This window comes from Microtus oregoni, unplaced genomic scaffold, assembly GCF_018167655.1.
Source record: "Microtus oregoni isolate MIOR12 unplaced genomic scaffold, Mior012 000006F_ref0000085, whole genome shotgun sequence".
NCBI lineage: Eukaryota > Metazoa > Chordata > Mammalia > Rodentia > Cricetidae > Microtus > Microtus oregoni.
Window position 1 is genome coordinate 53,392,346 of NW_024543065.1, and position 67,303 is coordinate 53,459,648.

General features: G+C 52.6%; 5 protein-coding genes across 15 annotated transcripts; 4 read left to right on the forward strand and 1 right to left on the reverse strand.

The window, feature by feature from the left end:
* The first annotated feature begins 2,220 nt into the window (after window positions 1–2,220).
* Window positions 2,221–6,364, forward strand: Dmrtc2 (DMRT like family C2). Its single transcript, XM_041654895.1, has 8 exons — window positions 2,221–2,444; window positions 2,513–2,667; window positions 3,576–3,652; window positions 3,894–4,074; window positions 4,220–4,346; window positions 5,153–5,213; window positions 5,352–5,526; window positions 6,252–6,364. The coding sequence occupies exons 1-8, from the start codon at window positions 2,221–2,223 to the stop codon at window positions 6,362–6,364; spliced, it is 1,113 nt and encodes a 370-aa protein (XP_041510829.1).
* Window positions 6,365–15,547: 9,183 nt separating this feature from the next.
* Rps19 (ribosomal protein S19) lies at window positions 15,548–20,951 on the forward strand. 2 transcript variants are annotated; one of them, XM_041654902.1, is made up of 6 exons: window positions 15,548–15,635; window positions 16,107–16,177; window positions 16,416–16,516; window positions 19,611–19,794; window positions 20,220–20,274; window positions 20,886–20,951. In XM_041654902.1, exons 2-6 carry the CDS (start codon window positions 16,107–16,109, stop codon window positions 20,910–20,912), a joined length of 438 nt encoding a protein of 145 aa, XP_041510836.1. In that variant the 5' UTR covers window positions 15,548–15,635; the 3' UTR covers window positions 20,913–20,951. The 2 variants fall into 2 exon arrangements, with proteins under 2 accessions (XP_041510836.1, XP_041510837.1); XM_041654903.1 differs by lacking the exon at window positions 15,548–15,635 and adding an exon at window positions 15,786–15,841.
* A 5,244-nt stretch (window positions 20,952–26,195) lies between these two features.
* On the forward strand, window positions 26,196–30,876 carry Cd79a (CD79a molecule). Of its 2 annotated transcripts, XR_005974548.1 has the most exons (6): window positions 26,196–26,314; window positions 27,782–28,081; window positions 28,291–28,409; window positions 30,037–30,105; window positions 30,240–30,428; window positions 30,646–30,876. XR_005974548.1 is itself a non-coding variant. In XM_041654901.1 (5 exons), the coding sequence occupies exons 1-5, from the start codon at window positions 26,254–26,256 to the stop codon at window positions 30,351–30,353; spliced, it is 663 nt and encodes a 220-aa protein (XP_041510835.1). In that variant the 5' UTR covers window positions 26,196–26,253; the 3' UTR covers window positions 30,354–30,435. The 2 variants fall into 2 exon arrangements, 1 of the variants encoding a protein (XP_041510835.1); XM_041654901.1 differs by lacking the exon at window positions 30,646–30,876 and having other exon boundaries at window positions 30,240–30,435.
* A 1,182-nt stretch (window positions 30,877–32,058) lies between these two features.
* Window positions 32,059–52,942, forward strand: Arhgef1 (Rho guanine nucleotide exchange factor 1). 9 transcript variants are annotated; one of them, XM_041654853.1, is made up of 32 exons: window positions 32,059–32,149; window positions 36,951–37,001; window positions 37,103–37,186; window positions 37,498–37,611; window positions 40,871–40,969; window positions 41,159–41,201; window positions 41,416–41,662; window positions 41,967–41,996; window positions 42,220–42,319; window positions 42,453–42,549; window positions 42,628–42,663; window positions 43,146–43,286; window positions 43,770–43,875; window positions 44,536–44,547; window positions 45,343–45,510; window positions 45,814–45,959; window positions 48,138–48,284; window positions 48,553–48,635; window positions 48,798–48,923; window positions 49,077–49,191; window positions 49,274–49,374; window positions 49,633–49,710; window positions 50,043–50,118; window positions 50,203–50,370; window positions 51,016–51,103; window positions 51,193–51,279; window positions 51,542–51,609; window positions 51,689–51,775; window positions 51,863–51,964; window positions 52,127–52,281; window positions 52,354–52,453; window positions 52,612–52,942. In XM_041654853.1, the coding sequence occupies exons 2-32, from the start codon at window positions 36,972–36,974 to the stop codon at window positions 52,620–52,622; spliced, it is 3,045 nt and encodes a 1,014-aa protein (XP_041510787.1). In that variant the 5' UTR covers window positions 32,059–32,149; window positions 36,951–36,971; the 3' UTR covers window positions 52,623–52,942. The 9 variants fall into 9 exon arrangements, with proteins under 9 accessions (XP_041510787.1, XP_041510793.1, XP_041510789.1 ...); XM_041654854.1 differs by lacking the exon at window positions 32,059–32,149 and adding an exon at window positions 33,210–33,397; XM_041654859.1 differs by lacking the exon at window positions 51,863–51,964.
* A 522-nt stretch (window positions 52,943–53,464) lies between these two features.
* On the reverse strand, window positions 53,465–58,178 carry Erfl (ETS repressor factor like). Its single transcript, XM_041654891.1, has 5 exons — window positions 58,099–58,178; window positions 55,441–55,675; window positions 55,014–55,209; window positions 54,785–54,902; window positions 53,465–54,204 (listed from the first exon to the last, which is right to left on the reverse strand). The coding sequence occupies exons 1-5, from the start codon at window positions 58,163–58,165 to the stop codon at window positions 53,759–53,761; spliced, it is 1,062 nt and encodes a 353-aa protein (XP_041510825.1). The 5' UTR covers window positions 58,166–58,178; the 3' UTR covers window positions 53,465–53,758.
* Between the last annotated feature and the right edge of the window lie 9,125 nt (window positions 58,179–67,303).

Consider the following 67,303-nt stretch of genomic DNA (forward strand, 5'->3'; position numbering starts at 1 on the left):
GCTGCTCAGCACTTCTCCCATCCACCCATCCCACCCCACCTCCCTACCCCCACCCTGGCTTCTGAGCACGGTCCTCGTGCCCAGCCCCCTTCCTGGGACCCTGGAGCGGGAAGGGCGCCACCGGTCCAGCATTTGGGGGTGATGGATGGCCGCCAGAACGGGGACACCCACGGAATGGTTGCCTAGGAAGGGACAGTGCATGCCATTGACTGTTGTTGGGTGGGGTTCAGGGATAAAAGTGCCGCGTGCAGCAGTGGTTATGTGGATTTTCAAGAAACCCATGCAGTTAGGTTCAAGGGAGAAAGTGGTGTCCTGAGGAAAACACCTTTGGCCTACATCAGGTCGTCATCGCAAATGGCAGGGACTCAATAACCATTTTGGAAGAGGTTGATTTTGTTTTGTTTTGTTTTTAAGAAAGCCCAGGGCAGTCTTCAACTCCTAGCAGCGATGGCCTTGAACTCCGACCCTCCTGCCTCTACTCCCCCCACCCAAGACCTGGTATTACAGGCACACGCTACCACACTCAGTCAGTTTTGGGTTTTTTAAGACAGTCACCAGTTGCCCCGACTGGCCTGGAACCCACAGCAATCCTGCTATCTTAGACGCCTAACTGCTTGGATTACAGAAATGAGTCCGCAGGCATGGTTCAGTAAATGTTTATTAAACTAATGGAGTCCAAGAAAAATACCTAATAAGCAGGTGATACAGGCCAGGAAGGATAGCAAATTCAAGGCTAGCCCTTACTATTTATCAAGACCTTGTCTCAAAAAAAGGGGGGTAATGGAGGAGAACATTTGGTTAGCATGTGTTTATAAGGTCCTAGGTTCAATGCCTTTTTGTTTGTTTGTTTGTTTGTGGTTTTGTTTTTCTAGACAGGATTTCTCTGTGTCCCCCTGGCTGTCCTGGAACTCCCTCAATAGACCAGGTTGGCCGCCTCTGCCTCCCAAATGCTGGGACTAAAGGCATGTGCCCCCACCGCCCAACCCAATAACCATTTTGTAAAAGCAGATCCCCTCTAGTGAAAATGGGATAGGAAATCCCTTGAGAATAATATTGTGCCTGAGGAGTACAGAAACAAAGCTGGCCTTGGTGACAGACACCTTTAACCCCTGCACTCTGGAAGCAGGAGCAGATGGGTCTCTATGAGTTTAAGTCCAACCTGGTCTACACCGTGTTCCAGTCCAGCCAGGAATACACACATAGTGAGGGCTTGTCTCAAAAATAATTAATTAACTAATTGATTATTTTTAAAAAATCGGGGCTGAGGAGAAGGCTCAGTCAATAGTGCCTTGGGCACATGCCCGAGTACCTGAGTTCAGGTCCCCCCATTAAAAGCTGGGTGCAGGGGCTGGAGAGATGGCTCAGAGGTTAAGAGCATTGCCTGCTCTTACAAAGGTCCTGAGTTCAATTCCCAGCAACCACATGATGGCTCACAACCATCTGTAATGAGGTCTGGTGCCCTCCTCTGGCCTGCACTACAGACAGAATATTGTATACATAATAAATAAATAAATATTAAAAGCTGGGTGCAATGACCTGCCTGTAACCCTACCACTAGGGATGGGAGCTGCAACAGGTGGATCTCTAAAGCTCATTGGCCAGCCAGTCTAGCTAAAGCTGTGAGCTTCAGATTCAGTAAGATGGCCCTGCCTGGGGGAAAAAAATCAAAGTGGAACACAATGGACAAAAGCTATCTAACAATGTCGACCTCTGGACTCCACACATAGGTGCATGAATCCACGCACACACTCCTAAAACCCACGCCCGATCATAGTGATGGCATACAAAGAGCAGAAGGACATGACTAGCACAGGTGGGGCTGAGGACTGAGTAGCCACGTAAGAATGTTTTTAAGGACCGGATAAATGCAAAGAGGTACGATGGCGGGTGTTGAAGAGGATGCCCGGAAACCTGTTTGGGAGGATAAGCATCCTTGAGAGCTCTGGGAGGGCAAACATATCTATGCCTGAAGCTGGCATTCAGCACGACAAAAGAGGAGGATGTTTGTGTTGAGCAAATACTTGAGAAAGAAGAGAGTAGTTTCTGGGAAAGGAGAGTCTATGAGAAAGGTTATGGGCTGAAGAGAGGCGAAGCAGGGAGAAAGCTGGGTCCTGAGAGGGACAAGATGAATGAGCACAGATGTGGCTTCCCAAAAGCAGAAGGGCTGGTTAGGACAGAGCCTATGTGACTGTCCTGAGCCACCGCTCCTGCTCTAGATCCATGGACCCCAGTGAAGCACCTGCTCTCCAGCACTGCTCTGCTGACTGTTCCCCGGGGAGTGAGGACAGAGTCCCCCAGAGCACAGAGCTCATTCCCAGGAGACCTGTCAGTCGCTCTCCGACCTGTGCCCGCTGTCGGAACCATGGAGTCACAGCTCATCTCAAGGGCCACAAGCGCCTCTGCCTCTTTCAGGCTTGCGAGTGTCACAAATGTGTCCTTATCCTGTGAGTATAAGGTTTGGGCGGGGGAAGGGGAATGGCTCTCCGCCAGAAGGCTGACGTCTGACTCTTAGGGAACGACGGAGAGTCATGGCTGCCCAAGTGGCCTTGCGTAGGCAGCAGGAGGCTCAGCTAAAGAGGCACCTGGCTCAGGGCCTGATGAAAGGGACAACCCCTCTGAAAGCTCCCCTCCGTGTCAAGAAGGGAGCCATTCGACCAGGGGTCCCTTGTGAGTGTCTCTGGCTGGGGATGGGACAGGGATTTGGGTATAGTAAGAGTAAGGACTTGCATCCCTGGCCTTAAACTCAGTCAGCATGTGGCCTTGGGCAAGGTGTTTCCTCTCTCTGGGCCTCATCCTGTCCAACTGTCTGTCAACTGTACTGAAGGGCCTGGGGATGTGAGGGAGCAGTCAAGAGCGCCAGAGCGGGCCGCTGGCTCTCCAGGCAGCTCACCACATCTGTAGAGCGGCTCCAGAACCTATCGCCTTTTGGCTCAGCAGATACCGTGCACAGATGGGGCACAGACATACATGCAGGCAAAACACTCATAAGAATAAATAAAATTTTATTTTAAAATGTGGGCAAGGGTGCAGTGACAACTGAAGATAGAAAATGGGGGATGGGAACAGTGGGGTGGGTCAGTGTAAAGGTACTTGCTAAACAAACCTGGTGACCTGAGCTTGATCCTCAGAGCCTACATAAAGGTCAAAGGAGAGAACTGACTCCCCAGAATTGCCCTGTGGCCTACACACACACACACACACACACACACACACACACACACCATGTCACACAAACAAGAAGTTAAAAAGAGAGCCGAGGAGTGGGGCATGGTGAGCATGTCTGTAACTCCAGCCCTGGAGAAAGAAGAGGAGAGTGAGTTGGAAGCCAACCTGAGCTACCAAACTAGATGCTGTCTTGAGGAGAAGGTGGAAGGGCTGGGAAAGAGAAGCAAAGCCACAGAACAGACCGGGGCATGATAGCATATGGAGGAAGGAGGATCAGGGATTCAAAGTCAGCCTGAGCTACATGGAAAAAAAAAAGAATAAAGAAATCAGAGAGAGAAACGAGAACTTAGCTGAAGTTGGGATAGGATAGGGGTCAGGAAAGGGGTGAATCTCTCCCTGGTTCCTCACAGCTGGAAAGGAGAACATAGCACCCCAGCCTCAGAGTCCCCATGGAGCAGTCCCACTGGTGCTGACACCCCCTGGGAAGGTAAGGAGACGGGGTCCTGAGGGATGGCTCCTCGCCTGCCTCCTGCCTGGACTGTCCCCTCTGTGCTCTCTGCACTGGCTTCCACTGACTTGTCGTTGCTCTTCAGTGACTCACCTGGGACCTATGGGAGAAAAAAGATGGGACTTTAAGAGCTGCCCATAGCTTCGGGTCCTGCCCTCATCCTGGAGCATGCTTGCTTCTGCAGGCTCATGCCCCTGCCCTGGGCCCTCTCCCCTTACAGGAGAACTATGGGCCTCTGCTGCTCAGCCGCCCCCAGGAAGCTTTGCCTTTGCCCTGGACTCCAGTGCCTCCTGGGCCTTGGGGCCCTGGACACTGGCTGCCACCAGGCCTCTCAATGCCACCTCCAGTAGTGTGCCGCCTGCTGTGCCAGGAGCCTGCTGTCCCTCTGCATCCCTTCCCTGGTAAGACATCCTCCTGGTACTCGACAGATATCTGAATGCTAGGTTGCCGCCACAGCAGAAAAGGGAGAGGAAACGGACATGTGGGAAGAGGAAGGACATCCACGGTCTCTGCGCCCATCCTTTCTGCTTCTCTTGCCCTCCGTAGGCTTTGACCCTGGCACGTCTCTCCGGCTGCCCACTCATGGAACCCTCCCAACCTGCCCAGGATCTCGCTCAGTGCTGGCAGCTCCACTTTCTGGAGAGCCCCAAGGACCCCCTAACCTGCCTCACACGTAAGTAGGAACACAACAGAAGAAAATTCCTAGCCAAGTGTGATGGCGCACAGCTGTAATCCCAGCACTGGGAGGTTGAGCCAGAAATGGCAGGGTTCCAGGGTAATTTTCAGCTACACTACACAAAGTCAGCCTGGGCTACATAAAATTCTTAACTTAAAAAAAAGAGGGGGGCTGGAGAGATGGCTCAGTGGTTAAGAGTATTGCCTGCTCTTCCAATGGTCCTGAGTTCAATTCCCAGCAACCACATGGTGGCTCACAACCATCTGTAATGAGGGCTGGTGCCCTCTTTTGGCCTGCAAGCATACACGCAGAAAGAATATTGTATACATAATAAATAAATAAAATATTTAAAAAAAAAAAAAGGAAAAGGGTCTCAGACTAACTCAAGCTAACAGGCAGGCAGATCTCAACTGTTCTACTGTTTCCTGAGAGGCACTGACAATATTCGCACCTCTCAGAGCCTGTTTTAATATCAGTAATTTCTAGTAATCTCTTGTCTGGGGTTGTCATAATAATAACACCTAGTACGTGCCCTGACCTTGAACAATATGGCTAAAAGCTGGACTGGAGAAAGCAGGCTAGTGAAGCAGACAAGAATCCCAGTCCCCCTGGGTGTTTTATCTGCTTTTGGAAACCTGACACCATTGGTTCTCTATGATCTTCACAGTAGTGTGGGAGGAGAAACCTGGGCGAGATTCTCATTTTATAGAAAGCAAAGCCCACGGAGTCCAGTGGCCAGCCTGGAACTTTTTCCCCAGGTCAGAATGCCCCACCCACTTCCCATGTGTCTCTCCTTTTTCCAGATGTTCAACTCTGATACTCCAGTCCTGCGGAGCCCCAGACTCTCTCCTGCTACAGCCACAGGTCTTGGCAAAGAAATGGTCTCCATGGGCCTGGGGGGAGGCTGGACCTGCAGAAGGGGAAAGCAGGTGGCTGAAGGAAGCACTTGCAGGGTGTGTGGATGTGAGGGTTCCCAGTCTGATACTCCCCGCTCCTTCGCAGGCCCCTGGAACCTCTTGCCTGGCCTGGACATCTGGCCCCTCAGAGCGGCAGTTACAGCGAGAGGCAGCTGAGGCCCTTGTAGGTCTGAAAGATTCATCCCAGGCTCCCCGCCTGACCCCATCTGTCCCCCCAAACCCTGCCTGGATCTCTCTGCTCCACCCCTGTGGCCCACCAGGTAACTTCCTGGGAAGAGAGAATGAAATAAGATTGGTTGGTAAATGGAAGCCATTAGAATAAGCAGAGGCTAACCAAGATGGCCCAGACATGAGCTGAATGTCCTCAGGTTCAGGTCCCTAAGTTCTCAGCCTGGCCTCTGAGACTGTGGTTGACGTCACTCTTTACCAGTTTTGTTCTAAATGGCAAATTTCCAGTGTCTTGCTATCAAGGAAAACCAGGCTCTTGGTGTAGACTTTCCAGGCTGGCATTTAGAAAGACACTGCAGAGCCTGGTCTCCAGACCCTAGCTTCCTGCTCAAGCCTGGGAAGGGAGAGCAGTAACCAGGGTCTGGACTAGAAAGGCTGATAAACTGCCTCCCAAGAGCTTCCATTCCGCTGGGGAACCTAGAGACCCTCACAAGCTTCAGTGGCAAGACTAGGAGAAATGTGAAGAAGGAGAAAGTTCCAGGGAACAAGCGGTGAAGGCTGAGAATGCCCCTGTCCAATGCAGTGTTGTCTAGAGGGTCTGCTGGAAATGGGAGGGATGAGGCTGGGGTCTTCTGAGTATAGAGATGTGGCTTTTGAGTCTGGACCAGAGCTGTACAAAGGGGACCAGGGCAATGTTCAGAGCCAGACAAAGCATGATAGCTTTGGTGTGGGCTGGAGAGGCAGGCATAGACCACGGAAGGAGTGAGGGGCAGTGGGTTGGATTTGACCCGAGCCTGCCAGTTCCTGTCTGCCACAGCTCCTCCTGGGGGAAGAGGATTCCAGCCTGTCGGCCCACCTCTCAGGCCCAGTCCAGCTTCCTCTGTCTCTCTGCACATTGGGCGTCTGGGATCCATCTCCCTCCTCAGCTAGAAACCAAGATGGAGGCTGCCTCACTAGGACAAAGAGACGACAAACTGCAGGCACTGCATATTTGGTATTTTATTTATGCATTTTGCATAGGATTTAATGTAATGCAAGCTTCAGCCTTTTTTTAAAGCTTTCCAGTTCCTTTTGTAGTGTGGGTATTTCCTTGCCTGGAGGTGGATGTTCTCATAGCCCTTTTTAAGTCCCTCAATGGAGGCAGCTGGGCAGTTGGAGGACCCATATCTAAATACATTTTTGCATGAGTTTATGTTCTATATATGCCTATATGCTCACGTCTGTCTCTGCATGTAAAAATACAAGAATATGTTCACATTGTATGTAGTTTTCTGTAAGAAATAAACCTTTGCTGTTTAAGCCATCAAGATACAGAGTTTACCCTGATTGACAGGACTATTTGACTCCCATCTCAAAATAGAAGTCATCTACTTAATAACTACCACAGACCTAGGCACTGTAATCCCAGCACTCACTGGCCGAGGTAGGATCGCTTATGACATATCTATAAGCAACAACAAAGTAAAAAAACATAAACTTGGACTTCTAGTTATGCCCTCATAAGAATAACAGAGAGGGGATAGAGAGGTGGCTCAGTGGTTAAGAGCATGGGCTGCTCTTCCAGAGGATCCAGGTTCAATTCCCAGCACCTACATGGCAGCTCACAGCTGTCTGTAACTCCTGTTCCAGAGGATCCCACACCTCACCTAGACATGCATGTGGAAGAGTAGCAGAGGAAGGTGCTGGGGAATCACTAATGCGGTGATTAATCCACTGCTCTGTACCAAGTATACCCTGTTTCCTGCTAGCCAGAGAGCCACAGATTAAGATGACACCTAACTGGGGCAGGGAGACCAAATAAAGGAGTGAAGACAGCCCAGTGGAGACTGGGAAACAGATTGTATGTCTTACCTACAGGCAGTCTTCTCTAGCCTCGTGGATAATTCCCGGCAGAAACCTGGCCTCAGTGTTGCCACATCCTCTGGTTTTTCGAGGGAAATTAGGGAACTGTGTTTCTGTGTCCAACATCTTATAGTAATTCTCAAACATTGGTATAGCCTTCTTTAAATGTTATATTGGCCAGATAACATAGCTTACAGTCAACTTTGGCCAATAGAATACTAATTTGATACTAATCTAACATGACATTTTCCGGATGGGAAAATTGAAGCCAAGCAGGACAGCAAGAACCAAGTTAGTTTTTATCAAGGATCTTCCTAACTAGGAAGATTCACTGTTTTCTTAAAATAATCCATTAGAGGGGCCAGGCCTGTAGTGCAGTGGCACAGTGCTGCCGGAACGATGAGGCCCGGGGTCAGTACCCGGCGTCTCACACAATATATCAACCAGCAAATGCAAGACTTGGTCAAAAACTAGAGAATGCTTTCTAATTGTTGAGTCCCAACAGCAACTCTGTAATCTATACTAAAAAGGGAAAGTATTAGCCCAGCAGGTCAAGGGAATTCTCCAGAAAACAATCTAAATTCCTCCTTGTTGCTAGGCCTTGACATTTTATAAAGCACGGAATGAAGGATTTGAGGCTACAGGGAACACACATCCGGCGGAAGCAGTTCTCACAAGTGTCTCTCCCTTTTTCTACCAAAGTTGTCATTGTATAATGTTTTGGGTTGGTGTCCTCATTTGCCTTCCATTGCTGTGATAAACACCATGACCAAAGTAACTTGAAGAGAGGCTACTTGACTGACATGTCTGAACCTCAGTCAGTCTCTGAAGGAAGTCAGAGCAGGAGCCTGGAGGCAGGTTCTGAAGCAGAGGCTATGGAGGGGCACTGCTCACTGACTTGTTCATCATGATGTGTCCAGTCTACTTTATTTTAAATTGTTTGTTTTTATTTTATGTGCATTGGTGTTTTGCCTGCATGTATGTCTGTGTGAAGGTGTACCGATCTTAGAATTACAAACAGTTGTTAGCTGACGTGTGGGTGCTGGGAATTGAACTCGGGTCCTCTGGAAGAGGAGCCAGTGCTCTTAACTGCTGAGCCATCTCTCCAGTCCCTCAGTCTGCTTTCTTACACACGAGGACCACCTGCCCAGGGTTAGGAACACACACAGTAGGCTGGGCCCTCCCACTTCAATAATTACTTAAGAAGCTGCCCCAAGGACTTGCTGCAGATCAGCCTGATGGGGCCATTTTCTGAACTGAGGGACCTTCTTCCCAGATGACTCCAGCTTGTGTCAAGTTGACAAATAACTGGTACAACTGACCCCTTGTCAACTTGACGCACACACACACGCCACTATTTAACAATTTCCTTTCTTGCTTATCCTCAAGATCTCATGTTAATATTAATATCACAGTGCAAAACACAGTCCAATTTGTTTGTTTGTTTTGCAAAACAGGGTTTTTCTGTGTAGCCCTGACTGCCCTGGGTCTCACTCTGTAGACCAGGCTGGCCTCAAACTCAGAAATCCACCTACCTCTGCCTCCTGAGTGCTGAGTTTAAAGATGTAAGCCACCACACCTGGCATACAGTCTATTTAAAGACTTTTTTTTCTTGTTTATGTGCAATGGTCTTTTGCCTGCCTTTATGTCTGTGCACTGTGTGCATGCAGTACCCAAGGATGCCAGAAGAGGATATCGGTTCCTCTGGACCTGGAATTAGAGTTGGCTGTGAGCTGCTGTGTGGGTGCTAGGAATTGAACTCCGGGATCTTCTGAAACTGCAGCCAATGTGCTTAACTGTACCAGTTCTCCAGGCCCCATTGGTTGGATTTGAGATAGGAGCTAGCTCTAGCCTGGTTGACTTCAAACACATTTTGTGAGCCAGGCTAGCTTCAAATTCGTGGCACTCTTCCTACCCCAGCTTACTGAGTACTGGAATTACAAGGTCCCTATAAGCCACCAGACCCAGCTAATAACAGAGCATCTGTTTGCTAGTCCTTGGCTGTGGAGCCCTCTTGGAGTCCTTGCAAACAGGACCCCTGGTGAGCTATTGCAGCACTAGGAAGACGTGGGGTGCCTGTCCTTCCTCCTGTGGGTGGGGAGCTCAGAGCTCAGCAACATACCTGATAACTGACTGTTCTTCTGGCATTACCTGCATCACTCTTTTTACTCAAGATGATGAATGATGGTGGGACCCAACAACACCCTGTTCTCTTAATTCGAGGCCTTGAGAAGATGGGCTATTCCTTCTCCACAGCAGACTGCAGAATAAAGAACTGCAGCACTAATCGGGGACACTGTAAGAGAACAAAAGACTACAGCCAGCCTCACACCTTTTGTCCCTCCCTAGTTATAACTTAGATATACGATTGCCCTTTAATAGACCTGCCTAAGCCTGGCTAGCAGTGCCTAGTTCTTCCAGTGACAGATGACTGAGCCCAAGAGTCACAGAGCAACGGGGAAGCGCTGAAAACGCACCTCTCTAAGACGGTGCTGCTAGGGCTGACCAAGGTCACACAGCCAAAAAAGATAAAAGAAAAGGGTGGTGTAAAAAAGGAACAGGACACAGGGTAGTGACAGGAGAGCCACAGTGGGAAGGCTCAGGGGGAAAGTGCTGGCTACTGTGACCAAGGAAGCTGGAAGGTGAGAACAGCTCCAGGACGTTTGTTATCCTCTGACCTCCACACTGCTGCACGGACCTGACACACACACACACACACACACACACACACACACACACACATCCGCTAGCTAATTAAAAGAAAAAGAAGCTGATTATACTAGTGTAACTCAGCAGTTAGCTGGGGCATACATCTTTTAAATAAATTAATGAATGGCAGGGAAGGGAGCAGAGAGGAGGCCAACCAATCATTCAAGTCATGTGAACCCCCAAACGCTCCCTAAGGAAGTGCTGCAAATCTGCAGAGGTCAGCCTTGAGAACAGGGAAGACTTAAGAATTTAGCTTTGTGTGGTGACCCATGCTTTTCATCCTCACACTCCCTCCTTCCGGGAGGAAGAAGCAGGTGGACCTCTATGAGTTCGCAGCCAGCCTGGTCTATACAGTCCCGGGCTAGCCAGGGTTACATACTGAGACTGTGCTGAAAGCTGGGCATGGTCTCGTGTGCGCACACGCGTGCATGTGCACACACACACACACACACACACACACACACTCACACACACGAACTGCTCTCGTTTTCATTTTCCAACTCCCTTCACCTGCTGCTGAGGAGGCACCAGGGTCCTGGCCCTAAGCATCCCTGAAGTTTCGGCCAGTGGACTGTGAACACCGGTTTCCTGTCCTGCTCCCTAAGGTTGCCTGATCTGAGCTTTTGTCTCAACCTCTCTTAATACTCTACAGAAATGACAATAAGTTTCCAACCAGGAAGTGCCCTCCTCGCTCTTCTCCACACAAGACTCCTCCCCACAACAGCCCTGGTTTTGTTTCAAGGGCACATTTCACATTCTGTCCTTTGACTATCCATATTCTGGTCACTCTAGCCCTACAGGAACCTGACCTGCTTCTGACCACACTTATAGTCCAGGCAGGAAAATGACCTCATGACACCTACTCCATCCTCATTCCTGGTTCGCGTAGACTCATCTCTTAACCCGTCTGCTTGCGTAGCTAGCTTTGCAACCCTATGCTCAAGCTCCATAGCAGGCAACCATGCCTGTGTAGACTCTCATGGGATCCGGAGCTCAAGCTCCATAGCAGGCAACCATGCCTGTGTAGACCCTCATGGGATCCGGAGCTCAAGCTCCATAGCAGGCAACCATGCCTGTGTAGACCCTCATGGGATCCGGAGCTCAAGCTCCATAGCAGGCAACCATGCCTGTGTAGACCCTCATGGGATCCGGAGCTTTTCCCAAAAGCACGATCTATCTTTTATCCCACCAATACCTGTGTTAAGCTTTTCAGACCTTTATGTTCCCTGGAGGTACAGACTTGATCATGCTAAGCTGTGCTAGTATCACTGTATTAGTGTCCATCTATGTCCCCAACCCCCAGAATAGTTATCCAAAGAGGACAGGCCTATTGTGGACTTCCTCTCTGGGGCACTCAAAATGAATGGCCGACTAAACAGGTTCTGTCCAGTCCCTTAGGAATGGTGCTCCTGCCCTCGGGCCATTCTTTTCCATTTTGCTTACTCTTAGTTTTACAGAAAGCAGTGTTTCCAATCACTACGGAGTAGGGGCTGAGGAACAGCCTACAGAATGTGAAAAAATATGTTTGCCAAGTACACATTAGACAGAGAATGCAAGGAGAGACAGGCCAGTGGTTGAGAACACTGGCAGCTCTTCCAGAGGACTGTATTTGAGTTCCAGCAGCCACATGGCCACTTACAACTGTCACATAACTCCAAGTCCAGGAGGTCTAACACCTGTTTCTGGCCTTTATAGATACCAGGCACACGTCATACACAGATGTACTTGCAGGCAAACTCCCATACACACAAATAATTAAATAAAACAGAGAAAACTGCATTGAGTGGCTGAAAAGATGTCCAAGTGGTTGCCATACAAGCATGAGGATCTGAGTTTGAATCCCCACAACCCAGGTGAATCCAGGTGTTGTAGTGCACATCTGTAACCCCAGAGATCACACTGCAAGATGGAAAGCAGAGGGTCTCCAGAAGCTCGTGAGTTAGCTAACCTGGTGTATGCAGCAAACGGTGAACGATACCGCCTCTAACGAGGTGCAAGGTGAGGACCGATACTGGAGATTGTCTTCTGATTGACACACCACTTGCACATACACACACAGACACATATATGTACACACATGCGGCACACACACCACACAAAACCACACTGAGATTCTATTTCACCCCAGTCAAGACAGTTATTGTGGTAGTTTGAGTGACAAAGTTCCCCTATAGTCTTGGACATTAGAACACTTGGTCCCCAGTTGATGGCACTGTTTGGGGAGGTTTAAGTGGTGCAGACCTTTCTGGAGGAAGTATGCGACTAGGGGTAGACTTTGAAGGTAAAAGTCTCCCGCCACATCCAGTTAGCACTCTGTTTTGTGCTTATTTTGAAAATGTAGCTCTTAGCTTTCTGTTCCTGCCACCATACCTGCCTGATGTCATGATGGACTTTTAACCCTCTGGAACCGTAACCCAAATAAACTCTTTCTTCTATAGGGTACCTTGACCATGGTGTTTTATCACAGCACCAAAATCATAGTTAATTACTGCTATAACCAAGAAAATTAATAATAATACATGCTGATGAAGATGTGGAGAAAGAACACCCCACTCGCAGTTGGAAGAAATAAGCTTGTCCAGCTGCAGAAGGCTCTGGTGGTAAAAAGCACTTGTTGATTTTGCAGAGGACCTAGGTTCAGTCCAGAGCCCACCTGGTGACTCACAACCGTCACAGCTCCAGCTCCAGAGAATCAGGTGTCCTCTTCTGACATCCACCAAGCATGCCTGTGGTGTACACAGACACATGCAGCAAAACACGTATACATACATGAAATAATAAATCTAAAACAAGTTTAAAAATGAAAACTAAAACTACTATATGGACCTGCTATGTGTTGGGTATTTAAGTCAACAGACCACAGAGATACTTGCATATGTATATGTATAGCTGCACTGTAGATTTCCAACTCAGAGGAACAGATGAAGTGTGGCATGTATAAGCAGTGAAAAATCTTGAAGCCGTAAGGAAGTAATGAAGCAGGGCGGTGGTGGCACATGCCTTTAATCCCAGCACTCAGGAGGCAGAGGCAGGCGGATCTCTGTGAGTTTGAGGCCAGCCTGGTCTATAGAGTGAGTTCCAGGCCAGTCAGAAAACCTGTCTTTTTTTTTTTTAATTTTCGAGACAGGGTTTCTCCGTAGCTTTTTGGTTCCTGTCCTAGAACTAGCTCTTGTAGACCAGGCTGGCCTTGAACTCACAGAGATCCACCTGCCTCTGCCTCCCAAGTGCTGGGATTAAAGGCAGGCGCCACCACCGCCCGGACCCAGAAAACCTGTCTTAAAAACAAAAACAAACAAACACAAAGTAATGAAGTCCTAATGATTCCAGGGAAATGAAACGAACTGGAAGCCAGCCAGACTGAGAAAGACAAAAACTGCATATGTACAGAACTTAGATTTAAAATTATGTTTTTGTACTTGTATGTGGGAGAGGAGTCATGAAGTTAGAAGGCAGGTCCCAAGGGGGAGGAAGAAATCTGAAGGAGGTGGAAAGTATGCCAATGGATTCCATGTAACAGGAGCACAGAATGGGTACTCTCTAGCTGGAGAAAGGGAGCCAGCAGGAGTGGTTAGGAGCAAGGAGAATGAAGGAGACAGTAAAATAACACATGCGCATGAAAATGCCATGATGGAGGCCTGGAAAATTAATGAAAAAGCAAGTTTCCATATATCAGCCCTCCCTCCTATAGCCTCTCCCTCTACCAACCCAACAGCAAAGCATGCATCTACGACAACTGCAGAATCCACACGGATTCATTGTGACCAGACACCAGACAGAAACAACTTGAAAGTTTATTTTTGCCTCAGTTTGGGGGGGGGGGTAGTTTATTGTCACATGCCCTAGGGCAAGTCACTGTTGTGCTGGGTGTGTTCTGCTGAGAGAGGACCCAGGCAAGATTCAGTCCCCAGCTGCTCACCTCTCCCACCTCTCACCAGTGACCTCCTGTAATGAATCCATCAAGGCATTAATTCATTGAGTAGGTCAGAGTCCTCACAGACATCTCAGAAGTGCACATGACTAATCTTGTAAGTGGATTTTGTATTGATGTTGTTTTGGTTTGGGGATTTTGATACAAAGTCTCCTTACATTTGGCTGGCCAATCTGCCCTCAAATTTGCAGTAATCATCCTGCCTCTGCCTCCTGAGTGTTAGGATTATAGGTGTACATCACTATGCCCACCGATTTCAGTGTTTAAGTTTTTTTAATTTTACATATGTGTATGTGTGTGCACATGCACATACATGCATGTAGATGCCTGAGGAAGCCAGAGGAAAACATCTTATCCCCTGCAGAGGGAATTACAGACGACTATCAGCCACTTCAGTGTGGGTGCTGGGAACTGAACTCAGGTCCTCTGGAAGAGTTGAACCATCTCTCTCCAGCCTGACGGGCTGGAGAGAAAAGGCTTGACGTTTCTCCTGTCTGAAGTATTAATAACTCATTTCTTTTCAGTATCTTTTCTAAATTTTATATAAGTGTGTGTAGAGGGAGGGGGTGTGCGTGAGCACGCGCGATATGTGAACATCTATGTGTCAATGGATGAGTTTATGCAAGTCAGAAGACAAATATCTGTAGCTGGTTCTCTCTCTTTTTTTCCCCACGGTGGGTTACAAGAACCAAACTCAGGTCATCAGGTTTGTATGGCAAGCACTTGGACCTTCTTAAGACACCTCATTGGCCCCCATTCCTTCTTTTATCTTGAATAACATTTAATCGTCTGGATGTACCATAGCTTCAAACATTCAAACATTTTATGCGCGCGCAGGGCCGGTGGGGCAGATGACTAAACTCCGAGCCTGGCATGCAACATTCTTGTAGCGTGAAGCAGGAGGATCGTGAGTTCAGAGACAACCTTGGATAAATACAAAGTTCCAGACTTGGCTAAATGAAGTCCTGTCTCAAAAAACAACAACAAAAATAATAACGTTACACAGATAAACCTGAATGATGACTCTAAAGGGGCAAATGAGGCGAGACTAACGGGTTGAGCAATCGGATTCCAGCGCTAGAAGGCAGAGCGGAACCTCCATCAAGGTCCCGCCCCTGCCTCGTTGTCCCTGCCCTAATCTCCTCCCCCGCTTCCAACGCCTTAGTTTCACTCCGCTAGCGGCAAGCAAGCTGAAGCAATTTCCGCCCAAAGAAGGGTGGGGCTTCCGTGTAGTCCCGGTCTCGCGAATACTAGTGCTAGGACAAAAGGTGGTGATCGCCACATGTCATCCTTGCCTCTTCACTACACTTCCAGTCTCGGTTCCGCCCTTACTACTCCCACTTCCGGCCAAGGAAAACGCCCTTCACGCAGAACCCCGCTTTCCTTCCGCCCTCAGTAGTTTTCGCCACTTCTGTTCCCACCAGACACACGAGGCTCAAACGAAGCCACGTTCTCCTCTCCGGTTTCGCAACACGCACGAAAAAACGGAAAGAGAAAACAGCCCCCCTCCTCTCGTCCCCTGTCCCTTCTCCACCCCTTCCTCTTACAGGACCTCCCATTTTAGGTGGAGACGAAGCCATATTCGCCCTCAGAGAGGCGGAGACGCTGGTCTAGCCGCTCTCGCGAGCACTCCGAACTCTCGCGAGACTCGACGCCCGACTTGTGCGCCCGGGAAACCCCGTCGTTCCCTTTTCCCCTGGCTAGCAGCGCGGAGGCCGCACGGTAAGCGAGAGCTCTGGGTCCTGCTGTGCGCGGGGCCATGGGGCCGGGCTGTCTGGCCCCCAAGAGCTCGTGCCGGGACCGCAGGAAGCCCGGCGCGGGGTCGCTCCGCCCCTTGGAGCCGCGGCCACGTGCGAGCGGCAGGCCCGGACATGCCTGTGGCCACAAATTCGGGAGTCCAAAAGGGGTTATAGGTGGGCAGCGGAGGGGTGAGTGGAATGCCCGGGAACGTGGGCTGAGGGAGAGGGGTATGGAGGAGTCAACCACGCGGTCACCACGCCGGCTTGTGATCCGCATGCTGTGGGCACCCGGGAGCTCTGTTGAACCTGGAAGAGCCGGGCTGCACTTGGCGAAAGGCGGGGAGGATGTTGGGGCTTCGGTCTGGATGGGGGAGTAGCGGGGTTGCTGTTGACCTGGAACCGCGTCAGTGTTTCGAACCAAGCCTCCTATTGACATACTTGCCTTTCCTCCCAGATGCCTGGAGTTACTGTAAAAGACGTTAACCAGCAGGAGTTTGTCAGAGCTCTGGCAGCCTTCCTTAAAAAGTAAGTGTCGGGCCGGAGCTGTGACCCCAAAGTGTGGCTAATCTGAATGGCCTCTTGTTGGGGCCTTTCCTAAATTAGGCCTAGGATGGCCATGTTTCCGTGTTATCCTGTTAGTTCGTATGCTAGCGCCCATCCTGCTTTTTCCGAGCTGGTTCTGTTGACGGGGTATGGTTTCTGGGATAGGAAGAGTTTTATGGAAATTTGTGAAATGTCCTTTTCTCGATTCTTTTGGTCCCAGGTCCGGGAAGCTGAAAGTCCCCGAATGGGTGGACACAGTCAAGCTGGCCAAACATAAAGAGCTTGCCCCCTATGATGAGAACTGGTTCTACACGCGAGCTGGTGAGGACTGGGGACTTTGGCTGGGAATGGGGAGCTGGGTGACCCCAGGCAGGAACCCCTTCCCCTCTCAACTGTGCTGAGACAGACCTCATGCTCTAATAACTATCTCTGAATGTGAAAGGAAACCTGGGAACAAGAAAACTTTATTTTACTTACAGGCGCTCACTTGAGAGTCTGACAGTGTCCATTGTGTAACATTCTAATTCAGATCCATCTCTATCAGATGATTCTCTACTGAAAGATTGGCAAGTTGGGGTGCTGCTCCTTGTTCTCAGAGGGAACTTACGGCTCTGAGCGCCCCAAGAGAAAACTTTTTTCTCTCTGGAGCTATGGGTCCTATTCGGATGTTTTGGTGTTCTGTAAGCTATAGTCTGTGGTTAGCTCTGCAGGGTGGGATCAGTGCTGGGTTGTGCCAAGGTCACAGCATCTATATTGGTCTCTGCTAAGGGACCCCCTACCTGAGAACTCACCGGGTCATAGGAAACACATTGCTCATCACTTCAAAATGTGAAACAGTCTATAAATTTATATTAGCGTTTATTAAGTCAAATGTCCATGGGATCCACTTTGTTTCAGGCTTTGGCATGGGCACAGGGACCATCATGACTCAACACAGCCTCTGAAAACCAAAAGGTCAATTCCACAGTGTGGGAAAAGGTTGGTGCATCCACCTGCCAACGCAATTTTTCTATTTTTTTAAAGGATGAGGGTGATGGAGGGAAGGTGGCTTCCCCGCCTGCAGCAGTGGTGAGGCCTAGCTAAAACAGGCCCTTCTTCCCATCTCAGACATTGGCGGTGCTCCACTTGGTGCAACTCGGATTTGGCATTGCAAGAGGAAGGATAGTGGTTTTCTCTGGGTAGAGTGGTTAGTACACATGTGTTGTGTACCTCCCAGGCAGAATTGGTTGTCTTTTTCAGGGTTGATGGGGGGGGGGGTCATGCATGTCCACCAGTTGATCATGTGACCCTACCACCTTTGTCACTGCTGGCTTGTGTTTGGAGATGGGGTCTTACCGTGTACACCCTGTTTGGCCAGGAATTCGCCAAGAGACCAGGCTGCCCTCTGCCTCCCAGGTGCTGAGGGTTGGGTTTTGGCTCTGTATATGCTAGACGAGCACTCTGGGCTGCATCCCAAGCCTAAAAGTGGGAAGGTATTGGCAATGAATGGAATCTTGCCAGGTGGTGCTTGAGTTTGGGACCAGGTGTGCAGTGGGGTAGCAGGCTCGTGTTTGTTTGGAGGTGAGGAAAGGCTGTGGGTGTGGGGTTCGGAGGTGTGATGGGTTAGGACCAGAAGTTCAGTGACTGAGGAGCCAGTAGGAGGGTGAATTGGGGCTAGGAAAGCAGTTTTTCCTTAGTTTGGCTGAGAAAGGGTCAGGATGAAAGATTACAAGGTTCCTCATCCGACACTTTGACACTGCTGGTGAAGATGGGGCCACCACTCGCACTGCTAAGCTGCGTGCCTCCTGAACTGAGGCCTGCAAATAAGTTCAGATGAAGGACACCAGCCCTTCTGGGGCACAGGTCCCCAGGGCAGTGGGAAGACATTGAGGGCCAACGTCCTGTCTCATTAATCCTCTAAAATTCAGCAACAATTCTGTGGGTTTGCCTAAAGTTGTGTTTTTTTTTTCTTGGCTTTTCGAGACAGGGTTTCTCTGTAGCTTTGGTGCCTGTCCTGGAACTAGCTCTTTTAGACCAGGCTGGCCTCGAACTCACAGAGATCCACCCGCCTCTGCCTCCCGAGTGCTGGGATTAAAAGCTTGCGCCACCACCGCCCGGCTTGCCTAAAGTTTTGCCTTAAAAATGTGCTAGAGCCCAGGGTCTTGTTGAGGAAGAGAGTGAGAAGAAATGAGCTTCATCTTGCTGTTTACAGCCTCTAAATAAGTCCTTTCAAAAATCAGAAGGAAATGCATGCAGATTTGGGGTGGCAGTGAGTGCCTTATAAGTAGCTGATGCTTCTGTGGTACTGAAAAGGACTGTAAATCCCCATTAGAGACGCTGGTGATCTTTGCTGCAGTTTCCTCCCTGCCTGGCCACTGTACCTGTTGGGACAGTTGCTTTCCTTTGGTACTGTTGTGCAGACGCGGGGGTGGGGGGGGGATAGCAGTGCAGGAGATTCAGGCACCTGCTGTGCCCAGGCTAATCTAATCCCTGGTCCGGTGCCCTGAGGAAGAGAGCAGATGGGTGATGATCGGTTCTGGCGTTGGGTAGGGTAGTGGCTGTGGAGCATTTGAGTTGGTCTTAAAGGTGGAGTTGTCTGGTGTCACCTTGCAAGAAGATGGGAAGTGACACCACGTGAGTCTGTCAATCTTGGCAGGTATATGGTTTAAAAAAATATCAGGCTAGCGGCCTTGCTGTGGGAGCAAGGAGAATGAGTACATCAGGGGAGCCCACACAACCTGGCTGGAGTCACTAAAGTAAATTTCTACTTAACCTGGTTGCTCCTGGGTGCCAGAAAAGAGAGGTGGCAGTGGGGCCAGATTTAAAATGACTGCCTGCTTTTGTTTAAGGGGATGAAGATATCCCTGTATTTCCTAGCCAGGTGGCCCAAGTCCCTTGTTTCCTAAATGGTTTTATAAGTGCTCTGCAGGACTATTGAATCTCCTGGGCCCCAGGATCCCCAGGGTCATGTCGCTCCTGAGACTTTTAATTTTCTGCTTGAGAATGAAGGAGAATGCATGATGCAGAGAATGGCAGGCAGCACCAGTCAGCACCTTGGGGCATGGCCTTCAAGGTTTTGCCAAAGCTTGTTTGACAGGCCAGGAGGCTGCCTGCAGGAACAGTCCTGTATCCATGGCTGAGATTTCAAGTTTATGGTACCCACAACAGAACATGACTGCCCTGCCATATCTTGGCCTCGTTCTCTAGGGCTAAGCTATACTGTAAAACAGTCAGTTCCTTCTTCACTGTCCTGCCGCAGGCATGTGGAGATGGTCAGTCACCCTTGGGAAAGTTACAGGGGAGGGAGAACCAGGGATGTCAAGCCCCAGTTCTGGTGCGTGTTCAGTTTGCTCTGTAAAGCCTTGAGACATTGCCTCACTCCCCACGGTGAATGTAGAAAGAATGAGCCTCAGACTCCCTCTTGCCCCACCTCCAGCCTCTACAGCACGGCACCTGTACCTGCGTGGTGGTGCCGGGGTTGGCTCCATGACCAAGATCTATGGAGGACGGCAGAGAAACGGTGTCAGGCCCAGCCACTTCAGCAGAGGCTCCAAGAGTGTGGCCCGCCGCGTTCTCCAAGCCCTGGAGGGACTGAAAATGGTGGAAAAGGACCAGGACGGGTATGCAGGGTTGTGCTGGAATTAGGGTGGTCATTGCCCATTGGTGACTTGTGGTGAAGCTGTTGGGCCTCCCTACAAATGGAAGTACCAGGGCCTTCAGAAAGCAAACCGTGAGGCCCTCACCCAGACCTCTCTGGCTCTGAGAAGGTAATTTAGCGACTGTCCGCTTTCATTAGCCTGCTCGTTAACTTTTCCCAATTGATTTTTCGGGGCTTTTGATCTAATGCTTGCACAAACGACACTCGTCAGCTCCCAGGGGTCTCCCACTCCTGCCTTCCAGCTCCTTAGGATGCAGCTGGCTTGGGCACGAGTGGGGCTTGGCAAGAAGAATGTGGCTTCCTTGCTCGGTGCTTTCTTCTGTCCTCCCCCAAGAGGCGGGGTTGGGCGCTCAGCCAAGAATTAATTTTTCTTTCTCTTTTGCACAGGGGCCGCAAGCTAACACCTCAGGGACAGAGAGATCTGGACAGGATTGCCGGACAGGTGAGGGGTGCACCAGCTCCTTTTTTCCATTGGGACACAGCCAGAGAAGGTCATACTGGGACAGGGAAAAAAAACACTTAAGGTCTAAGGTCTGCTGCATAACCCAGGCTGCCTTGGGTAAACTATACCTGTCTGCACTGTCCCTCCCCTCCATACAGATCACCTTGGTAAAGGATTCTGCCCTAACTTGGTCCTCATACTTACTAGGCACCAGATGCAAGCAGTTTAGGGGAGGTGGAGATTGGGGTGGTAGACTGGTTCAGGCACAGAACGAGTTACTGTAGGGTGACTTCATTCCCACTACCTTTTGGGTTGGGTGATCTCACCCCAAAAAAGCAGAGCCCATGGGGTCTGATAAGGTACCCCCTGCCTGATTTTCTCTGCTACAGACCACCTCTACTGAGGTTCTTGGAAGACTTTAGCTTTGAGCTTGGGATCTCAGTAAAGGGCCGTCTAGACACAAATGTTGGCACAGTGACCTTACCCTTGGGACAGTGACTGTGATCCACAAAGCTGGAGGTGTCTGCAGTAGTGGGGCAGAGGGCGTGACTCTGGGTAGTGAGCCATGACAACGCCTTTAGACCACTCACTGATCCTCTGTCTTCTCACAGGTGGCAGCTGCCAACAAGAAGCATTAGGACAAAGGATGCTGGGTTAATAAATTGCCTCATTCATAATCCTGGTCTGGGTCTGCTTTTGATTTCTTGGTTTTGTTTTTTAATACAGGGCTTCCCTGGGAATCCCAAGACACCAGTAGAGCTGTGGTGTCAGGGCTGGGCTACAGGTGTGTTCCCAAGAAGAGAAAGTTTTGGATTGTGAGAAGGCAGCATAGTGACCTTCCCATCCCCTAGCTGTCCTGCCATCCTCCACTAAGGATGAAAGGTGGATGCTGCAATCCCTGCCTGATGTCATGGTGCCTGTAAGGAGTGTACAGTTGAATATGCTGGGCCTGAGCTCTCCAGAAGGCCAGCCTAGCCCGAGTCATCCTGGCAGCTTCCCGGGTCAATCAGCCCTATCTTAAGGGAGGCTCTGGATTTTGAAATTACATGTCTATGGCTCACCTTCCTCCTCCCCAGTCTGTAACAATCCGCAACATGCCAGGTGAAACTGGCTCCCTGCAGAGGGGACTCTTGAGTTTTCAAGCCACATGAGAACCACCCCTCCCAGGTTGAAACATAGGGACAGGCAGTTTTCTGTGTCCAGCAAGCTTCTTGGGATGGATATCCTACAGCATTTGAAGGGACAAACCCTGGGTAACTGGATGCTTCGAGGCTGTGAGGATGTGGCCTGTGTCAGCCCATGCAGTCCACCTTAAGCCTGAGCTCAGGCAAGACCCTTTCTGTGGTCAAGAGGGAATGTTTTGGCCCCGCTGATTACATGTGTCGGGAAGTTGCTTCGCGGCAGCCACTAGGGGGCAGCCACTACCGAGAAAGTTCTGGCTCGTCTGAGGTTCCCCTAGTAGCAGCTTGGAACTGGAGACCAGCTGTCCTGCCCTCCAAAGGCTGGCACCTCGCAATGTGGGCGGGAGGGGGCAGGTTGTGAAGAGAAGGGGAAGTAAGCTTCTTCAGGGACTACTAAGTGCTCTCTTGGTGATATCACCAAGTTCATAAAAGGGGGTCATTACTACCAAACAGGAGACATGGACTCTTGCTATGTATCAGCTGACCTTGGTCTTGAAGCCCAAGTAATAGTTTTTTAGCGCAATGACCTGGAGCTCCTGGCCCCCTGCTGTGTCCACCTTCAGAGTGCTGGGATTACCATCCTGCACCACTCCTTTGAGCCACTTGGCCTATTTTTAAGTTATGAAATATTTCAGGCATGTAAAGCAGTATTCAAAGCAGCCTTGCAAAGCTCCCCACCCATGGCTTTGAGGACACTTGCTACTCTGCAGAGACCTCAGTTCAGTTCCTAGCATCCATATCAGAAGGCTCACTATAGCTTCAGCTCTAGGGGATCCAATACCTGTGGCTTCAGGGACACCTACACTGTGCATACCCAAGAGCAAGACACACCTGCACAGAATGCCAGCTGGGCAGTGGTGGCAAGTGGGTCTAAGGAGTTCAAAGCCAGACTGGTCTGCAAACCAAAGTTCCAGGGCTACACAGAGAAAGGCCATCTTTGTCTCTACCCCCCCAAGTGGGGCTGGAGAGAACTCAGCAGTTAAGAGCAAGAGCATTGGCTGCTCTTAGAGGCGTATGGCAACTCACAGTTGTCTGGGATCTGGCTCTCTGACAGATAAATATACAAGCAAAGCATCTTTTTTTTTTTTTTGGTTTTTTGAAACAAGGTTTCTCTGTAGTTTTGGAGCCAGTCCTGGAACTAGCTCTGCCTCCTGAGTGCTGGGATTAAAGGCGTGAGGCAAACAAAGCATCTTAAATAGCTTTTAAAAAAATAGGAAAAAATATTATGCAATTGTAACTCAGTAGCAAAAACTTTGCCTGGCGCAAGAGAGGCCCAGAGTTCCATCCTAAACAGAACCAAACGTTGTAGGGAATAAAGACACTAAATACTACAGGGCTAGGCGTGGTGTCGCACACCTTTAACCCCAGCTCTCGGGAGGCAGAGGCAGGTGGATCTCTGTGTGAGGCCAGCCTGGTCTACAGAGTTAGTGCCAGGACAGACTCCAAGGCAACATAATGGGGGGGGGGGGGACTACAAAGTCAAAACCAGGTAATGGTGGCACATACTTTTAATCCCAGCACTCGGGAGGCAGAGACAGGTTGATCTCTGTAAATTCAAGACCAGCTTGATCTACAAAGTGAGTTTCAGGATGGGGAACTCCAAAGCTACAAAGAAAAACCCATTGGGGGGGGGGGAGTAAGAAAAAATAAGTTGTGTAAAACTATTTGAGTCCTTCCCCAACCCCAGTCCTCCTTTTCCCCCCAGAGGTGAAAGTCAAGGGTGTACGCGGCTGTCTTTATCACAGACCATTGTCCCCAAACAGCAGGCAGTGTCAACCCCAGTACCTACACTCGGGTTTTTCTCCCCATTTCTGACACTGACTTGACCGCTGCTCTGCGGCTTTCAGCTGCCCTATTGACCGTGCTACAGCATGTCCTTTCTCCTGCAAATGTACCTTGGAATTGTTTCACGATTGTTCAAGAAAAAAAAAACATCCTGCGATAAATGTGGTTTTTGTTTTGTTGATGTTCTAAGAATTGAACCTGGGACCTGACCAAAGCTACTAAGTGTTATTCTGGCCGGGCGATGGTGGCGCACGCCTTTAATCCCAGCACTCGGTTATTCTGCTCAGCTACCCCCAGTCGATTTCAAATTAGTTTCTCTCTCTCTCTCTCTCTCTCTCTCTTCTTTTTCTCTTTTTGTTTGGTTCTTTGGTTTTGCAAGACAGGGTTTCTTTTCTCTGTAGACAAAGCTGATCTCAAACTCAGAGATTCACCTGCCTCTGCCTCCCGAGAGCTGGGGTTAAAGGTGTAGGACCCAACCACGACAAGCTCACTAGAGGCCTGAGTCTCAGTAGTTTGTTTACCCTGAGGGCAATACTTGGTTCTGATAAAGACCACAAACTGAGACTACCCAGACACCACCCAGGAACAGACCATCCAAAAGAAATTCCTAACGTTCCAACCATTGTAGACAGGATCATACCTGCCTGCACACACCCATTGTTTTCACCAGGACACCCTAGACAAATGTCAGCCAATCAGGGATCCTAAACCTTAGAAATCCCTCAACCACCCCCACCTTTGTAGTGATTGGAGAGCTCGGGGCTCTCCAATCACTACAATACACTGGGCATATGGAGATACAAGCTTTATTCTTACTTGTGTAAGAATAAAGGTTCCTTGCCTTTACATACAGGACTTGGTCTCCTGGTTGGTTTTGTGGGGACTCCTGATCTGGGCATAACAAAAGGCATGTGCCACCACCACCCAGATCAAATTATTTTTCATTTTTTTTCTACTTGGGGAGGTATTTGTGTGTGTGTGTGTATGTGTGTGTGTGTGCGCGTGTGCGTGTGTGTACTACATGTGTGCATGAGCCCACATATTCTTCAGAAGAGGCTGGACCCTCTGAAACTGGATTTAACAATCGTAATCCACCACGTGAGTGTGGGGCGTGGAACTCAGGTTCTCAGCAGGAACTCTTTGTGCTCTTACACAGCTGAGCCAACTTGTCTCTCCAGCCTGGTTTGGGGTGTGTTTGTTTGTTGAGACAGGGTCTTGTGTAGCTCAGCTGGCCTGGCAATCTTAACGAACCTCACACCTCTGACCCCTTTTGTTATTTTAATTTGTTTTGTCTGAAGAGAGTCTGCAAGTCAGCAGCTTCGGTTGACCTGAAATTCACTCTGTAGACCAGGCTAGCCTAGAACTCACAGAGACCTGCCTGCCTCTGCCTCCCAAGTATTGGGATTAAAGGTGTGGGCTACGACTGCCTAGCTTGTTTTGATTTGGTTTGGTTTGTCTGAGATAGAGTCTGAGTCACTGGGTTACCTGGAACTTGCCTTTATCTGTCTCAGTCTCCCAAATTCTGGGATTATAGGCATATGCCAATACAGCTATTTTAATGATTTCTCTTGCCATGTCTTCACATAAGTGAAAACTGCCTAACTACTTAATTAGTATCTCAATCGCTCCATTTCCCTGGGTATAAACAGATTTTTTTTTTGTGGGCCATGACTGCCTAGCTTTAAAAAAATTTTAAAAGGATCTCCGAGTTTATGGCCAGCCTTGTCTACATAGTTCCAGAACAGCCAGGGATACAGAAAAAAACAAGTCTCAAAACAAGAAAGAAAGAAAGATTTTTAGTTTTTTTTATTTACTTAGTATTTATATGTATGATTACGAACCACCATGTGAATGCTAGGAATTGAACCTAGTTCATCAACAAGAGAAATGAGTACCCTTAATCACTGAGCTAACCAGTCCCTCACCTTTAAAACAAAACGAAAATAGGCTCACCTTGAGCTCAATATACTGGCTAACCTGGCTGACCAGTGAACTCTGTCACCCGCCCCCCCCCCCGCCCCCATCTGCCTGTTTCTTATGTAGCCCAGGCAAGCCTCTGAGTTACACATACCACAGCCTCCCAAAGGCTGGGATTGCGGGCGTGAACCAGCACGCCCTCAGCGGGTCCATTCCACCACAGACTGGACAGCACCGGGCAAGTGGTTGCTTCCCCTCACTGAGCCTCGGTTTCCTCCTCTGTAAAGTGGAGGATGATAGTCCACTTTGCCCTCCATGGCTGGGGTGTAGTTCAGTGGCGGAGCAGTCACCTGGCAGGCACGAGATCCCAGTTTTATCCCCAACGTCATGAAAGGAAAACCTGGCGTGGTGGATCACATCTGTAATAGCAATAGTGAGGAAAAGGCAGAGGATCGCGATCTCAGGGGTATCTTCAGTAGCTGGCTCAATTTCCAGCACCCAGACAGCGGCGGCAGTTCCATCTCCAAGGGATCTGCAGCCCTCTTCTGGTCTCCACAGGCACCAGGCACACACATGGCACGCATGCATACATACATAAAAGCAAACACATACATTAAATAAATAAAGCTTCGCTGATTAAAAAAATAAAAGGTGACTAAATAAACAACGACAAAAAGATTTTCACCGGCTTAGTGAATCCAAGGCCAGCCTCTCTTGAAAAAGAGAAAAGGTAGGTTTGGAAAGAAAAGGGTGGGGGGAGCAGACAGGTTTGCCCCAGTGTTAATGAGATCGGAAGCCAAAGCTGAGAATAGTAGCATGTGGACCTGCCTGCCTCCCCCAAGCTCCCAGGATCCTTCTGCAGGTTCAGCGGCCTGAACCAGCCTCTGCCCCACCCCAGCACTAGAGACTCAAGGGAATTGTGGCCGGCCCAGGTGCAGCACTGTTCCTCAGCACTCAGGGCCTGAAACACATGGCAAATAAGGGCCACTGGAGCCCATCTCCGTCCGGGGCCAAACAGGAAGTGAGGCGGAGTTTGGGGTGGAATCTGGTACCCGAGGGCTACTGCAACCCAGACTAATCAACCCACTGGTAGAAAATGTCAGAGGGTCTCGGAGTCCTGCCTCTTCTCCTTCTCTTCCTGGCGGAAGCCTGCCTAGGTAATGTGGCCAAAGGGAAGGTACTGACGTTGGGGGGCAGGGGTTTGAGGGGAGGAGTGGATAGTGAAGCCAGAAGCTGAGGGAAGCCAGACAGGTTGATGCATAGCGCACACCCTTTAAAGTAATACCAGAACTCAGGAGATTGAAGCAGGAGAGAAGAATTTGAGGCCAGCCTGGGCTACATAATGAATTCTATCCTATCATGGCTAGCCTGGGCAACTTACTGAGACCTATTCCGAAATAAAAGGAGCAACAACAGGGAACCGGCGGGGGGGGGGGGGGCTTTCTGTCTCAGATGGTTTGGAGGAGGCTCAGGAAAGTCCACTGTTAGGCCCAAGCCCACCATGCCCCACAACACAAAATCACATCTCCATAAGTCAGAATGAGGAACTGAAGTAAGTGTGGACTGAGGGAGGTGTCCCCGAGGGAAAGGGAGGGTGTGCCTCATCAGACTCCATTCCCCTCCCTCACCAAGTGTGACCACACTGACCAGGCTTTAAGAGGGGAAGGTCGGGCTGGAGAGATGGCTCAGAGGTTGAGACCACTGACTGTTCTTCCAGAGGTCCTGAGTTCAATTCCCAGCAACCATATGGTGGCTCACAACCATCTGTAATAAGATCTGGTGCCCTCTTCTGGTATGTGTATACATAATTAATAAAGAAATCTTTAAAAAAAAAAAAAAAAAAAAAAAAAAAAAAAAAAAAAAAAAAAAAAAAAAAAAAAAGAGGGGAAGGTCATCCACTCAAGTGACTGATGCTGGGAACCAGCCGAGAGTGGAGCGCTGCTGTCTGAGCCCATTACCATGAAGTTGCCCAGCTTCTTCTTCCTCCAGCTTTTCTTCTTCACTTCTGGCCTTCCTCTTTCCTGCTATGTTCAGGAAGGTGGCCACAAGCCAATGTGGTCCTGGGGAGGCTGATAACGGGGCTTTCAAGATAAACACAGAGTGGACACCCTGGCCACCAGTCCACCCTTGTCTCTCTGAGCTCCCTCCCCCCCCAGACAGAGTTCAGTCCCTGATCCCTAAGTTGACATTTAAATTGAGGAGGCAGAAACAGCCTAGGCACAAAAGGACAGATTCAGGGTGGCTGCAGGAGGGGAGTACCACCTCTTCCAATAGAGGGAGTGATGCTGGGCCCTGCTCACCCTGGGTCTACACTGGGCCCTCACCCCAGGGCTGGTGGAGGTTCCTAAGGGCTGGGAATAATGGCTCCCATTCCTTCCCATGAAGGGGAAGTCTCTGAGAGGGTTCAGGGAGTTCTCTGCAGCAGGACCCTGCTGGTGTTAGGAAAGTAAAATGCAATGGAGCAATGGTGGCAAGAAGCCACAAGGCAGCTCTCCCAGCATCTACTCTCTCTCTAGAGGTGTCATCACCATCAGGACCACTCCACTCCCAAGAGCACTGGTGTGAAGGGCTCTGGATCGGGGCAATCAGGGTCACCTCCAGTCTCTGTTCTCATCTCTCCACAGGCCCTGGATGCCAGGCCCTGAAGATAGACATTCCACCATCAGTGACAGTGAACGTGGGGGATGAGGCCCGCCTCGTCTGCAAGCACGATGGCAACAAACCTAATATCACATGGTGGTACGGTTTTGTGTACAACTCCAACATCTCCGTCTCCTCAGTGTTTATGGGTTCTGGTCAGGGGCTCAGAGGTGATGAGCTGGTCATCCCCAATGTAAACAAGAGCCACGGGGGCCTCTACAGATGCCACGCAGAAGAAAACGGCAAGAGAAAATTCTCCTGCGGCACCTACCTCCGAGTGCGTAGTGAGTAACAAGGGACACTGCCCCTCGGGTTCCCTGCTCCATCCAGAACACTGCTTGCATGCGTGCGAGCAGAACCAGTTCCCTCCTCCTGGACCTGAACTAGCAGCACACAGGTTCTCACCGGGCAGGATGGTGGCTTCAGGGCTCCCTGACCTCACAAGGGGCAGGGCTGGAAGAGGAGGGGACACTGAGACTCCCTGTCTTCACAGAGCCAGTCCCTAGACCCTTCCTGGACATGGGAGAAGGCACCAAGAACCGTATCATCACAGCCGAGGGCATTATCCTGCTGTTCTGTGCAGTAGTGCCAGGGACATTGCTACTATTCAGGGTGAGTCCTCCAAGTAACACCCCACAAGTCATCTGGGCTTGCCAGGCCTGGACTATGACTCCTAGTGTTTAGATCCTGAGGTTCCTACTCCAAAGTTTGGAAGACTGAGAGTACCAAGAAAATTGTGAGTGGTCCTGAGCTCCAGGGGTGTCACTGTGTCCCCACTGGCCCTCTCTAGATACCTTCTGCCTCTCCTCCTGCCCCACCTGAAGAGCAATCTCCTGCAAATGCAGCCAAGACCAGGGACAAAGGGGATCAGTGTCCCTCCAGAGCCTCTACTTCTCTCTAGGCCACAAGGCAACTTTTTTTTTAATGTTTTTAGATGAGGTTTCCCTGTGTAGCCCTGGCTGGCCTTGAGCTCACAGAAATCTGTCTAGGCCTCTCAATTTCTGCTGCTGGCATTAAAGGTGTGGGCCACCATGCCTGCCCTTCTTTATTTCTCATCTGTTTGTGTACATGGATAGTGGGTAGGAAAGTCTGGGCATGTGAGTGTGGGGGCACAAAGCAACTTTCTGGAGTCCCTTTATTCCTTCCACTTAGGATGCCCAGACCAAATTCATGTCCCTGGGTTTGCATGGCAACAGATTTACCAGCTGTGCATCTCCCAGACTTGTTTTTGCTTTCCTTTCCTTTCCTTTGTTTTGTTTTCAAGGAAGGGTTTTTCTGTGTAACAGCTCTGGCTGTCCTGGAACTCACAAAGATCCACCTGCCTCTGCCTCCCAAATGCTGTTTCTCTCTGTCTCTCTGTCTCTGTCTCTCTTTCTCGACAGATCTTGGTCCAGGCTAGCCTCAGACTTGTTCTCTCCATGGCTGGCCTGATTCTTCTCTCCACCTTCCAAGTACTGCCATTACAGGCATATGCTGCCACCACCAGTTTTCTTTCCTTTTTAGTGGGGAGGTAAAGAAGATGGGATCTTGCTAAGTAGTTCAGGCTGGGTCCGAACTCATTCTATAAATCATATTGGTCTGGAATTCATAATCCTCCTGCCTCAGCTTGCCAAGGACTGGGATTACAGATATTCACTGCCAGTTGCTGTTATACTGTCTTACTATTATACTCCTCAGCACTGGAGAACAGTAGCGGGCCAGCATGGTGGCATTAGACCTTTGATCCCAGCAGCACTCAGAAGGTAGAGGCAGGCAGATCTCTGGGAGTTCAAGGCCAGCCTGGTCCACCTAGTGAGTTCCCAGCAGCTAGTGCTAGATAGAAAGCCTGAGGAAGTTAGTGGAATGTAGTGGCAAACACATCCAGCACTCCTTGGAAGGTGATGCAGAGAACCCCTAAGGAGAAAGAGAGGAGAGGATCAGAGAACAGTATCTGCCAAGATCCCAATATGTGGGCTTGGGCATGATTTATTTATTTATTATGTATACAGTATTCTGTCTGCATGTATGCCTGCAGGCCAGAAGAGGGCGCCAGACCTCATTACAGATGGTTGTGAGCCACCATGTGGTTGCTGGGAGTTGAACTGAGGACCTCTGGAAGAGCAGCCAGTGCTCTTAACCTCTGAGCCATCTCGCCATCCCCCTGTCCATTCATCTTTCTGATAAAGCACTTGCTTGTATGTGAGGGTCTGAAAAACCCTTCACCTCCCCCTTCCTCACTGAGGCTAATCCTCACCTACAGAAACGGTGGCAGAACGAGAAGTTTGGTGTGGACATGCCAGATGACTATGAAGATGAAAATCTTTATGAGGTGGGCACTGGATGGGGTGGTGCTGAAGAGGGGGCCGGTGTACAGGGAGGGGGGTCTGCAGTGGGAACTCTGGGGTTGACTGGGAACAGGGACTGCAGCTGCCAGGGTACTGATATCTACCCTATACTTTGCAGGGCCTGAATCTTGATGACTGCTCTATGTATGAGGACATCTCCAGGGGACTCCAGGGCACCTACCAGGATGTGGGCAGTCTCCACATTGGAGATGTCCAGCTAGAAAAGCCGTGACTGACATCCCCCATCCTGCTGTGCTGTCTGTCCCCACCTGCCATATCCCTGCCTCACCTCTCTTGCCCTGCAGTCTCCCCTTCCCAGTCTTTTTTTTTTTTTTTTTTTTTTTTTTTTTTTTGGTTTTTCGAGACAGGGTTTCTCTGTGGCTTTGGAGCCTGTCCTGGAATTAGCTCTGTAGACCAGGCTGGCCTCGAACTCACAGAGATCCGCCTACCTCTGCCTCCCGAGTGCTGGGATTAAAGGCGTGCGCCACCACCGCCCGGCATTTTTTTTTTTTTTTTTTTTTTTGTCCCCTTCCCAGTCTTTGTCCCTCCAGAGTGTCCCACCCTTGCCTCCAGACTACCCCACCCTACTCTCCCACCTGATCTTGTCCTTCCCCAAGTCTGTCCCGGGTTCCCTCTCCAGTGGGTAATGAGCCCTTAATCGCCGCCTCTAGGGGAGCTGATTACAGCAGCCTCGTTAGTGTCACCCCCTCCTCCCAGATCTGTCATGGCCACTTAAGTGCTAATAAATCCTTCCTAAAGCAGCCCTTGGCAGGAGTCGTGGATCTCATGAGGACTGTTCCTCCACAGTGCCAGGCGACCAGAAGCCAGAAGCCCAAGTTCCCTTCCTCCCTCAGACCTAAGTTCTCACCTGCCCACTTCTGACATCTAGGACTAGACAGTCAGTCTTGCCCCCCAACCCCCATCCCTCCAAGAAACAGGAAGTCTCTTGGGGAAGTCCCCACCCCAAATGAAGGGCTGGTTTAGCTTTTTTTATAGGGCCTCACCCTCCCCTATGTCCCTAAGAAAGGGGGAGCCAGGGGGGATGTTACCAAATTATTATGCATATTTAAGCTCTGAAAACACGAGGTATTATTTCCTGGGGGTCGGACCTAATTCCCTCGTGGGTGCATTTGTCTAGGCAGATCTGTGTTTCTGTCAAGATCCTGGAGATGGTGGAGAGATGCACACTGGTGTGACCCAGTAGCACTAACATGGGAAGAGCAGATGCAGAAAGGCAGTGAAGGGCAGAAGTGAAGCAAACAGGAAACACGGGAAACCCCAGAGACAGGGACACAAAGTTAGAAGGCGAGGCGAGAAGCAGACTCGAGCTGGCTGTCCAGTGAGCACAGCCTAAGGCATAACAACAGTTGGGGAAAGGACAAAGCCTATGGTCTGGGAGGATGAAAGAGACCCAGCGGCAAGAAAAGGACGCACAGTGATAAAAAGGAGCAGAAAGGCTGTAGTGGGGTGAAGAAGCAGAGGCCGGGGAGGAAGATAGCTTCCGGGGAAAGTGCTGGGTCGAGAGTGTGGGGCTCAAAGAGAGTGGAGCTTTGACGTGGTGGCGCACGCCTTTAACTTTAACCTCTACGATCCGGAGGCAGAGACAGGAGGAACTCTGTGGTTTACGGAACGAGTTCAAGGCCAGCCAGGGCTACCCAGTAAGTTCTTGTCACAAACTAAGATGAGAATGAGAAGAGGAAGGGCCAGAGCAGGAGCTGGGCAGCAGCAGGGCAGAAGATAGCAGAGGAGGACAAAGGCGAAGAAGGGGAGCCGGGCGGGGCCGGGTGGGGCCGCACCCGCGGGGAAAGGAGGAGCTGGGCGAGCGAGTGAGAAGGGGAAGGAAGCCGAGGTGCCGGGCGGGCACGGGGCGCCGGCAGGAAGCGGGGAGGGGCGGCGGGCGGGGGCTCCGGAAAAACGCCCCGACTTCCTGCCCGCAGGAGCCAGGAAGCCGGAGCCGGGACGCCGGGCCCGGGATCGCCGAGCCCGACCTCGGGCGCCCCGCTGGTCACCTCCCCGCGCGGACACCAGGTACATCATCCCTGGCCCCGCCCGGCCTCCTCCCCCTCGGCAGCCGGGGGAGAAATAGGGAGGAGCAGGGAGGGGACCCGGCGCCAAGGGCCTCGAAGGTGGGGGGCAGTGAGCCTGCAAGCCTCCCTTCCTCGGGCCTATTTTCTCATCTGTCAAAGAGAGCAAAGAGAAAACCCGGCGTGGTGGCGCTCGCCTGTCATCCCAGAACTTGGGAAACAGAGGCAGGAAGATTGCCCTGAGTTCGAGGCCAGCCTGGGCAACCTAACGTGACCCTGCCTCAGAAAGAAAAACAATACCAAAAAGAGAGAGAAGGGGTGGGGGGCATTTGCCGAGTGCACAGCAGAGAGAGAGATGAAATAGTTTGGGACCCAGATTACCCACTGTTAGCGCAGCTCAGAATGATAACACCCATTTACCAGTTGAGAATCTGAGGTTCGAGGAGTCGGACCTCCTCGTCGTAGAGATCATGGATGCTTAATTAGAGGTACCTAAAATAAACAGTGTCTCTGCGGGCCATTATGAAGCTGAGAGTTACGGATCGTTGAAAACGTCTCAGAAAGCTTTTTTTTTTTCTGGGTTATTAATTATATACTCTGGGAGATGGTTGTAGAGGAGAGAGCCGGAAACATCCGCACTGAACAGATGGGAAGACTGGGTCCTAAAGGGAAGCCATTGCTTTTTGCAGGTTAATCTGTCGGGAGGGAGGAAAGATATACTCAAGCTCATGGGTGTTTTTGTTTTGTTTTGCTTTGCTTCCCAAGTACAGCGGGAGGATTTGACAGGGGTGACAGAGGGAGCGGGTATACAGAGTTGGGAAATTAGCAGGTCCGAAATGGGGAGGTAGACAAGGTGGGAAGACCTCACACCTGAGCAACTTGGAGATCCGAGATTGAGCGTTAACCAGGCGCTGGAACCATCCACCACTCCCGCAAAGGGGGTGGGGCCCGGGAGAGTGACAGGGGCAGTCGAGATACGGAAACGCGGGCCCTCCAAGACGGGCCAGAGTGGCTCTATCGGGCCAGCGTGGCGCCGTGGAGAGATAGAGCGGCCGGCAGGAGGAGTAGAGTTGCAGAGGCCGGAGAGTGGCAGGAGGCGGGCTAGAGCGGCCAGAGGGAGGAGTGGAGCTGGACTCAAAGGTGGCCTCTGGCTCGGCTAGAGCGACTCTGTGGCGCGGGTGGGGGAACCTTGAGCTCAGGCGCGGAGGCTTCGGTTCCGGAGGCTGCAGTCGCTTCTCATCCCATCCGACAGGTGAGATCCGCAGCCTTGGCTGCTATCAAACCTGACCCTGCACGTCTTCCCTGCCGTCCATACTGTCACAATCGCTGTAGTACTGAGCGCCCGTGTAAATTAGCCACGTCCGGTGTAAGATTTAGGGCTCGTGAAGACCGCCACGTTACATAGGTTATAAGATCTTACATACCTTCCAGGTTTCAGGAAGCCTTTCACGGAAACCCGACTTTTAATAAACACGGGCTTCTCCTAGATCAAATCAGGGCCCTACAAAACTCAGCACACACCCCTATCGAGGTCCCATAAACCTTTAAAATCATGTATCTGGTTTCCTGAGGCCCACTCTATCAAATAGATTCTTGGGTCTTATACATTCCAGAGGCCTCGTTTAGGTTTTTCCTAGAGGTTCTTGGAGACCTGAACAATCCAATCGAAAGACTTGGGGACCCTGAGCTCTTAAAACCCAGGCGCCCTTATGTTCTTACTTCTCCAGACCCCCACTGCATAAACCTAAACCTGCCCTTGCCCCCCCCCTCCCAGCCCTAAGTGCAAAGTGCTCCATCTGCCGGACAAAGGAGACTTTGTCAGTTGTCTCATTTTTTCCGGCTTTACCTGTCTCCTAAATTTCAAACCCACCCTCTCCAAGCCCAGGCTTCTGGAGCTGCTGGGTCCATCCCGGGTGACTGCTGAGACCACAGCAGCCCCGTGACTTCCCCAGGCACCATTAGACCTGCTGTGTCTCAGAGCATTGATGCAGATTTTAGCGTCCTAAGGTTGATGTGTTTGTGTTTGGGGGGGGGGGGTGCCTCGAAGCAGTACAGTGTAGCCAGGAGATGGTGGCACACACCTTTAATCCCAGCACTGGGGAGGCGGAGGCAGGTGGATCTCTGTGCATTCGAGACCAGCCTGGTCTACAGAGTGAGTTCCAGGATAGGCTCCAAAGCTACACAGAGAAACCCTGTCTCAGAAAAACAAAACAAAACAAGTTGTATAGTGTGCTAAATGTTTAAAATGTGAAGCCAGACCGCCTGAATCTAAATGCTGACTCTTCCGCTTATAAGAATGCCATGCTTCAATTTCCACCTCTGTAAAATGGCAATAAGAAGAATAGTGAGCCAGATAAATAAAAATAATGCTGGCCTCATTGGGTCAGTGAGATTAAACGCATGAGCACCTGTCGACAGAGCCTGAGCCCTGCGTGGAACCGAGGTGTGTGTGTGTGCCAGCACTGCTGTGTCTGTAACCCACTGAGAAACCTCGGAAGTCAGCTAGTCCATGCTATTGTGATGAGGAACACGGAGATAGCACGTGGTAGCTGTGTGGGAATCAGGTCTAGCAGTGGACGTTTGTTCAAACTGTGTGCCTTCCTTGGCCTCTTTTTTGGGGGAGATGAGTTAATAAAGACTTAAGCATGAGATGGTAAGGGGTCATTTGAAAGACACATGGTGGCACACATCTTTGATCCCAGCACTGGGGAGGCAGAGACAGGCGGGTCTCTGAGTTTAAGGCTTGTTACACAGAGAAACTCTTGTCTCAGAAAAGAAAGGAAGGAAGGGAAAAAGAAAAGAAAAGGAAGGAAGAAAGAGAGAAGATGAGTATAGGTCTAAGAGAAATGGGTTTGGTTGATTTGGTTACTCTGTTTGGTGCTTCTGGAGGTAGAACTAAAGGCTTCTTAGATGCCAAACAAGCATTGTCATTGAGCTGTACACTAAAACCCTCCTTGGCCCTTTGGGATCTCTCAGTTGAAGATATTTACTGCTAAGTGTGGGAGTTCCAGGTCTGTGCTCATTGCTTCTGGCCTAGAAGGTCTGGCTGACGTGGATGGTCTTTGAAGCCATCACAGTTTCTCAGAGGGGTGAGCATAGCATGGGACGCTTGTAGTTGGGGAGGTAATGGAACTGATAGAGCTGGACATGGTGCTTCGTACCTATAATACCAGAAACTGAGAGACCAAGACAGGAGGATGGCCTCAAGTCTGACCAGTCTTCAGAGTGAGATCCCCCGTCTTGAAGGAAAGAAAACAAAACTGAGTTAATACATGCCTGGAATGCCAGGCAGTGGTGGTGCACACTTTTAATCTCAGCACTCTGGAGACAGGCAGGTGGAGCTCTGTGAGTTCAAGGCCAGCCTGGTCTACAGAGCGAGTTCCAGGACAGGCTCCAAAGCTACAGGGGAACCCTGTCTCAGAAATAAATAAATAAATAACCAGTATATGCCTGAACAACTTAAATGCCTGGTGAGTTTAGCTCTCATAATAATTACTAATACTTTGCTATCTTGGTTTGCAAGTTTATTTATTAAACACTCAACAATGTTCAAATCTTGAAATTAGCCAAGCTTTTAACGTGGGCAGATACAGTTTCTGAGAACGGATACAAATGATGCCTGCTTGGGCGAACCCCCAAGGATTACTCCTGGGCGCTCCAGGAAGCATCACTGTTCAGAAACCAGAATCACAGCTATGGCTTATTGAGTGCTAGGGAGGAGGCTCCTGGAAGAGGGAGAAGGGCGGGTCTCAGGCAGCCAGAGTTATAAATAGCTTGGGGTGTGGGGACCCACCCCCCACTCGTCCACCCCACCCCTCTTTCCACAGTTCCTTCCCTGACACCGATCCACACAGCACTAGTCAGACCAGTTAGGGCCTAGAAGATCCTGCTGGAAGGACCCAGGGAGAAGATGGGAAAGACAAACCGAGATGGGGCAGACAAGGGATGGAGAAAGATGAGACACCACAGTGTGGGGCTGGAGCTGGACCGACACCAGCCATGGAAGAACAGCTGTACTGGGATGAGGGAGGAGACATAGGGAGCCAGAGGAGGGGCAGGCAGAAATGGGAAGGAGGGGACAGGTCCGGGAGGAGAGGTGGAGACAGGGACTCCAGGGAGCCACTACCACATTGGATTGAAGGGGAAGGCACCCACCTCCCATCTTTTCTCGGGGACAATAGCTGTGAAAGCTGGGAACCGCTGTGCTCAAAGAGCTCAAGGGCCTTACAGAAAAGGGCTCAGTTTTGTTTTCTTGCGTAGAGGGTGTTGGAGGTTGGGGGTTCACCGTTGTCACTTCCTGTCACAGGAAATGGGGCTGGTGGGTTCAGAGGCAATATCCTGGCTCAGGCCTGCCACAGATCAGAGGATAGCCTCCCCCCCCCCGCCCCGCCCCGCCTTACTTTTCCTACACTCTCCTTAAGGACCTTTACATTAATTTTGCTTGTTTCAAAGTCCTGCCCCTTTAGGGACTAGCCAGCCCCCTTGGTCGCTGGTTCTTCCTTCTTTCGTGACCCAAATTGGTGGCTTTTACCCACAGCCGCCCCGCCCACCCATGGACCCATGGTCTGGGCTCTAGCACCCGCCCCCCCCCCCCAGCTCTCTGCCCTCGGTTTCCCCGCCTCAACTGGCCTGTGAAGGGCTCTTTGTGGCCACACAGAGGCTCCATTGAGCTGAGGCGGCTGGGGGGGGGGGGGGGGGCTGTTTACTCACCTTCCGCACCTGGGCCAGGAATCAGTGAGTAACTGCCCAGCCTCAGGCACTTCCTCCCGCCAGCCCCCTAACCGCTGCTCCTCCTCCTCTCACAGCCCTGTGGAGGAGTCCGGGAGATGGGAGAAGTCGCTGCTGCCGGAGGGGCGGTGAGTGCAGTGCCAGGAGGAGAGCTGATCTAAGGTGAGGGGACTCTGGTGCTCTGTGAGGTGGGGAGCCCTGGGGATTGAAGTCCTGTCTCTCCTTGCAGGCCCCAGGGCCTCCCCGGCCTGGCGTGATGCCCGTCAGTATCATCGGAGCTGAGGATGAAGACTTTGAGAATGAGCTGGAGGCGGTGAGCAGGATAGGGTGGGAAAGTCCTCCATCCTTTGAGGTGTTCACTCTCGCCTGTCATTCTGTCATCTCCCAACTCCTACCCTTACTCCTTTAGCCCCAACTTATCACTAACCCCCCAGTATGACTCCCATCTCTTCTTCCCAGCTACCTGCCCTTACTGTCAGGGTTGTAGCGTAGACATATCCACCCACGCTTCCCAAGATCTTCCCTGTCTTGGAGCCATTGAGAAGTGCCAGGGACTGGGTAGGGCAAGCCAGAGAGGCCTCTTCTTTCCCTGTGGCACTCAGCTCCCTTGTCTCCACCCTCCAGAACTCAGAAGATCAAAACAGCCAGTTCCAGAGCCTGGAGCAGGTAAAGCGACGCCCGGCCCATCTCATGGCCCTCCTGCAGCATGTGGCCCTGCAGTTTGAGCCAGGACCCCTGGTAAGGATGCAGGAAGGAGTATGGGGGACAGAGGAGGAATGAGGTTGAGCAGATTAGACTTTCAGAGAGCTGACTAGACCAGTGAGGATCAGCCAAGAGACTCCGGAAAATCCAGAACACAGCACGAGTTTGAGAAATAGGACCGCAGACAAGATGGAGAAAGTCGGCATGTGATCTGTACCAGGCTTGCAGATGCCCCTGTGAGCCTCAGAAAGCAGTGAACCAAGGCCTAAGTACATACACTAGGAGTCATTGGAACCCAACATCCTGGCAGAAACCATGTTCAGTCCTCTTCCAGGCCTGTAACAGCATCTGCGATTGGTAACCCTGCCGCTTACCCAGGGGGACTCGGAGGGGCACCCAACAAGGCTTTCTCAGCTAGTGTCACTAGTCAGGCATTCAGGATTTGGTGCCATTAGCCAATTCAGACCTGGAGGGCACCACAGACGTTGTTCAGATACCTAGGCAAACCCCATGTGGTTGCTAACCTAGAAACTTCCTGAGCTTAGCCTGACACCTGTGATCCTAGCATGTGGAAAACTGAGGCAGGAGGACTGCCATACGTTCATGATCAACTGAGGCAAGACCTGGCTTCAAATAGAAGAAACTCTCAGGGCTAGGCAGAAGATACTGGGAGATGCAGATATAGAGCCATGTGGTCCAGAAACACCTATAGAGTAGAAAACTTCAGCCCCCTGATTTAGCAAGAAGCTACAGCACTGGTGGGAGTGGGTGGGAGAGGTTAGATCCTTTCCTAAGAAGACTCAGTAGCACCCAGCACAAGCCACTTGCCAGGAGGTGACCCAGGACACTGCACTACATGAAGATATACCTTGACTCCCCCAGAAAACTAAGAGACTAAAAGAAATGAAGGGCTGGGACACCCACAGGTGAAGAGAGAAGGGCGTGCTGGATGTAGCTCAGTTGGTAGAATACATGGCTAGGAGGCACAAAGCCCTGGGTTTGAGCCTCAGCATCACATAACAAACATAGTGACCTGGGCCTGTAACCCCAGCTCTCAACAAGAGAAGGGAGAAGGATCAAGAGTTTAAGGTTGGTCTGGAGAGACAGCACAGGCTGCTCTTCCAGAGGACCTGGGTTCAATTCCCAGCAGTCATGTGGTGGCTCACAACTGTCTACAACTCCAGTTCCAGGGGCTCTGACACCCTCACCCCAATGTACATGAAATAAAATAAATTATTAAAAAAAAAAAAAGTTCAAGGTCATCCTTAGCTACATAGCAAGTCTACTAGGCTACATGAGACCTTGACTCAAGAAAAAAGACATGAACTGCAAGGCTGGGCTAGTTGTCCTGATGCCACGCTTTAGAAAATTGAGAAACTGATGCAATCTTCCCACCTACATCCTTCAGAAAAGCATGCTAACTGCTCTGTTCTACTGATGTGGAAACCGAGGTGACCCAGATGGCTTCTGGCTTTGTGAGCGTTGTCTTTATGCAGCTTCTGCACCCCACCATATTTTGGGGATGGGGATGAGAATAGACATTGATCTGTTGAAACCAATAAATATAAAAAGTTCTGCCTGCACTGGAGTGAGTCCTCAAGCACACGTCACCTGCCAGGCAGCAGCTATGGGAGCCAGGACCGGCAGAGTCCTGCATTTCCAGGGTCGCCCTCCAAGGCTGGCACACAGGCAACCTCACTGCACCTGGTCTGAGCACACAGGAATCGGAACCCACTCTGCACCCAACCAGACTTGCTCACAGTATTTCTAGACAGAGACAAGCTGCCTGCCTTTGAATCCAACTTTGCCATGGGACATTGAGCAGGCCTATATCTTTATTGTTATTAAGTACTTAACCCAGGCCTTAGCCATGCTAGGCAAGTACTCTGCCACTGAGCTATATCCCAACCCTCATTATTTTTGTTTTAACATTTTAATGTATTATGTGATATATGTATATGCTCATGTGGTACATGTATGTGTCATGTGTGGAGGCCAGTGGTCAATGCTGGGTGTCTTTCCTTTCTCTACTTTGTATTCTTTCCGTTTTTTAAATTGTATACTTAATTTTTATTTATTTGTTTGTTTTGCGTTTTGTTGTTATTTTGTTTTTCCAAGACAGGGTTTCTCTGTCCTGGAACTTGGTCAGGCTGACCTCAAACTCACAGAGATCCTCCTGCCTCTACCTTCCAAGGGCTGGGATTAAAGGCATGCGCCACCACCGCCTGGCTTGCTACATTATTGTTTTTTTTAAAAAAAGATTTATTTATTATATATACAACATTCTGCCTCCATGCATGCCCGCATGCCAGAGGAGGGCACCAGATCTCAGATGGTTGTGAGCCACCATGTGGTTGCTGGGAATTGAACTCAGGACCTCTGGAAGAGCAGCCAGTGCTCTTAACCACTGAGCCATCTCTCCAGCCCTTGCTACATTATTTTTAAGACAAGGGTCTCATGATCAGGGAGCTCATCTGACCGAGCCGTGAGCTCCAGGCACAGGCTGCCAGGCTTAGTTTTAATGGGAGCTGGAGCTGCAGACTTGGGTGCTCATGATGCCCATGGTGCCTGTGCTTTCCCTTCCGAACCCTCTTGTAGTCCCTCCTTTGGTTTGCTCAAGCCCAGGCTGGCTTTGAACCCACAGTGGTCCTCCTGCTTCTGTTTCCAGAACATTGGGGTGTGCCGGTGATGCTGGCTTTACCTTGTAGTTTGAGGTGGTTTTCTCTCCTTGTGGTGGTTTATTTTTTGAGACAGAGACCTTGAACTCCTGGTCTTCCTTCCTGAACTCTCCAGGCTGGGATTGCAGGCCTGTGCCAAGACTCTCAGCTTGAACTCCCATTTTCCCACAGCTTTTTAGAGGCAGCAGAGTCTGTAGCCTAGCCTGGCCTCACACTCACTGTGTGCTCAAGGATGACCTTACACTCCCGATCCTCCTGCTTCTACCTGGAAAGTGATAGGATTATAGTCGTGCACCACTGTCCCTGGTTCAGTGTTCCCTGCAAAGTGTGATAGTGATAGTCTCTGATGGGGTAGGTTCTTGAATGTGTATGAAGGGCTCAGAATGGCCTCTGGGTACACCAGATTCTCAGACTAGCTGGCTAGTAAGAATTGCAAAGGAAAAGCGACGCTGTGGAGTTGGCGTTTGGGGTAGAGAAGTTAGGGTGTACTTCACGGGGGGGGGGGGGGTCATGTTTAGACCCCACAGACATCCAGTGGTCAGAAAACCACTTAGGCTCTCCAAAGGGGGCATGTGATTAGTGGGGCCAGGAAAGAGTCACACTCCGTCTGTCCCCAGCTCTGCTGCCTGCATGCGGACATGCTGAGCTCACTGGGCCCCAAAGAAGCCAAGAAGGCCTTCCTCGACTTCTATCACAGCTTCCTGGAGAAGACTGCGGTAAGAGGCACCTTCTGCCACCCATCCCTTACTCCTTTTTAGCTCTGGGGAGTTACAGTGCACCTCCCAGTGTCCACCTGTGGAGGTGACTGCCAACCCTGGCCCTCCCCAGTGTCATCCCTCAGACCCTTCCCACCAAGGCCTCCTGAGGTGTATCTCCTGCCACTCACTCCTGTCTCCTCTGAGCAGGTTCTGCGGGTGCCAGTTCCTCCCAACGTCGCTTTTGAACTTGGTAAGGAGAGGAGGGGTCTGGGGCTAAGGAGGATCTCTGGTAGAGATTTGCCTCCCAGGAGAGTCTTGGGTTGGAAGCCATGATTCCTGCATTTGTTCTTGGTGGTGGCAGCCCAGGGAAACATTGGAATCCGTGGGCGGGTGGGAACACTGATCCAAGGTGGGAGCCAGGCCCCCTTGAACATGAACACCAGCCCTTGCATACATATCTGTAGACCGCACGCGGCCTGACCTCATCTCTGAGGATGTCCAGAGGCGGTTCATGCAAGAAGTGGTGCAGAGCCAGCAGGCAGCCGTGAGCCGCCAGCTGGAGGACTTCCGCTCCAAGCGTCTCATGGGCATGACGCCCTGGGAACAGGAGCTGAGCCTGCTGGAACCATGGATCGGGAAAGACCGCAGCAACTACGAGGCCCGGGAGCGGCACGTCGCAGAGCGGCTACTCTCCCACCTGGAAGAGATGCAGTGAGTGGCCGTGGAGTCCCGCCCCGCCTGCGTCTCCCTCGCTGTCAGCCTTAGTGTTTCTATTCTCGTACCACAAGAATAGCCTAACTCATAGAACTTTGGGGTTCTATTGAACTGGGTCTTGTCCATGGTCACATGTTCCGACCTAGCACTTGTCCTCTGGACTGGACCTTCCAAGCCCTCCTAATCCACTTCCCTTCTTCTCCTCACCCTGTTTATTAAAGAGATAGCAGCCTGGAAGTGTGCCCTGGTGCACAAGGAAGCCAGGCTTCATGGTTTTATTGTAAGTTTCTTCTCTTTGCAGACATACCATCTCTACAGATGAAGAAAAGAGGTGATGGCCCTGGAGAGTGTTGGAAGAGAATGGTGGATGGTCTGGGCTGTGGGGAGCTGTGCTCCCTGGAGCACCACCCTTGCTCCTGGCTTTGGGAGCCACCCCTTTCCTCTAACCACAGGAAGTGGCTAAGGGGTTGTGGGGGACTGTGTCTTTGTCTCTGAGGACTAGTGTGCTCCTGTCTGTCTGTAACTGGGGCCTCACCTCACTGTCTCGCCCTCAGTGCCGCTGTGGTCACTGCCATCAGCCTGTACATGCGCCACCTTGGAGTTCGGACCAAGAGTGGGGACAAGAAGTCAGGGAGGAACTTCTTCCGGAAAAAGGTGCTGAGGTCAAGTCTGGCCCTCTCCTCTTTGAGTTGCCCCTGGGGAAGCCTAGAGACTGAACACCTGGAGTCCTTTTCTGCTTTGTATCATTTTGGAAATGTTAGCCTTCCCTTTCCTTCTCTTCCCACAGGTGATGGGTAATCGGCGGTCAGATGAACCCCCCAAGTCAAAGAAAGGGCTGAGCAGTATCCTAGACCCTGCTCGTTGGAACCGGGGAGAACCACCTGGTAAGAGGGCTAGCCTAAGCCTTGCATGTTCTGTTTGTCCAAGCCATTCCAGCTCACTGTCCCATTCTTTTGTTTCAGCTCCAGATTTTCGACATCTAAAGGTCGAGGTTGATGGTAATGGACTCGTAGCTAGGGTATCCATCGTAGATCTGAGGGAGGAGGTTTGGGCCTGTACCCCTGGGTCTGAGGGAGGAGGGCTGGGTCTGGAACCCTGGGTCTGAGGGAGGAGGGCTGGGGCTGGATCGGTAGGTCTGAGGGAGGAGGTCTGAGGCTGGATCCCTGGGTCTGTGGGAGGAGGGCTGGTGCTGGACCCCTGTGTCTGAGGGAGGAGGGCTGGGGCTGGATCCCTGGGTCTGTAGGAGGAGGGCTGGTGCTGGAACCCTGTGTCTGAGGGAGGAGGCTGGGGCTGGACCTCTGTGTCTGAGGGAGAAGATTGTTTGTAGGGAGTCCCTGAACCTTGAGCAGGAAAGGAGGATCTCCTGTTACTAAGAAGGCTAAGAACACAGTGTCTTGGTTCCCCTGGGGTATGGTAGCAGAAGGAACTTGAAGCCTCTATTTTTTTTTTAATTTCCCCTTCTTCCTTGCTGTCTCCCCAGGTGAGAAGCCAGGCCCTACAGACCGGAAGGGAGGCCTGGGTATGCCTTCCCGGGACAGGACTGTTGGGACTCCTGGGCAGGACAACCCAGGAGTCTCTCTGCACCCTCTGTCTGTGGACAGCTCCGACCACCGGGAACCTGGTGAGCATTTCAGAGTCGGGACAGGAATGGCACCAGCCCCTCAGCCCTCACTCAGATGGAAGCCACTGTCTCCATTAGGAATCTCTCCTTTGTTTGTAGCATCTTTTTCCAGTTCCTGGTCAGGAGTAGTGATTTCCCCCTACCTCAGTTTACCCTTTCCACAGCTTTCTTCTTGGGTTCTGACTTCTGTCCCAGCATGTGTCTCCTCACCCCGAACTAGGTTTCTTGTTTTGTTGTTTTGGGGGTTTTCAGCACTGGGGATTGAAACTTTTCCCTTACTCCTGCTAGGCAAGCCTTCTGCCCCTGAGCCGCAGCCCTAACCCTCACTGGTGGGTCCTAGCCAAGTGCTGTGCCATTGAACCTTATCCCTCCAGGCCCTGCAATCAGACTGTCTCCTGGGAAGGGCTGTCCCAGTGCACAGTCAGGGTAGACCTCGCCACGCATCAGAGGCCTTCCAGCCAGCTGTTTCTCCTCTACCCATAGGTGGGGATACCCCCCAGGAACTGGGGGACATACTCCCACAAGGCCCTACAAGCCTGGAACCCCTGGCAGCCCCAGAGAGCACCGAAGAGAATGCAGAGACAGAGAGGTATCCACCTGTGGTGCTGGGAGGGCCTGGGCAGAGAAGGGGCAGCATAGTGGGACCAGGGCGTGTGCCTGAGATTGCTGCTGCAGTTTGCGCCTGCTGGCCCCTCATCTGCCTATCTCTGGGCCTTCCTTCCATCTTTGCTTTCTCCTCCCTTCTTTTCCCCTTCTCCTTCTCCCTTGTTCTATGTTGCTCTCCCCTTTCTCTTTTTCTTTATTTTCTTTCTCTTTTTCTTTATTTTCTCTTTCTCTTTTTATTTTCTCTTTCTTTTTCTTTATTTTCTCTTTCTCTTTAGCTTCTCTCTCTCTCCCTCTCTCTCATTCTTTCTCTCCTCTTTCTCTTCTCCTTCCCCTTCTCTTGTGGCCTTCCCTCTGGCCAGGTTTTCTTCCCCTCCTCTCCCCCTCCATCTTCTCTCACCTGTTCATTCTCCATCCTCCCCGTCTTCTCAATAAGCTCTGCCTCCCTCATGGCCCTGCTCCTGGTGTCCCTTGCCCCTTTGTGCTCCATGCTGTGTTCTGGGGGCCTTGTCCCCCTCACAGTTGGGGGGCAGGCTCTGCCCCCTGCCCGTCCTTGTGCTGCTGCTTTGGGGACCCCTTGGTGGGGCTAGGGAGTTGGGTTGGGGCACACCTGGTCCACCTCTGACCTTGTGCCCTCTCTCCCCAGAAGGTGGAAGAGGTGGGTGCCTGGGCCCTGGGTGGGGGGAGGACCAGCCCTCCCCCATCTCTCCCAGCCCCTCCCCCTACCCATGGCCACCTCCTCCCCTTCACCCCCTGTGAGGGGAGAGGTGGGTAGGTACGTCACCTTCCCGATTGAGCTAAGTATGGAACTCCTTTCTCCTTGTCCCTCTTCCCCACCTCCACCTTAGGGAAGGGAGGGGGTCAGTCCTGTGGGCCACAGTTGGTTTCCATCCCCTGCCCCATCAAGTTTTATTACCCTTCCTGGCCACTCCCACTCCTGGATACTTCCCCAAGTCCCACGACTTCTGACTCTCTTCTCTCTTCTGTTGCTTGTTTCATCCCTGTCCTGGTCTCCCCTGTCCCTGTCTGTCCTGGTCTCCCCTGCCCCCTGTCTCTGTCCTGGTCTCCCCTGTCCCTGTCTGTCCTGGTCTCCCCTGTCCCTGTCTGTGTCCTGGTCTCCCCTGTCCCTGTCTGTCCTGGTCTCCCCTCTCTGTGTCCTGGTCTGTCCTGTCCCTGTCTGTGTCCTGGTCTCCCCTGTCCCTGTCTGTGTCCTGGTCTCCCCTGTCCATGTCTGTGTCCTGGTCTGTCCTGTCCCTGTCCTGGTCTCCCCTGTCCCTGTCCTGGTCTCCCCTGTCTCTGTCCTGGTCTCCCCTGTCCCTGTCCTGGTCTTACCTGTCCCTGTCTGTGTCCTGGTCTGTCCTGTCCCTGTCCTGGTCTGTCCTGTCCCTGTCCTGGTCTCTTCTTGTTTCTGCCCTGGCCTCTGCCTGACTCTGTCCTTGGCCTCGGGGTCCAGGCTATCAGGGCGTCTGGGGCGCTCAGAGAGCCTGCGGGTGAGTGACCGCCGCCGGCCTTCCCGGGGCAGCCTCGGGGCTAAGGGCCGGGGTGGGGGCCGCTCCCGGAGCGACGTGGACATGGACCCCGGCTCCGCCACGGCCGTGCTTGGCCCTACCCGACGAGCCACGTACGTCACTTCCCCCTCATTAACTGAGGAAGCCTAGGTAGTTGGGAGGCGGTGGGTTGATGGTAGACTCTCAAGGAAGTAGCTAGCCATTGACTTGGGTTGCTGAGGGCCAGTTATGGACAGTACAGGCCACTGAAGGGTTGGGAGGTGGGACACTGCTGTCTAGAGATCTGGGGATTGATTGGTTTGTGTCATGAGTCACCTAGGGGCATCAAATGTCGAGGACACTGAGGGGTTGTAACTAAGGAGCAAGAGCTCCCTGGGGTGCTTAAGGCTGGGGCCTAACAAGGCTTCTGTCCACAGCCCTGAGCCTGGAGATGATGGGGAGCCAGGACGGTCAGGCCTGGAACTGGAACCAGAGGAACCTCCCGGCTGGAGGGAACTTGTGCCCCCAGACACCCTGCTCAGCCTGCCCAAAAGCCAAGTGAAGCGGCAAGAGGTCATCAGCGGTGAGTTCCACCCTGAGTCCTGCAGCAGCAGGGATGCCATGCTGGCTGAGGCAGAGGACAGCTGGATGCACAGCTGCAGAAGAGACGCAGAAAAGCCAGGGCCACTGGCAGAGCCATGCTTCCAAAGACGGTGCAGCAGTGCTGATGTCAGGAGCCAGGCACAACCACTGTCATCCCTGGGGATGGCCTGGGGAGGGTCAGGAGGCCAGCGAGAAAGACAGTCAGAGGTTCAAGGCCAGGGTCCACGAGGTGGCTTAGTGGGTAAAAGGAGCCAGGTCCCATCCACATGATGGGAGAGAGCCATCTCCACAGGTTGTCCTCTGACCTCTACATGGGTGCCATGGTATGTACATGAATATGCATGCGTTTGCACACACATACTGTGTATGTATGTGTAAATGTAATTTTTTTAAATAAGGATATTCACTTCAATCTTAGCCCTTGGGAGGCAGTACCAGGCAGATCTCTGTAAGCTCCAGACTAGATGAGACTACATAGCAAGTTCCAGGACTACATCAAGAGATTCTGTCTCTTAAAACAAAAAAACAAAAAAAAAAAAAAAAAAAAAAGAAAGAAAGAAAGAAAGAAAAAAGGAAAAAGGAGCCAGAAAACAATATGAAGCTATTCCCCCTCTGCTCCTCTTAGGCATTTCGGTTTCAGTTTATTTGTTTCTGGTTTTGTTTCTTTGAGATAGGGATTCTCTGTGTAGCTCTGGCTGTCCTGGAGTTAGCTCTGTAGAGCCTTGAACTCAGAGATCCAGCTGCTTCCTGAATGCTGGATTAAAGGGGTGTGCCACCATGCCCAACCCTTTTCAACTTTTTCATTTGTATTTGACTTAATTTGCTTATTTTTATCTGTATGGGTATTTTGTCTACCTGTGGGTGCCTGGTGTCCCTGGGTCCCCTGGGGCTTTAGTTACAGATGATTGTGAGCAGCCCAGCCGTGTGAGGGCTAGAAGTCTGCAAGAGGAGCCAGTATGCTCAGCTTTTGAGCCATCACTCCAGCCTCTCAGCTAGAGTCTCATATAAACCAGGCTGATTTCCAACTTCCTGTGTAGCAGCTCAGGGTGTCCTTGAACTCCTAATTCTCCTGTCTCAGCCTCCTAAGTGCTGGGATTACAGTTGGGTGCCATCGGGCCTGGCTCTGGCTTTTGTTTTATGAAACAGGGTCTCACCCTGTAGCCCAGGTTGGCTGGCCTGGAACTCAAGATGCTTTTCTCCCAGCCTCCTGAGTAGCTGGGCCTACAGGACTGCACCATTAGGCCTGGCTGTGAGCTCTCAAAGTGTGGTGGCCACAGCCGAGGACTGTGCTGTGTTTCATTTACATTTTGTAGCCACAGTGGAAATAGCAGCATGTGGCTAGTGACACCCCCCCCCCCCATTAGCTTACACAGCTGCCCTTTACCAGGAATAGTGTTCAGGGCAGTGAGATGGGGACGCACGCTGCACTTGGAGCACTTGAGAGCTGGAGGTAGTAGGGCCAGGGTTTCTGGGTAACCCTCAGCTGCAAAGCCAGTGCAAGACCAGACCAGACCTCAGGAAACACACACACACACATACCTTCTGTCTGTCTGTCTCTCACACATATATACACACCACATACACACACTCTCTCTCACACACACTCTCGCTTCTCTTGCACACACTGTCTCTTACACACTTTCTTCTCTTACACTCATACACATACACACTCTGTCTCTCCCAACACACTTCTCTTGCACACACTGTCACACACACACACACACACACACAATCATCATCATCACAGTGCATTTAGTCTTAGCAGACTTGTGTGCCCCTGAAACTCACCCAGTGACTGGTTGGTTGTGGAGGAGTGGGGTTGCCCCTGGACCTGAAGCTACCAACCTGTATTAGAGGAATCACTGTGTGATGCTGTATTCCCAACACCTGGGAGGCTGACGTAGACGGTACTTGAGTTCCAGGCCAGCCGTACCACATGAGAGTCCCTGTCAATAGGTAGATAGCTGTGTGTCTGTATGTGTGTGTAGTCTGTCCTCAGTGGCTACATGAGGCAGTAGTGACTCTATCCAGAGTATTTTCTTACCTCAGCAACTTCTCAGGATCCTTCCGCAACCTCCCCATTCTCCCAGCCTGCCTTCGAACCTTCCCCTACAGTCTGTGTCCTCCCTAGTAATACTTGCTGGTTTTGGGCCCACAGAGCTGCTGGTGACCGAGGCAGCTCATGTGCGCATGCTGCGGGTGCTCCATGACCTCTTCTACCAGCCCATGGCAGACGGGGGCTTCTTCCCTCTGGAGGAACTGCAGAACATCTTCCCCAGCTTGGATGAACTCATTGAGGTGCACTGTGAGTGCCGGCCACAATCCCTCCTGATCCACACCCTCCATCGGCTCCCTCTCCTGGGCCTCCTCCATTGAGTACCTGCCAGACTACTCCTAGGGATCATACACTTCTGACCCCTACAGCACACACCCCAGAGGTGCACACACGCATGTGTCTGCCAGCTCACCAGCCCCAAGAATCAGACACAGACTGCAGCCTGAGCCAGCAGCAGCTCCAGGCAGGTATTTCGGTCTCCTAAGCGTCAACCAAGCACGTCCTGTGTCCCCCACAGCCCTGTTCCTCGATCGCTTGATGAAGCGGAGACAAGAGAGCGGCTACCTCATCGAGGAGATTGGCGATGTGCTGCTGGCCCGGGTGAGGGTGCCCCTGCATGGCCCCAGACACTGCCTCTTAGTGTCCTCCCCACAGCCCCCAGCCATCTGGGCCCCCGGCCTGTCCCACTTTAGCTTCCATGACTATAGAAGACTGTTTTGACAGCCCCCTCTGAGACCTTCCCTTGCCTGAATCTCCCTGCAGTTCGATGGTGCTGAGGGCTCGTGGTTCCAGAAGATCTCCTCCCGCTTCTGCAGTCGCCAGTCATTCGCCTTAGAGCAGCTCAAAGTCAAGCAGCGCAAGGAGCCTCGGTTCTGTGCCTTTGTGCAGGTGAGGTGGGACATGGGCCCCGGGTTTGATCAAGATGCATTGCACAAACATCATGGTATTCTGCATGTGAGGGAGGAGGGCTAGAGCTGAACTCTGGGGTCTCAGGAGAGAAAGGCATGGCCCTGGGCCACCTCAGTGCTGTTCGCTCCCCAGGAAGCTGAGAGCCGCCCTCGGTGCAGACGGCTGCAGTTAAAGGACATGATCCCCACTGAGATGCAGCGGCTGACCAAGTACCCACTGCTGCTGCAGAGCATCGGGCAGAACACAGGTACCCCAGGCCTTCCTCTGACTGTGAACACTGAGCCAGGACATGACACAGTGGGGGTTTACACCTCTGGCCTTGCCTGCAGAAGAGCCTGCGGAACGGGAGAAAGTGGAGCGTGCAGCGGATTGCTGCCGGGAGATTCTGCACCATGTCAACCAAGCCGTTCGTGACATGGAGGATCTGCTGGTGAGCCTGGGCATGGCGAGGGACATGCTTTCAGCTTGTTCAGAGATCAGACATAGCTTTTGCTCCCTTGGCGTCAGTGTCCAAGGGTCATTTATCCCTTAGTCTCTTCCTCTTGGGATTGCTGGGAGACTCATCTGGACCTCAGCTTGTCCCTCGGACGTTGGCCTTGCTTCGTTGCTTACTCACCCACCTTGGATCACTGAGGGCAGTGCCTGTGCCTGGTTTAGCCCCCTGGAACCCTTCCTTTCTCTAATCTAGAGACTCAAGGATTACCAGCGGCGCCTGGACTTGACTCACCTGCGGCAGAGCAGTGACCCCATGCTGAGCGAGTTCAAGGTGAACCCAGTGGCCTTTGCCTCTCCTCAGTTCACCTTGGCCCTGCTGCCCACAGGTTCCTGCATATAGTGCAGCTGAGAATGCACCCAGGGAACCTCTGTCCCCACCTCCTTCCCAGATGTGTGTCCACGGTGACCCGGACTTCACCCCCTGGTCTTTCGCTGTTCTGCCTTCTACCTTGCCCTCCCTTTTCCTGTCTCCTCCTGCCACTTAGCTGACTGTGGTGACCCCTGACATCACTCCCTGGTCTTTGGCTGTTCTGTTTGCTGCCTTCCTCTCCCTTCTGTATCCCCTCCTGCCACTTAACTGACCATGGCTCCTTCCTGCCTTAGAACCTGGACATCACTAAGAAGAAGTTGGTCCATGAAGGTCCACTGACATGGCGGGTAACCAGAGACAAGGCTATAGGTGAGTGCTCCCTCCAGCCAGGAGAAGGAGGGGTGGGGTTGGTGGTCATAGAGGTGAGGTGTGATCCTGGTGCCTCACCCAAAGAGGTCCACGTGCTATTGCTGGACGACCTGCTCCTGCTGCTTCAGCGCCAGGATGAGAAGCTGCTGCTCAAATCACACAGCCGGACGCTCACACCCACGCCTGATGGCAAGACCATGCTGCGGCCTGTGCTCCGGCTCACCTCTGCCATGACCCGAGAGGTGGCCACTGGTAAGCTGGGGCAGGTTGTCTGAGTGGAACGGGCCAGAGACTGAGAAAGGACCACGTGAGGCAGAAATGGGCGGGACTAAGTAAGAGTGGCAAACGTGGTGGCTTGAGTTTGAAATCAACCTACTAAAAATAGAGCTGGGCTTGGTGGTGCCGGCTTTAATCTCAGCATTCAGGAGGCAGAAGAAGGCAGATTTCTGAGTTCAAGGCCAGCCTGGTCTATAGAGTGAGTTCCAGGACAGCCAGGAATACACGGAGAAACCTTGTGTCGGAAAAGGAAGAAAGAAACTAAAAAATAAAAATAGAGGGAACTGCCTACATTTACAGAGAAGCATGGTCTGCCTCATGGAGATTTTTCACAACATTGTCATGTACTTGGGACATAAGGTGGAACCCCGGGCAGAGAGTTTAGCAAGCATTGCTGGTTGTGCTGGTGCCACTGATGGTGGGTGGAGCTGGGGGAGGGGTCTCTGCAGGTCAAGGCTGCCTAAGCACTCCAGCCTGGTGTGATGGGCCATGGAAGACCTCGGTATTAGCAGGACAGTGACTGGGAACTGTATTGCATAAGGAAAAAGTAGTAGACAGTACCCCAAGAGAGGTCCATATGGGACCTCAGCACCAGGCCCTGTCTCTCCCCTCCCTATGCAGATCACAAAGCTTTCTACGTCATTTTTACCTGGGACCAGGAGGCCCAAATATATGAGCTGGTGGCACAGACATCATCAGAGCGCAAGAAGTGAGAGTCCTCAGGGATGGTGTGAAGGTGTATGTCCTGCATGGGGTTCAGGTGTGCTGAATGCCTCTGGTCTTGGCCTGTCTCCCCAGCTGGTGTACTCTTATCACTGAGACTGCCGGATCCCTAAAGGTCCCTGCCCCTGCCTCCCGCCCCAAGCCCCGGCCCAGCCCTAGCAGGTAAGGAGAGCTAGAAAACCAGGGAATGGGAGACCATGTCCCTGTGCATCTACAGAACTTGTGCCCCAGCCTGTCTCTGTGCACGCACATGCATAAGCATGTATACATGTACGTGTGTGCTGACTCCATCATGGCCTCCTCCTGTCTCTAGGCCTCTGTCTCCTATTATTCAGGCCTCCTCCTCCAGCTATTTGTCCCCCGACCCCTGCCACTCCCTGGGGACCGGGATGTAAGGTTGGTCATCTGTCACTTCCCTCCCTAGCACCCGAGAACCTCTGCTCAGCAGCTCGGAGAATGGCATTGGAGGCCGAGAGATGCCTCCAGCTGATGGTAAGTCCAAAGGTCTGGCGGGGGGAGGTCACTGGAAACCAGGCAGAATCTGAGCCTCCCTCTTTGTCTGCCTCCCCAGCCCGGACAGAGCGCATTCTCAGCGATCTCCTGCCCTTCTGCAGACCAGGCCCAGAGGGCCAGCTTGCTGCCACAGCCCTGCAGAAAGGTAGGTAGGCCAGCTCTGCACCCTCCAGGTCCAGGACCTAGCCGAACGGTGCCTCAGTTTGAACTAGAGAAAGGCTCTGTCTTTCAGATTTCTTTGTCCACGAATCAAGAAACTCTGCCCTGCCCACAGCATCCTGGGTGGCCCACATTGATTTTTCTTCTTCAGCTACTCTCCCACCCTGGATGCTGAGTTCAGTTTCTCCAACCTCAGGTCCCCTGCCCCATCCTAACCCTTTTGAATATCTACCTCCATCCCTCAGTTCCCAGCTGACCCTTATCTCCAGTTCTCTGCACACAGCCAGAATCCCAAGCCCTCTGCCTTCATGACCCTGTCCCCCTTTGCCTTGGCCAGTGCTGTCCCTGAAACAGCTCCTGTTGCCTGCCAAGGAAGATGGTGGACTGGGGCCTCCCCAGGATGGGGATGGAGTGCCTGGTGGTGGTCCCCCAGGTCTAGCACAGATTCAGGAGAACTTGCTCAGCCTAGAGGAGATTGTCAAGCAGCTGGAGGTATGCTTGGAACCAGGGGACTTGGGGCAGGCCGCGGAAGGAAAGGCATTCCTCATCTGTGGTCCTCTCCAGGAGTTAGAGGAAGAATTTTGTCGCCTGAGACCCCTCCTGTCTCAGCTTAGCGGAACTTTGTCACCTAGCCTGGCTGTACCTGAGCGCTCTGTTCAGACAAGTGAGTCGGGAACTGGGGCCAGGGCGCTGTTCTGAGGGGCTGGAGGGAGGCAGGATACCCTGTCCTGCTGTCCCATCTGCCTCAGTCCATCCCTCCCTACCACTACTTTCTCAACCCCTTTCCTCCATCTCTCCTTGTCTGCTTCTTGTACCCCTCAGGCCTTTCATGAAGAGAGGATGTGAGGGTCTCCCACCCCCCTCGGCTGCCACAGCGTCTCACACCCCAGAGGCCTTGAGGAGAGGGAGACTGGCCACACTTGATAGGGGACCTGCTGGAGTCCCTGCCTCCCACACTGGCCTCTGCCTTTCTCCCTCCTGCCTTCGCTTCAGGGGCTCAGGGCTTTACCCCCAGAGTACCACCATAATCCCCATTTTCCAGGCCATCTCAGTATTGCCTATGGGGGGGTTACCCCTCCATCCCCCACCCCAAGTGCCTTTGCTCTGTTTTTATACCCTGAATGGAGGTTTATTTTTAATATATATTATCTAAGGAGATGTCTGTGTGTGTGAGAGCGATGGGGCCCCATGTCTGGGTCTGACCCACATCACCTCCGTGACTCTTGGCTCCTTTCCAGCTGCCCATTTATTTATTCACTTGTCTTACATTTTTAATTAGTATATTGTGGGTGGGGCGCACATGGGTGCCAAGTCAGGACAACCTGTTGGTTCTCCGTCCTCCATCTGGTCTCAGGCTTGACAACAAGCACCTGTACCTTAACCATCTTGTCCCCATTCACTTGTAACAGTGACTCCACACATACAATGGATATGAGGTGTGCACCCCCCCTTCCCAGTTTGGAGCCCCATGATCATCCAAAATGCCAGCCAGGTAGCCCACAGCTCACACTCTTGTTCTTTTATTGTTGTAGTAAACTCTGGAAGTGGCTGTGGGGTTTCAAGGGGAGCCACTGGGGAGGGGGCCCCTCCTGGGCGGGGGTTGGAGGCGGGGTTATTGCTCTGAGCTCCCTGTCCCCAGGGGGACCTGTATGGGAGAATTTCAAGAGGGGGCCGGCACTGGATTGGGGACACTGCCACACAAACACGCAGGTCACAGCACATAGGAGGTCGGGGAGGCTGGGCGCCATATTGCACTTTGAGAGTGGGGCCAGTTGGTTTTCCCCCTCAAATTGGAACCTGGGGGAGACTGGAGGCCATCATGTCCCTTTCCACTCTGTGGAGAAGGTGTGACCTCCACTCAGGTTTTGGAGATGGCCAGGAGGTGCCAAGGGCTGGTCCTGGGTCTTGGGCTGGTGTTAAGGGCAGAGCAGACTGCCCTGGTCACCAGCGGAATCCACCCTGCACCCACTCAGCTGCCGCTCCCCCCTTTGCCTGTCTTGGTCTTGGGGGACGCGGGTAGACCCTCATCGCCTTCACTGTCAGAGCTGCAGCCGCTGACGTCGGTGATCTCCAGCTCAGAGTCGCTGTCCTCCTTCCCACCTTGTGTGGCCTCTGGACCTCCTGCCCCCGGCAGTGCCAGACGAGGGGCCACTGCCAGCCCCGAGGGGCGCTCAGGGCCCAGGCCCTCCCCTGTTGCAGCAAGCAGGGGTGCAGCCATGGGACCTCCCCCTGCTCCTGCAGAGGGCAAATGGCCCAGGGAACCCAAAGGGTTAGGGTAGAAGTGAGGTGGGTAGAGAGAGGTGGGCAACTTGGGGAAGGGGCCTGTGAGGTATGGGTTAAAGTTCCAGGGGTACTCAGGGAAGGTGCGGCCGTAAGGACCCAACAGGCCGGGGGGCTTGGAGTAGCCGGTGGCACCTGGGGGGATGACATAGGGAACAAGTCAGGCTGGCCCACTGGGGACCAGCTTGCACCGGGGTGGACCTCCCCAGTGTACTTCCACTCAGGCTCTCCCCCCTCCTCCATTTCATCTCTCCATTCTTCTGCCTATTCCTTTAACTTGCCTCCCCCCAAAACCCTGCCAAGTAGCCAGCTTCCTCGCAAGCTGCTCAGCAGCAGCGTCTCTGCCTTGATGGGTGTTGTGAGATGTTCCAATTATGTAAGCCAAGTTGGCTTCCAGCTTGTGATCTGCCTGCCTCAGCCTCCTGAATGCTGGGTTCTGTGTAGTCCAGCTTGACACTGACCTTGACCTTCCAGTTCTGGTGCCCCTAGCCTCTGGGTTGCTGGTGTGTGCGCCACACCCAGCTGCTTTAGCAGTGGTAACCTGAGGCTTTGTATAAGCTCTGAGCTACATTGTCACCCCCTGCCCTGGCCTTTAAACACATGCAACCACACAGAAACTCCATAGACACCCCAGCCTGAGCATCCCTCTGTCTTGTCCCCTGCAGTCCTCTCTTTCCATGTGAGCAGATTCCCACCCCTAACCCCAGGCCCTTACCAGAACCCAGGAATGGGAAGGGACCATCCAAACGTAGTTTATCAGTCTCTGGGGCAAATAGGGGTGTCCGGCCCCCTGGCTCTCCTAGGCGTGGGGTAGAGAACAGGTTCTGCAGGGTCTAGAGAGGAAAGTAGGGAAGGCGGTACTGCTTAGCCCTCTGTGGGGAGAGTCATGTTGTAGGGGACACCCCACTAAGATCCAACCCTAGGATGCCAGTATCCAAACTCACCTCAGGGGTCAGGGGTGGAGCATCTGGCCCAGGTGCCCCCCCAAAGGGTCCAGGCGTCAACAAGAGTGGGGAGCCAGTAGCAGCAGCAGCCATGTCCAGCAGCGGATAATTGACAAGCACAACTTTGCTGAAGTTGAATTTGTACGTGAACCTCTTCCCTTTGGTCTTGTGGAGAATGCGCTTGTTGTAGTAGTAACTGTGGGAGAGAGGATGGGGTTCTGGGGAGGGGCAAGGGAGGGTGAGCCAGTAGCTGGGCTCAAGTTCTTCTTGTTGCCACCCCCACCCAACCTCCAGTCACAAGTACTGGGATCCAATGAAATTCAGTCCTAGGATACAGAGAGAGCACCCCCACCTTTTAGGGGGACCAGAAGGGACAGTGAAGGAAGAAGAGAGCATGATGGGAGCCTGGCCCACAGCCCCTCCTCACCGCAGGGCCCGGCTCAGCTTGTCATAATTCATGTGGGGCTTGCATTTGCGAATGCCCCATAGGCGGGCCACCTCATCAGGGTCCTTGATGACAAATTCCCCGTAGTCCCCCTGCCAGGCTATGACACCCTGGTACTCCTCCTTCTGCAGCAGCTCCAGGATGAAGTGCCACAGCTGGATCTGCCTCGAGCCAGGGGATGACTCCGGCTTGTAGGCCCAGTCTGGGAAGGCAAACCCTAGAGACACAAGACAGGGAAGCCTTAGGGCCAGAAAGCTGAGATAGGGTGCGCAGTTGAGATGTTCAGTCTCTGAGGAGCATCTCCAGGGGCCTGTGAGTCACTCTTCAGACCTCCCCTGCTTGAGTCTGCTCCCTAAGTTACCTAAACAGCTGGAAGGAGCCCCTAGGCTTGTGCTCCTAACACGCCTTGTGCAATTGCCCCAGGTTCAGCCAAGGAAAGGGAGAATGGAATTGAGGGGGGACATATTTCCTGCATCCATGGCTGTCTTGTGGGGGTGCCAAGAGGGCACACCCTCACAGTGATCACCCTTAACGCTGCTACACTGTTAGGAAACCTTTGGTATTTCCTGCGTCCTGATAGCTCTCACAACTGGGCCATTCCTTGAGGCCCCATTGGAGCACACATCCAGCCTGTATTCATGTATGTATCTATATCCCTTTAATGTGTCCCCTCCTACATCCATGCGCCCATCTTCAAGCTTTCCAATGTGAGGTTGTGTGAGCAGGCAGGCACAGACCTATAGGTTCCCATGGTGACAGCAGATCACACAGCCACTTGCGATGTTATCCCATAGGACACAGTCTCACCCATGTGCCACAGGCCTGCCTGGGGCCACTAAGGCCAACACCAGATAGATACAGGCTGCCTAAGATATAAGGACCCCAAACCCAGCATTGCGCACCCATTGCAACAATCACCATTATTCACTAAAGGCCTCTGTTGGGACCCCCTGACAAGTGTATGACAAAGAGAGACACATGAGCCCAACAGCCCAGCTAACACCTGGTATGATAGACAATGAAGCAATGACACCAAAGCCCCCAGATAGACAGCTGGACACATGCAGGGTAACAATAATAACTGAACAACTTCCCTTCCCATGACCACATCCAGGCATGTGTATGTCAGCACTCCCATGGCCCACTTGGCATTACTTCACCCTGGAAGGAGCATCTACTATCCATATGCCCCTAGAAGCCAGGAGCAAGCAGAGATCTTGCCCACCCCTGGTCATCCCAATCTAGAAGGCTTTGGGTCCCAGTGTCCACAGCAACTCCTATGTCATCCTCCATCTCCTACCTGGCGAGAGTTGGCATGACCCAGGTGTGAACACATGGTTAAATCTGATCTCTAGCAAGCTGAGAGCAGTGCAAGAGAAATGGGAGTGGGCTTGGGGAAGCCACTGCAGAGCAGAGCGGGGTATGAGAGGGACTGTGTTGAGCTGGGAGACCTGTGTCCTTGGATCTAGTGCTGTGCAGCCAGGGGGACGTTCCTTGCCCTCTCTGGATTGAGGTCCCAGAGGCAGGCAAGGTGCAGCAGAGTCCCACCCAGGCTGCCGAAGGACAGGTAGTTCTTGGCCACTCCCTATGGGAGAGGGATTTTAAGCAGGGTCAGTCTCACCTCAGATGCCATGATCTAGATGGACACTGGCCTAGCCTTACTCCTAGTACCCTTCCTCGGGAAAGCCACTGCGTCACAAACATGTTTGCACAACCAAAAGACAAGAAGGGATCTAATGAAGAGGGGACCTGCTACAGAAAGCAGACACAGACAATCCCCAGAACCAAGCAGTGGGAGGCACACAGAGACACAGCCCAAAAACCAAGCCCAGATCCCGATATACAGGCCCAGGGCCATCTACCCACACACTCCAAAATGTACCTCAGCTACCTGCTGAGGATGCCCCAGACTACCAGAGACAGGCACAGCTCCTTTCCCCACCAAGGCAGAGGCATAGTACACGAGCCGGCAGATGCCAAATGTATACATGCATGACCCCGAGATGTCGAGCCCAGAGTCGCTCCTGTGGCCTCCGGGGTCCAGTCTGTGGAGCAGGCACAAGTTCACACAAAGACAGCCTCCTGGAGACACTTGACCTCTGTGACCCCCTCAGGAACACTGAAGTGGGAAGCCTGCAAACACGCCACAGTGAAATTCCCGGCAACCAGCCAAACGGTTGGTTCTCAAAGACTCGCTCCTATTAGTGACCCCTGCATGCCCAAGCAGGTCCTGTTCCCCCGAGCACCACACACATCTTCTTGCATCCTCTCTTTAGGCTGAATCCTTCCCCTTGTGCCTATCCTAGAGGTGTAGGCTCTGCCCTCAGCACAGTAGGTCCTGAGTAAGTGCAGGCTAAGTGTACATGGCAGAGAAATACCAGATCTCAGTTCCCTTGGTCCTCATTCCATCCTCCAAAAGACTCTCAACCCTTGTGTCCCAGCAAGCAGGTGGCAGGGAGAGAGAGGGCCCTGAAGTTTCTGGTCAAGTTCCTCAAGAAAGGGTTTGTAGTCAGGGGACTGATGGAGACCCAGACAGACAGGTTCACAGGTACATAAGACAGATGAGGAAAAGGGAATATACAGGAGGGGGTGCAGCCCCTGGGAGGGGTAAGGGCTGATGGACAGGACAGTTACAGTTACCAGGGGTCCAGAGAGCAGGCAGGGCAGGCGGGGCGAAGAGAAGGTCTGAGACGCAGCTACAGTCCATGGCAGAGCGAGCCCTGCAGAAGCCGGGACAGACAGGACAGCGAGAGAGAACCGGGTCAGCCAGCAGGTGCTGCGGGTCTCCCCCCTCCCAGGCTCTAGCCTGCAATCAGCCCACCCAGCTGCCCTCAGTCCCCACTCTCTCCCTTCCGGCAGCCCGGCTCCCTAACTAGAGCCACCGTCCTTCTTGCCTCCCCCTCTCTCTGGTCCTCTTCACTCTAGCCCAGTGAGGGATTCACCAGTCGCAGACTCTCAACACCCTCCACTCACCCTGATGCCCCAGGCCCACTTCCTACTATCCTGCCTCCCGCCTGACCTCTGGGGGAGTAAGGGGTTGGTCCCTGGGTCTTGGGATCTTCTTGTCTCCCTGTGCCTGTGGCTCTCTCCAGCTACTTCAGATTGATCACACAGAAACACAAACTTGCCCCCACCGGGCTGACCCCCGGCAGCTCCCTCTGTGCCTCACACTGCAGCAGTGGCCAGCTCAGAGAGAGCAGAGCTGGGTACCTGCTAGCCTGGCAGGGAGGAGCAGACCCAGCCCTTCCCTTTCTTCCCCAGGTAGACACGAACCCCCACACCCCTAGTTTGTCCTCTGAGCCCACAGACCCTCCCGTTTCAAATCTGTCGCTCACCAAAGGTTCTCCATCCATCCTTTCCGTCTAGATTGGCCCTCTAGGCACCCCTTCTAGGAGCTCCAACCTCCCAGCCCTTCCCCTCAGACCAGTAGTCTTTTCCCTTCCTCCCAAAGCAGAGCTACCCAAGCCAGCTGACGATCAACAGAACCCATGGACCCCTGCCTCAAACCTGCTGTTCAAAGATTCTCCAGCCATTCCTTCGAAGACCAGCCAGCCTCCCTCTCAGATACTCCCTCCTAGCAGAGTCCCCCCACCACACACACTTGTCCACTCAGATTGGTATCCTCCCACAGATACCCTTGCCCTCACCCTAGACTCTCCCTCAGACACCAGTCCCCTCAGATTGGCATCCCCACTTAGATACCCCTTCCTCAACTGGTATCTGCCCTCGGACACCACTTCCCCTAGCATTGCCCCTGCTTAGGACAGTCTCTTCCCTTGGATCTGCCTCCTCCCTGCACAGACCCCTTGAATTCCCACTCCTTCAGATACTCACCCCTTTCTTAGCACTGCCCGCCCCCCCGTGAGCTCTGTCTGCCCTTCAGACACCTTCACCCTTAGTCCTCTGCCCCCCACTGCAGATAGCCTTAGACACATCCTTTAGCCATCCTGCCTGCACTCAGAGATCCCCACGCACCCCCCCAGACACCCACCCACTAGGTCTCCTCACACCCGCAGTTCTACACCCACACACCTCACCCCTACCATATCGCCATAATAAACCCCACCTCAGCCCTGGGGTCTCCTGCGGTCTCCCCTGCCCATGGCCATCCCTCCCATACTCCATCTCTCTGGGAGCCCTTCTCTATCTCTGCTTCTCCCTCTCCCCGTTTTCTCCCTGCACTTGGCCTCCTCTCCCCTCCACCTGGAGTGTCTTCCTGCATCTCTCCTCAACTCTTTCCCCCCCACCCCCGTTTCTCTGCCCCTGTCCCCACCCCACCCCCCACAGCTGTCTCCTGGTCCCCTACCCCTATTTCCTTCTCCACCCCCACTTCATCCACCTCCCCACATCTCTCTCTCTCTCTCTCTCTCTCTCTCTCTCTCTCTCTCTCTCTCTCTCTCATCTACCTCCCCCCCTCCTCTCTGCTCCCTTCCTCTCAGCCCCGCCCATCCCATCTCTCTGCCGCGTGTCTCCACCATCTCCCTATCTCTCTCCCTACACTCACCCCTCATCTAACTCCCCCCTCCTGTTCTGACTGCCTCTCTGTGTCCCCCCTCCTTCCTTCCCCACCCCCACCCCCCATTGGCCCCTCTCATTTCCGTGTTGGTTTTGATTTCTCTTCCCAACGCTTTCAACTCCCCGCCGCCTCCTCCGGACACGTTATAACGAGGAGCCGTGGGATCGGCGCTCCGGGCCCTGCTCCCACGCTCCCCCCGTCGTCTCTCACACACGTCTCTACCTTGTTGCAGTCTCTGCCGCCACTTTTTCTCTATATCTCCTGTGTTTAGTCCCTGTCCTGTGTGTGTCAGCACCTCCCCACCCACCCCCCGCCAGGACGCGGCTGGCCCCTCCAGCTGGGTCCCACCCATGACAAGAGTTTCTCAGGGTCTTCACGTCTCTCTGTCCCTGGGTCTCTGGGTCTTTAGTCTCCACAGGGCTCCTTTCTCCATTTCTGGGTCTCCACATCTCTTCCTCCCTGTCTGAGTCTCTGTTTCTTGCGAAGTCCCCATCTCCATGTCTCTATCTCCAGGTCTCTCTTTCAGTCCCAGTGTCCCTCTCTTGGGACCCCTTTGATCTCACCATGCCCCTGGCACCCCCCTGGCCCCATTGATTGCTGATCGACCCGTGGAGGAAGTAGGGCCTGCGGCCTGGGGCTATAGGACCAGGCAGGAGCTTCGCAGAGCCACTGGACAGATGGACAGAAGGCCCCAGCCCCAGTGGCTGAGGAGGGGGAGCAGCCGCATCGTGTGCCCCTCCCCACCGGCCGGCACGGTGCGGATGGGGACTCCGGGCAAGCTTTAATTTTTAATTTTATTTTGCTTCCTCCACCCCCCTCACCCCCATCTCTAGCGCCCGCAGCCATGGCACCGAATGTGTGAGCTGAGCGCGTGAGGCAGCCAGTTGGAGAGGGGCTGGGCGGGCAGGGGCTGCCTCCCTCTGCTCTTGCCAAGCACAATCACACAGACCCACACCTACTGCAAGCACACAGCTCACATCACACAAGCCAACACAGTCACATACACTACCACGTCCCCCACTCCACCATCACACACAAAACACACTCTGTCTAGATCAAGGGAATCACACACATCCCTAATCACACACAACCCATGCAGCCCAGCCCACACACATCACTGAAGCCATGCACAGCAGCAACATTGTCATGTTCAACAGTAGCAGACACACGACCTGACTAGACTGATGCATATTAATATGGGCACACTGTCACTCACCCGTGGTCACAAATACGGGAACGCGGACCTTCAATCACAGGCACACAGTCACACACATAGACAGTGTCAGGGAAAACAGAGACACACCCAGACACAGAGCGGCACAGCCAGGTCAGCAACGAACACACAGGGTCACATAGACAGGCACCAGAGACCCTCCGTCAAACACACACACACTGGGTTCTGTGCAGACAGACACACAAAGCATCCCTGACGTAGACGGCTGCATCCAGATGGCCAACTCAGACACATAGCCACAGTCATTGTCCCCAGAATAATCTGCACAGAGGGGAACCCCAGAGAGAGAACTAAGTGCCAAGCTTGGCTCTGTGAGGGTGCCCACTGAGAGGTGACGGACTGTTGCTGCCACCATGGGCCTGTCTGGCCACCATCTACGGGTCTGTGTGTGTGTGTTCAAAACTTGTGCTTGCCTCATACCGTCTCGTCTTCAATCTTCAATCATGTCCCCCTCATTGTCTCTCTGTCTGTCTGTCACTGAGGGTCTTTCCTTGCTCATCTCTGTGTGCCTCTGTCTCTAGATGTTTCCATCTCTGTGTACCTCTGATTCCGGCTCTGGGTACATCCCTCTGTCCTTCTTGGCTTCTGGGCCTCTCTGCCTCTGTCTCCTTACCCCATCACCCCAGCCCCCCTGGGCTGGGGTTTAACCAGTTGTTTTGATTTCTCTAAGCTGCGCTGGCCGCCTCGGGAGCCGCCTCAGGCCTCACACCGCCCCAGCCCCTTCATCCCTCACCCAGGCCCCCCCATTCCCACCTCCCCTTAACACAATCTGCACAAGTGGAATGAAAATTGATTTTTTTTTTAAATTTCATATCTTCTCCGGGGCTCTGTCTAAAGAGGAGAGAGACGCGGCCCAAGACCCCTCTCCCACCGCTGCCCCTGCATACACAACACACACACACACACCACACCCTGGAGCATGCACCCTTCTTCACACACATGCCTGTGTGGACACGGCTGTGCACACAGTCCAGTTGCACAATGACGCTGCTCGGTCACGGACACGCAGGCCATACCCACCTTAGACCGTGGACATGCTGCTAGCCCCCTGATTATGAACCCTTTCTCCATGAATAGTGCACACCCTGTCCCACCCAGTGTAGGGCTGTGGTTCCTGTAGTCACATACAATGGGGTGCCTGTACTCAACACACCTATCTGTCCAGGTTCTAGCCATGTCTGGTATATACAAAGGCAGACTCAGGGACTACCCCACCATAGACAGCAAGACACCCATGGCTGTCCTGGCAAAGAAGAGGTCTGGAGGTGGCTGTCATACCAGCACCTGCCACCCTTTCTTCAAATATCACCCAATTCCCACCCCTGCTGTCATCAACCAAATGCTCTGGCCTGGCGCCTAGGAGGGAGCGGCTCTGTGCCAACACTCCATAGTTCACACACACCATATACACGCTACACACATGCAATATGCCATGTACACACAGTGACACATCTACATCACACACCATGTACAGCAGATTGTCTGTCTACACTCCACACACATGCTGCACACATACCATACACCATATACACACCACAGACGAAACTATATACTCCTCCTATATACCATACACACAGCACATGACATACGACACACATTATGTATAGCACACCACATCCCATGTAACACATATGCAAACAGCACATACCACATGTCACATGCCTATCACATACCGTGTGTCATACCCATGACACCCTCATATATACACCACACACATACTATACATGCAGACCACACAGAAACTATATGCCACACAAAGACACAGATACCATATTCCAAATGTCACATGTCCACATGCCACCCATGCTATCCCCATATTACACACAGATACCACATTTCACACATCACACACAGATACTAAACACACGACACCTCCCACACACATTAAACACAGCCTTTGTTACTTAGTGACACACACAAACACAGGAAATGCAAGAACTGAAATCCCCTATAACCCCTACATACAGGGTCACCCATGATACACAGGTCCACATGGAGGCAGACACGGTGACCCAAACACACTTTCTCACGTGTCGTTATTGACACAGCTTCACACACAGCATTGGCCCAAGTTCACACCGTGTGTACACGCAGCACCCAGCAACCACACAGGAATGCACAGTCACAAGGTCACATGTGCACACACACACACACACACACACACACAGCTGTTAGCATTCTTCAGGGCTGGCCATGCACACACACAGCTGCAAATCAACCTTCTATCCAGCCTGCTACACTTCGCTTCCCAAATGACTGTGTGTGCGTGCACACACAGAGAAACACACACAGAGAACACCATCGGCATCCACAGCCAGAGACCGACGTAGGCTCAGAGACGCAGTTCCCACTGAAATCAATTTGCCACACAGCCGGGGTCTGACACAGGTCTAGGGACCTCTAGAGCCATGCCCTGCTGCTCTTCCCTGGTGGGCCCCTCATGCTCAGCAACCCCACTGCCAACGCCCCCCTGGCTGCCCTCCCACCAGGCTTCTCTTGGACTCAGTCTCCTTACCTCCTCACCCTCAGGGACGGGCTGTCCTGCCCTGGTCACTCCATAGCCCTGCACAGCCCTGCACAGCCCTGCACAGCCACACGATACAGAAACACCAAACAGCACAACCCAGAGTTCTGGGCAATCACACTAGACACGCACAGTTGGGCACCACACATGTCCCACTGTCACATTCATGGACACAGTGTGCACAGCTTTGAGCAGCCCTGCAACCTCACACGCAAACACACCCAATCCCTGTGCCTGGGGACACGCACAACAATCGACACATGCCATATTTACATGTGCTGCAACACACAGGCACACGCAAGGGGACTTCTGACAAGGCTTCATTGCGGGGCAGGGCCAGGGCCTGGACGAGGTCTAGCTGGTACCAGATTTGGGGTGGTCAGGACATACCAGGCAAGGGGCAGAGGAGCCCAGTCCCTGGAAGGGCAGGAATGGAGACTCACACTCCACCTAGTCATATCTCTCTCTCTCTCTCTCTCTCTCTCTCTCTCTCTGTATCTCTGTCTGGAGCCATGCTTGTCTCTTTGGGTCTCTGTCTCTCTCCTGGAGCCCCAGTCTCAGCATAGATGTCCCTGGGGCTGCAGCCAGCATTCAGAACGATGTCAGTGGGGATAGTGGTGAGGGAGAGTCCCCAGGGAGGTGGGAGCCGCAGTGCCACGCACCCAGCCTACCAAACAGTGCTGGGGGAGGGGAAGGAAGTGGAGATGCAGGCAGCCCAGCCTAGGCTACTCCTCACAGAGACCCTGAGCCATGGAAGAGGCTGGGGGCTGGAAATGGACACCGAGGGTCACAGAAAGAGGGGAAGGGCCAACAGGGGCAGTGAGACCAGAGACAGAGCAAGAGATACAGAACAGATAAAGTGGACTGGCCCAGGCTAGGCTAGAAAGAGGAAGCGGGAACCACAGAGACTGAGAGATAGGAGAGACTGAATCAGAGAGACTCAGGAAGAGGGAATGAATGGGGAGGGGCTGAGATGAAGCAAATTAGAGAGTTGAGAGCTGGGGCACCAGAGAACCTGGGTGAGAGAGGAAACAGGAGGGGGCAGAGATGCGGAAAATTGAGGGATTAGGGCAGAGGCAAGAGAGTGAATGAGGGAGACCAGGGCTGAGACAGCCAGAGGACCACCCGCCCTGCGATGACCCCCCGTGTGTCCCCCACCCAGTGTGACAGCCAGAGCACCACCCGCCCTGCGATGACCCCCCCCCGTGTGTCCCCCACCCAGTGTGACAGCCAGAGCACCACCCGCCCTGCGATGACCCCCCGTGTGTCCCGCACACAGTGTGACAGCCAGAGCACCACCCGCCCTGCGATGACCCCCCCCCCCCGTGTGTCCCGCACACAGTATTACAGCCAGAGCACCACCCACCCTGCAATGAACCCCCCTGTGTGCCCCCCACCCAGTGAGGACTCATGGCTCCTTTCTCGGTGCCTTGACCAGCACAGGCTGGGGCACTGCTGTTCCCTGAGGTCCCTCACACCTCTACTCCAAAACCCACCACTCCTCACTTCTACTTGGTCTGTCCCACCTCCAGCTTAGATATTCTACCGTCCCTGTCCTGGTGCCTACCTACCCCTGTCTTCACCTTACCTATCAGAAGTCCTGACCTCTCGCCAGCTCCATCCCTGGCCTCATCCCCAGGGGTCCTGTTAGCTTCCCAGAGTAGACTTGTTGGTGCTCATCCCCCCCCCCCCCATCGTAGACAAGGGCCCTGATAGGTGGTAAAACGACTGTGATGTTGTCAGAGAGTTTTCTAGAACAGTGCTGATGTGGTGGTGTGTTCTCTTGCAGGGTCTGGTGAAGACTGATGCACACAACACGCACAGCAGGGAATCAGGGAGACAGAGGAGATGAGGGGACAAAGTCAGGAAAGTACCCTAGATGGGACATTGGGACATAGTAAAGAGCTGGAGGGACTGGGACAAGAGAACCCAGAGACAGGGAGACCAGAACACGATGGGGAGAAGTGGGTGACAGTGGGTGGGACCAGAAGTGCCCTGGGCCAGCAGAGGGGCTGGGTGCTGGGAGCTGGGCTGACATGGGGATCCCATAAGGGGCAGGGTCCAGCCAGGCTGGGGGAGGCTCGGGGCTCCAGGGGCATCAGGCGCAGTGCTAATTCAGCGCCATCGATCAGACGGGATGAGAGCAATAAATTATTGTGACAAGACGCAATCCTGGCCCTAGCACTGCCGCCGAGGCGGATCGATCCCTGTCCCCAGCTCCGCACCAGTCCCATGCCCAGGCCTTGCCGGCTGGGACTCCTCTGCCCACCTTTTGGTCCAGTCTCCTCGTTATGCACACACTCCTCACTGTTGGCCAGGCCATGCGGTTGCCCTGGATAAGAGACAGGACTGGAGAGGATGCAGAGGGAAGAGTCTAACCCCTACATAACCCTGGCCTTGTCATTTCCCTCAGTACCATCTTACCACCACCTGTAGAGGGAGAACTGCTGTGATGCCCATTTCACAGATGTGAAAACTGAGGCTTGGACAGGGAAAGCTAACTTGGACATAGTCCAACAAGGATGAGCGACGAAGCCTGGACTTGAAGGCAGGTCGGGATGATTTCAAGGCCCCAGTTTCTCTACTGTCAAAGGGGAGCACTAGGAACAATGATGACAAGCGGCAGAGGCAGACAGTAGAAGACACAGAGAAACAGAGAGACTCGGGTGTGCAAAGAGACACAGAGCTAAGCCAGGCACTACACACCTGGAGTCCAGGATGCTTGGAAGGCTGAGGCAGGAGGCCTGCTTGGGCTACAGAGCGAGTTCAAAGACAACCTGAACAACTGAGCAAGGCTCTGTGGAAAACCTGAAAAGGGCTGGAAGCCAGACTTGCTGGTGTTCACCTGTGATCCCAGCATCTGGGAGGCAGAGGCTGGCTGCCAGTCAGGTCAAGGTCAGTTTGAGCTATATCATCAAAGGCAATAGGAAAGGTGCTGGGGTATCGGTCACTGGTAGAGTTCTTTCCTGTCATGCATAGCCCAGGACTCGGTTACATCCCCCAAATCACAGGGGAAAAAAGAGGGTCAAGGAAAACACTAAAAGAGACACAGGGAAACATGAAACAGAGACAGGCAGGCCAAGGGAGAGGGTGGTAGAGGCAAAAGCAGGTGAAGCCAGAGGACCCTGTGGAGAGGGGTGGAGTGTCTGGGAATGTTGGGAGCAGCTTTGGTCCCAGGAGTCAGTATCTGTGACAGCCAAGGGCAGCAGAGGGCTGGGCACTCCTGACGGCAAGAGGGATGCCTGGAAAGTTCTTAGTGATGTGATGGACAGGTGTGTCTGCAGAGGAAGGTTGCTTGGGCAGCTATGGGGGGCAAGAAAGCCTGTTTGGCTGGGAAGTCACATGCCTGTGGTCTGACTCAGTTCTCCCACAATGCCCAGTTTCTGGACCTCGGAAAAAGGATTTCTTCTCTTTGAGCTCAGTGAGTCAAACACCTGCTTTAGAATGGTCCCCGTGAGGATTAGTGTGACTGTAGATGATGCCCTGTCACAGAGATGTTTTAGAATCAGCTGTCGTCAGTGCCGTCGGCATCATCACCAACATGGGGAGGACGGGTCCCTGGGTGTGTGTG

What these genes read in the sequence shown, in the direction of transcription:
- Dmrtc2 (XM_041654895.1), top strand. Translation starts at nt 2,221, where the DNA reads ATGGACCCCAGTGAAGCACCTGCTCTCCAGCACTGCTCTGCTGACTGT. An exon ending in CATTCGACCAGGGGTCCCTT is followed by an intron (nt 2,668 to 3,575) that starts GTGAGTGTCTCT and finishes GGTTCCTCACAG; the next exon opens with CTGGAAAGGAGAACATAGCA. An exon ending in CCCTCTGCATCCCTTCCCTG is followed by an intron (nt 4,075 to 4,219) that starts GTAAGACATCCT and finishes TGCCCTCCGTAG; the next exon opens with GCTTTGACCCTGGCACGTCT.
- Rps19 (XM_041654902.1), top strand. Translation starts at nt 16,107, where the DNA reads ATGCCTGGAGTTACTGTAAAAGACGTTAACCAGCAGGAGTTTGTCAGA. An exon ending in GTGGAAAAGGACCAGGACGG is followed by an intron (nt 19,795 to 20,219) that starts GTATGCAGGGTT and finishes TCTTTTGCACAG; the next exon opens with GGGCCGCAAGCTAACACCTC. An exon ending in TGGACAGGATTGCCGGACAG is followed by an intron (nt 20,275 to 20,885) that starts GTGAGGGGTGCA and finishes GTCTTCTCACAG; the next exon opens with GTGGCAGCTGCCAACAAGAA.
- Cd79a (XM_041654901.1), top strand. Translation starts at nt 26,254, where the DNA reads ATGTCAGAGGGTCTCGGAGTCCTGCCTCTTCTCCTTCTCTTCCTGGCG. An exon ending in CACCTACCTCCGAGTGCGTA is followed by an intron (nt 28,082 to 28,290) that starts GTGAGTAACAAG and finishes CTGTCTTCACAG; the next exon opens with AGCCAGTCCCTAGACCCTTC. An exon ending in GGACATTGCTACTATTCAGG is followed by an intron (nt 28,410 to 30,036) that starts GTGAGTCCTCCA and finishes CCTCACCTACAG; the next exon opens with AAACGGTGGCAGAACGAGAA.
- Arhgef1 (XM_041654853.1), top strand. Translation starts at nt 36,972, where the DNA reads ATGGGAGAAGTCGCTGCTGCCGGAGGGGCG. An exon ending in TCTACAGATGAAGAAAAGAG is followed by an intron (nt 41,997 to 42,219) that starts GTGATGGCCCTG and finishes TCTCGCCCTCAG; the next exon opens with TGCCGCTGTGGTCACTGCCA. An exon ending in TCTCCCACCCTGGATGCTGA is followed by an intron (nt 51,965 to 52,126) that starts GTTCAGTTTCTC and finishes TGCCTTGGCCAG; the next exon opens with TGCTGTCCCTGAAACAGCTC.
- Erfl (XM_041654891.1), bottom strand. Translation starts at nt 58,165, where the DNA reads ATGGACTGTAGCTGCGTCTCAGACCTTCTCTTCGCCCCGCCTGCCCTG. An exon ending in GCCTGCTCTCTGGACCCCTG is followed by an intron (nt 55,676 to 58,098) that starts GTAACTGTAACT and finishes TTGTGTCTCTAG; the next exon opens with GGTTTGCCTTCCCAGACTGG. An exon ending in CTCCACCCCTGACCCCTGAG is followed by an intron (nt 54,903 to 55,013) that starts GTGAGTTTGGAT and finishes TTTCCTCTCTAG; the next exon opens with ACCCTGCAGAACCTGTTCTC.